General features: G+C 32.8%; 1 protein-coding gene across 1 annotated transcript; it reads left to right on the top strand.

Moving 5' to 3' along the window:
- The first annotated feature begins 15,997 nt into the window (after nt 1–15,997).
- On the top strand, nt 15,998–44,401 carry LOC142973746 (sodium- and chloride-dependent glycine transporter 1-like). Its single transcript, XM_076115734.1, has 12 exons — nt 15,998–16,115; nt 21,717–21,873; nt 22,892–23,170; nt 24,060–24,276; nt 28,522–28,636; nt 30,533–30,712; nt 32,456–32,645; nt 38,003–38,202; nt 40,108–40,239; nt 41,967–42,101; nt 43,001–43,153; nt 43,524–44,401. The coding sequence occupies exons 1-12, from the start codon at nt 16,086–16,088 to the stop codon at nt 43,665–43,667; spliced, it is 1,932 nt and encodes a 643-aa protein (XP_075971849.1). The 5' UTR covers nt 15,998–16,085; the 3' UTR covers nt 43,668–44,401.
- Nucleotides 44,402–72,089: the final 27,688 nt, after the last annotated feature.

Raw genomic sequence — 72,089 nt, forward strand, 5'->3', positions numbered from 1 at the left:
GAAATAACATTAGTATATTGGTACTGTTTTCCAAATAAACCCGGTTTAATTATTACTGATAATTATAAATACATAAGTCTCTTATTTGTCTACTAGCTGACCCGCGCAACTTCGCTTGCGTCACATAAGATAGCATGGGTCAAAATTTTTTATTGCTACTCTGCTCCTATTGGTCGTAGCGTGATGATATATGTATAGCCTATAGCCTTCCTCGATAAATGGACTATCTAACACTGAAATATTTTTTAAATCGGACCAGTAGTTCCTGAGATTAGCGCGTTCAAACAAACAAACAAACAAACTCTTCAGCTTTATAATATTAGTACCTATAGATATGCTAAGTTTACTGAGGCTAAGCTAAACTGGTTTTGATGAAACGTGCAGATGCGTTGGTTACTACAGGAAGACACATTCTTGTTACTTTAAAAAACACATTACATTTAGCAATAGAATTATTATTAGAGCTATCAATCTTTATAATTTGTTGATTTTACAAAACAGATCTACTACTTTTATGTCAAAAAGTAATAGGCAGGATGATTTTTTTAAATTATCAATTTTATTAAAACTATAACTCTTTAGTAATACCTAAAAACCTAATAAAAAATATTCGTAGCTTCATTCGTAAAAAGGATATGAACAGGCTATCTAACATCAAGACATGCGGAAACGGCGGTATCACAAACGCAAATGAAACTGAGTTTATGAAACTAGTTGACCCGCGCAACATCGCTTGCGTCACATAAGAGAGAATGGGCCAAAACTTTTCCCGTTTTAGTAACATTTTTCACTGGTACTCTGCTCCTATTGGATATAGCCTTCCTCGATAAATGGACTATCTAACACTGAAAGAATTTTACAAATCGGACCAGTGGTTCCTGAGATTAGCGCGTTCAAACAAACAAACAAACTCTTCACTCTTCAGCTTTATAAAATTAGTATAGATTACTTATCTAAATTAATAGGCTTATTTAATGTCTCACACACACGTCAATTTTGTGCACTCGAACAATGAAATAAATGTGAATTCACATTTATTAGCCGTAAACCGGTTATCGTTGCGATATTTATTATATTTAAGTGTTATATAATAAAATTATAAAAGATAACATTATTTCATAAACATCACTTTATTAAAATGGTTCTTATGCTTTCAAATCGCATCATTATTTGTTTTGCATATTGTATAAGTTTTCAACGGAGATACACAATCATGAATTGTAACTTTATATAGGTTAAAGATATGGACTGTAGATATAAATATTTATTTAATACACTTATTAGAAATAACTACCTTGTTATAATAAAAGTTCGTTAGAATAGGATTTATTTTAATCCTTCAAACGAAAAAAATATTCTTAGCAAAACATATGAAACACCAAAAAACATTGTTTTATTTGTATATCCTAAAAAAATAATATTACGATCTAAAATACGAGCAAGAAGCAGACAGCAGATATATTACGGCCTTGAGATTCTTCAGAATGACCTAAGGCTAAAATTCTTTAGTTATCAACATTTTGCCAGACAATGATAAAATTGGATTGCTCAATTATAAAATTGTATTTAGAAGTTATTAGAAAATAAGACGGATGTATTAAAATTTGAGGATTAATCTAATCAAAATATGCTGACGCAATAAACGGGTCAGAGCCCATTCGTCCCCTAAAATTCGTCCCCTAGTATAAAAGTTGTAGATTCGGCCCCTACATAGGTGCCCGTTGGTCTCCTGGTAGGGGACCAATTAATATTTTAATAAAAAATATTATTTTTAAGGTACCCATTCGTCCCCTCTAATATATATACAATATAAGTTAAAGATTCGGCACCTATTCAGGTGCCTATTGGTCCCCTGAGATAAAATTAGCTATATTTTACATAAGAAACGGTTAACATAATACACTTGTGAACAGTTTATTAACGGAATTAATTTAATAAATCATAACAGATCATTGAAAACTAGTAACAATTTATTAGATTTAAGTTATTACGATTTTGCATGTAGTTGGTTAATATACAAAAAAAATATATGTTGATTTATCTAGTCTTGAATAATTACTGTGATTTTAGTATTTTTTTTTGTACTGTTATAATTTTTTAGATTTAAGCTATTATGATTTTGCATGTATGTAGTTGGTAAATATACAAAAAAATAAGAAGTAATTATTTACTGTTGATATGTGTTCTATTTTTTTCTGCATATTTTATATTTAATGTTGATTTATATGATGTTCAACCAAGACTGATTTTTGTAAAAGAGTTGTATTTTGTTAGTTTCTAGGACATTGTGATTTTGTATGTGTTAATCTTATTTGAAAAACACATGATATCTACCGAAATATTATATTTTTTATTATAGCCTTTTCTGCGCGACTGTACCAGGACTACCAAGCTGCAGTATACACATATACATGTACTTATATTAGAAGAATGAATAAAAATAAATATTCTTCAGGGGACGAATGGGCCCCTCAAAAGTTCCAGGGGACGAGTGGGCACAGGGTGCGAATCTTAGGGGACGAATGGGCTCTGACCCCAATAAACGCCTAAAGACTATCATTAAAAATAATTGCACTTATATTCGTATAGCAAGTTATGAATAACTTTTAAATAATATAATCGAGTACAGGCACAATCTATTTCGCAATTACTACATACACTTATAATTTGATTATAATAATTGCAGAGACAGTATATATAAGAGACTTTTACAAACTACGGACACAAAGTAAAACTAGACCCGAAAGAACTATTTTTGGATCGCACTAACATTTGCTCCGTCTGGGAATCGAACCCAAGACCTCCCGCCGCACTGGTAGTGTGTCGACCACCACTGAGCCACAGAGGTCGTCGAAATACTATAGCTGTAATAGTATAGTCAGAGGCTGAATGCGATCACAGCGACGGTGTGTAATCAACTCGACAGAGCCTAGAGGCTTCGTAGGATTACAGAGAGCGTCTTCGTACGTAATTGTTGAGACTGCACGACTAACAGTTCTCAGATGGTTTGTTGATAGAGAATATTCTATGTAAGGTGAGAATATTTTGTAATAGGTGTAAATAAGCGGACTGCTGAAATGAGGTCTAGTGTTCGAATTCGGGGCTGCCAATGTGGTACTATATAGGTCTTTCTAGTAGTAATGTATTGTTTTATGACAAAGAAATCAATACTTCAGGTAATTTACTTGCTGATACAAAAAAGCGGTGATAAAACCTCGCAATCCTAAGAGTTTTTTAAACAGTTCTTAAAGGAATGCATTGGCTCCAACCCGCTTATAGCAAACATAGTATTTTTTATTTTCATTGGGCAGTAAACTTTTAATTCTTGTTTTAGTATTTACCCAAAAAGCAGAAAAACTAAAGAACTAAAAGCATATTTCCATTAAGAAATAATTAAGCTAATTAAAATATTAATTCCGGTAGGTCTAATAACCTCAGTTAAAAACCTATTATAAAGAACTTTGAACTTTCTTGCGAATGAGTCCCATGTATGCAATAAAAGTATTTTTGTAAAAAACTGGAGCTAGTTGCATATATAAAAATACTTCGGTCAAATCTTATTTTCTTGCTAGATTTATAGTTATTCGGTACAAGCGAGGTTTTTGACATTTATAATTATACGAATAAAATAGTTTCTTGTAAAATCCTCTAGGGGCGCTAATCATATTTGCATGCAGAATTTATTGATAGCTAGCCGTTTGTCCATAATCTATAGCAGTAAGGAATAAAATTAAAAATTTTGGAGCTCTCAACTTTATTCAAAATACGACTACCAACTTCAGCTAAACTATACGCGATTGAATCAATGAGAATCATGTCTAGATACAATTTGTTTCGAAACAAACATAATTACAAAGATATAAAAAGGACGATAGGCAAAGATCATTCGATAAAAAATTACATATAAATAATTCGCATGATTTCATCGTCAAAAGACAATCTTAAGCCGGAAATATTATCATTCACACGATCACTCAAATTTCGATACAGCCTAGTGGTCAGCAACAACTGATTACGTAAACTCATAAATAACAACACGTGGATAGGTACAGTCCTAAACATAGAAATAAGAATAATCTGAAGTTAAACGACATTTTTCTCTTTGTACCGTAAATCAAATTTAAAAAGCCAACATGATAATATGATGACTTTGAAATCAAATGTTTCAAGGCATAGAACTTTTCGATAAAAAAATCACTATCGATTTGTAATATCGTATGAACTGTTTAATTCCAATCATATTTAGGGTTTATTTTAAAAATGAGATGATGATAATGTCCTCTCTGTGACGACTCTATGGTTTATTTACTGGTGTGCCCCTGTAACTGTCTGGCAAGACAACAAATGGCCAGTTTCTTCATCAAAAGTAACAGCTAAAGTATAGGGGTAAAGTAAAAATAACAGTAACATTTATTTCTTCACGAATTTACTGATAGTTTTATGACGAAACAGATTTGCGTTTTCTACACAAACGTCAAGATAAAGTCAATGACTCTGGCCGTTAGTGTATAACTGTAACAAGCAAGCGATTCGTAATCGCTGTAAATAATTATCCAATCTTTGTTCAGTAGCTCGATTCTCTACTACTATCGACTACCGACAACCGACCTGTCATCGAGAAATTTTGTATGAAAATCTGATCAGCGCCTCTGATGGGTGTCGTAGGAAACATTTTGGCAGTACATTCTAAATGTCAAAATTTCGATAGCTAGCCGGTTGTCGGTAGTCGATAGTGGTAGAGAATCGAGGTACTGGTAGGTTTATCTTCAATATTTGGATGAGATGATAGTATAATATTTTAATTAAATGTGAAAGTATTGAATTAATTATAGGCGGGTAAGGTAAGGCACGGGGCCGGAAGCTACGAAAGAGCTGCGGCTAAGATTTATGCCTCACGCCCCGCCCAGTGTGCTGGGGACGTGGTACAAGTTATAAACTTATAGACTAATCATGTTACATGTTTTCATACAAAGAACAAAAGAAGTATAATGCTTGTAGTGCCATTGGTAAGATGATCAATGCTCCACAGTCATTTGCGTTGAGCATCGTGAATTACATTTGTCGTATTTTATCGTACAAGCAGGGATTTCAACCTGTGTAGCTTGCTGACTTTACAAACATTTTGATTTTTTATATTACTTTTAGGTACTTGAAGATAGTCGGAACGACGAAGCTTATTGGTTTTATTATGAATTACATAAGTACTACTTTTTTTCAACGTTTAGATTTGTTCTTATAATAATAAAAACATACCTAACGTGGTTCTCATAATTGCATTCAAATATTTCTGTGATAGGGCAAGGTTTTATTTCATGTTTCAACTTAAAACGTTAAAACTAAGATAGCTACAATCATTCAGTGACACAAGTAAAAAAGTCTGAAAAGTTATTTTGTCTAACCGAACTCAATTTTTATATATCTCTCTCTCTCTCCTATAAATTAGAGTATAATTAAGAGCGCGGTACTGGTTTCATTAATTAATACCTACGTTAAACACACGTGCAGTTTCAGACGTACAAAATAAACAGTCGGAGACACTCGTTATAATAAATACTGCTGTCAACTTTTAAGTTTATTTGTTTCGTGTTTTGTTTTTAATGTATGTTGCATAAAGATATGTAGCTCGATTCTCTACTACTATCGACTACCGACAACCGGCATGACATCGAGAAATTTTGTATGAAAATCTGATCAGCGCCTCTGACGGACGTCGTCGGAATTATTTCGGCAGTACATTCTAAACGTCAAACCTTAGATACTCGACAGTACCGACTGTACAGAATCGCGCAACTTTTAAGTTTTTTGTTGGTGTTTTGTTTTTAATGTATTTGTGAGGCTTTTTGTCGCTGTGAATCGTTGCGTAGAGATATGTTATTCTATGACATGTATACGGCGATATGTCAAACGGAGCTGGGCAATTTCATTTGCCATAATTTTCTAGTGATATTACAGGATTTATATTTAACTAGCTGACCCGCGCAACTTTGCTTGTGTGACATAAGAGAGAATGGGTCAAAGTTTTCCCCGTTTTTGTAACATTTTTTACTGCTACTCTGCTCTTATTGGTCTATATGATGATGATATATAGCCTATAACCTTCCTCAATAAATGGCCTATCTAACACTGAAATATTTTTTCAAATCGGACCAGAAGTTCCTGAGATTAGCGCGTTCAAACAAACAAACAATCAAACAAACAGTATAGATATGTAATATGTATGTATATATGCATGTATGTAGCAATGAGCGCGAAGCATATGAATAGGGGCAAAGTCCGGCAACGCATCACTTCAATCGTCGTTGTTGGCGACATGTTCATCGTTTATTTATATTGAAACATTGTACAGGAAACAAAACGCCCATGCATTGATTTCTTAGACGTTTTGGCTTATGTTTAATGTTGTGGTAGGTACCAATTATTTTAAATATCTATAAGATAAAACAATCGAAATACGATTATGAGACCGCAAAATACTCTTAGCATTATTCTTTTTAATTCTTAGTTTGCAATGCTTAAAAGTTTATATACAGCCATAAACTAGTGAATGTGACCCCAGTTATTTAAACTTTTGTCTTTTCACTAGAAATCTGAGAGTCGTATGAATCTCGGTACAGGTGAAACTTTATAATGGCACAAATATCTATACTGAAAATACTGGTATTATACCTCTAAATGCGAAAGTTTTGACGAACGGATGGATGTCTGTTACTCAATGATGCCAAAACTACGAGACAGATTTTATTAAAACTAAGCTATGTCGTTTCGTCGTTCGAACTAATTATGCAAATTTTGCTTGAGCCCTAAAACTATAGTCCACGTTGACGGGCAAGAGAGTCCATTATAAATGGTGACCTAAAACGTGTTGCACTCAGCTGAGTTACTTAGATAAAAAATCCGCTGAATAGAAATCGGATACGAATTATAACAAAACACACGTTAATTAATCACAAAATCAACAAAAATTTCCACAGATAAGGCAATAAAAGGAAATATAATCAAACGTGGAACATTATCATTTGAGGATCGATAAACTCACTGTTGTTGATACCTACCAATAGTAGTGTATAGTTGCTATTTACCTATATACTGGAATAATTAGGTGATTATACCTGAACAAAATTACGCGCGTGCTTGATATATTATACTAGCTGACTCAAGCAACTTCGCTTGCGTTACATAAGAGAGAATGGTTAAAATTTTCCCCGGTTTTGTAACATTTTTCACTGGTACTCTGCTCTTAGTAGTAGCGTGATGATATATAGCCTATAGCCTTCCTCGATAAATGGGCTATCCAACACTGAAAGAATTTTTCAAATCGGACTAGTGGTTCCTGAGATAACCACGTTCGAACAAACAAACAAACAAACTCTTCAGCTTTATAATACTAGATTATAAGATCGTAATAAGAAAAACACAGATCTAATTAAGATCATAGTCTTAAGTATTTGATAACTTTTTTACAATAAATTGATAAGATCAAAAAATCTATAATAGTTTCACTACTTCTGTATGATTAGGTATCCATTAGTTTTTGGGATAAAAGTTTGACGGTCGTTTCCATACATTTCTTGTGACTTTATCGATGAGATAAATAATCTGCCTTAAGCTGTTAAACTAGCTCTCAGTCTTCTGTCATCGCAGCTTATCACGTATTTATTTCAATCATTACTTTTATCAAAATATTTGTCAATGTGTAACTATATAGATTTTAGTTTGCTAAATAAATTTGCCTCCTTCGTTGGAGAGCAGCTCCTTGCCCAGCAGTGCGAGAGTCCTGAGAAAAAAAAAACAAAAAAAATTTAACTTGTTTGATGCCGCCTAAGGTTTGTCAACGTAACTCTTTGTAGCAACATACTCTCGTAGACTTTTTGAGTCACTAAAAATGTGCACTAATTCTACCTAACGCCAGTTTAATCATCTGCAATAGATGAATACAAGCCTAGTAATCGTAATAGTAATTGTAGTGACAAGGTCAGTAACACACTACTCTTCTGATTACGAGAACAACAATATCAAAATTGAAACGAATTAATATAAGAGCAACGTATTAATAAAAGAGAATACGAAAAGGTGTATTAATTACGCTTACCTGTAGCTCGATTCTGTATAGTCGGTTCCGTCGATTATCGAAAGTTTGACATTTAAAACGTACTGCCGAAATAGTTCCTAAGACGCCCGTTAGAGGAGTTGATCAGATTTTTATACAAAATTTCTCGATAGCTACTCGTTAGTCGATACTCAATAGTTGTACAGAATCGAGGTACGGATTTTTATACGAAATTTCTCGATAGCTAGCCGTTTGTCGGTAGTCGGTATTGGTAGAGAATCAAGCTACTGTCTACATCTTTCAGAATACACATGAGGTCATAAACAAAAATGCCAACATTCCTTAATGATTATTATCTCAATAAAATAGGTAAATAAATTGAAATATTTAGAAGAACGTGTCGGTAATTAGCTCGTGGGCACAGATTGATCAGATATCTTATCTTTATTACTGTTACTACAATTAAATTGTGAAATAAAATCACAGATTCCGAATCCGTGATCACGGTTAATTAGATGATTTTGATGATTTGGTCATTTGATTGGAGATTATATCTAGAATTTTTAGCTTTACGGTAGTAGTTATATTATCAGATCTCGATAGTTATATGATGTAATAGATAAAGCAAACAGATTACTTTAGCCTTTACTTTTAAGCAAAATAGGTGCGATGCGCCAACAAAACAAAGATCTTAAAACATCATTTAATATTAAGGAAATCCAAGTCCTTACAAAAAATTGTTTTATTGCAAAAAACTTTATAAAAAAAATTGTTTACTTTGAAAATCTTAATATAACATGTTTCAACCTAAAACCAAAATTTCATGAAAAAAACACATGAAAACAGCAAACGTAATATTATAGTTTTGCTTTTAAATTTAATGTGAGCGTTGGGACAACCCTATTCGAATTAGTGTTAATCTCTCGCTACATGCAATAGCTTTTTCACCAACCCTAGTTTCACTTTATTATCGGATTTTGTTGCTCAGACTTGCATTAACTGTACTCTGCGCGAAATGACTTTAGTATTTCGTTTGAAAACTGTATTATAAACACGAAAAAAAAATACTCAGATTTTCACTTTAAGAATTTAGTAATAAATTATAAAGAAAAACAGCGAAGTATTTTTAAATAAAGACAAAAAATAACGACTTATAAAAAGAACCAATCAAATCAAGAAATCGTCGATTAAAAAGACAAATACTCGATACAAAAACACCTAAATCTTAAAGAAGAAAAAAAGCAAATCGCTTAATGTACGCCGAGAGACTACAATTTTACGATTATCTTGACAAGAGGCCTATTGAACGGCAAGAATCAACAGTCCCTCCCCAAACTCCCCGAGCAAGAAAGTCATTGAAAAAATGAAGGCGACAAAACTGCTCGTTATGCAAATTAAAACATCTTTTATCCATTCCCATTAGCCGTTTGTGTAAAGAATTATTTGTAATTTGCAAACAAGATATTTTCCAATTTGTCTACGGATCCACTATGCTGTTTTTTCCATACTAATGGTCGGATATATATTCGCATTACGGTCGTCCCGTTGTTCCTAAGGTCGACTGAGAAATGGCAGCAATTTAGTAAGTTTAAAACAAAAAGACGGGATGATGCGCAATGCTAAGTTCTGTTTATAATTTTCTTGTATTGGTTATAGCAGGTGGTCGTTAAGTAATACATTTTGTACTATAACGTTAGCAAATACACTCTTAGAACACTGATATTGAAGTTCTTTAACAGTCTTTTCACTTGAATACATCTAATCGATGATAGCGAAAAGCTCAAAAGAATATAATTTGGTACATGTGACGATGCTCAAGACAAGCAAGCTTATAACGGTAACCTAAAATCGAGGGCATAAAATAAACAAAAAATAGGCACCACCAAATTTACTCGCTTACTGCTAAGCTTTCTTAAACTTTTAGATTTTCCGCGGTAGCTAGAGATTATATTTTCTTTTCTCGGCAAAGATTTATTCTGCCCAACAACAAGTCAGGTTCATCGTGACCTTTTCAATTAATTTAAGTGCGAAGCAAGTCAAAATACATGAATTCAGAACAGCTTCCAAGAAGCCATATCGGCCTAATTGGATAGAAATATTCGACTGTGAAGGGAAATATACGATTCGGCTGAAAAGTATTTACCTTATCATTAGTGCGCTGTACAAAGATTCAAATTCAGATCGGGTACTACACCATACCAGCCGGCTTATCAAATATCTCAAATTACAACTAGTGTATTGCTGCTTTGACGGAACGAGCTAATCACTATAATCTAAGGGAGAAAGCAATGTACCTTTATATGTATGTAATGTTGTCGACTTTACTAGAAATGGCTTTTAATATACAATAATATTGTTGGAAACGTACTCCACTAATTATACAAAGCGTAGCAATCCTTTTGTGTCATATATTTAATTAACTACCGGAATGTATGGGTTAAAAAGATGCTTGCATTATAAATGTAAGCATACTTCAATAAAATCAATAATTGATTTAGTGTCAAATATTTTTCTCTCAATTCTGAAATATGTTAGTGAATAACATCGATATTCTAAGGCTTTGTATTGTGAAACCTGTATGAAGTATTCTGTCAATCATTATTCTTAGACAGCGTAATACTAAATAATTATACGGGCAACTTTTGATCTACAAAAAGTTAGAGGACTGAAAGCAAATTGTGGCTGATACACATTCAGCATTATAAGAAATTTTTACTTCGCGAAGTAAATGAAGAAGTAATAAAAGTAAAATATTTAAGTTAATCTTGTTTAGTATTATTTATGCATAATTACGATACGTTACATTTGATAAGCTTATAAAATATTTATTGCAACTCGGATCAATTCTTTATTCTATACTCGTGGTTGCATTTTCTAGCTTATATAAGACTTGTACGTATTGTTGAGCTCAGTATTATTTAGATAAACACAAATACCAAATATTTAACAGATATCTGATGACATTTTCTCAAAATCTAAAGTCTATGTTCGGAAAACAATTTGTATCTCACTCCACAACAATTTGTCGCCCGTCTAGTCTCACACAAGCCCAATAACAATTGCTAGGGCAATACATCAACAAAATCAATTATTGTTTTACTGGTAATACACGAACTCTAAAAGCAACCTATCATGTTTCTCGAATACAATTTTGTATCAATTTATTTGTTTTAACTTGCTATAATATATTTAATGACGTAATAAATATGTGAATAAAATTTTATTCTTTGCGTAATGTGTATGTTTAACAAACGAGGACTGTTGGGTAATTTAAAATATTTACGTTTTTCGCGATGTACTTATTTTATGGTGATTATGGTTAAGGTTGTTTTCAGCAATTCGGGATAAATAAATATAATTATATACGAATCACGCTTGAAACGCATTTTTAAATCGAATACTACTCGTAATACATATATCATTGCATCTTATTACAGTGAAATTACTTTCGATTCCTTAATATTCGATTCCTTCGATATGTTAGGTATACGGTTTCTTTATAGGACCCGGTTTTGGTGGTAAAAGTAAACTAGGTAGGCTCTAGGAATTACTCTGATACCATTAACTTAACATGTAATTTAGTTTTCATCAGACACTAAAGATTAGTTTAGTTACCTATTATTTCTATTTGCAATTGTCTCACCTTTTATTTCATTCGTAAATTGTTCTTATATAAATCTTATTACATCTTTTATTGTTGACTATAAATTCTAATCTTTTCTAATTATATCCATAAATATTTAGTTTACCTTTAAATTATCTTTATTAACTACTGTGTTACTATTTGAAGAATAACCGTGTTTTATTAGATTTTTTATCATTTTATTAATGTAGTGGCACTCTAGACATGCAATGACATCACTATTCATTGCCTAGGGTCGTGTTATACGTTGTACAGTTACGTACATAAATATGTGTAATAAGAAACAAGTGAAAAGTAATACCACTATCGTCCCTGGCAAGCGTTTTTTCACGTCACAAGAGTGGTGTTAGGCGTAAACAAAAATTATAATAGGAAATATAGAAAATCAGTTACCCTAAAAGAGCCACAGTCGGTATTTTTCTATTAAAAACACACACACAAAGAGTATGGAAGTATCTTTATCGGAATAATCTATTTCGACTTTTTTTAACGAAATATCGCAGTTACTTTGATTTTCATTCATTATCATAAACTTGATGTACATAAGTTTATTTATGTTCCTAACTATACCTATCATCAGACATTTGAATGTCCTTAGTTCCTTACATAAAACAATCATTATTTGTCCATATAAAGCAACGATTATTATCTAAACATGTTATAATAAAAAAAGTGACAACGTTCTAACTTTATATTTTTATCTGAGTGAGTAATAACATGGGCAGTTTTTTATGACCTCATAAATATTGTTTTAGGATCAACATATCTTATCAACGTCTGGCTGGGATTTGTACGATTTAATGAAAATGATATACCTATAAAAATATAGTTTCTATGCGAATATTTATATATCTACCTGCTAGTCATTGATCTCCTGTCAATAAAAACTATATCAATAATGAAATTGAAAATTGAATAAATTACCCAGCAAACATCACGATCAGCTTGTGATACAATAAAATTTCCCATTTACTACTGAAGATTTTTTAATTTAATTTTCACTGACCATATTCGCGATGTTTAAAAAATCTCAGCAAACCTGAGAATTTTCGAGATCGGATCGATACGATGTTTTCCTTTCCGTAACAGCAAGTAAAACTAAAAGCATAACTTTGAATAGATGTTTGTAATTTGCCTAGGTTTTGAGCCCTCAACTATTTTGCGTAGTAGGCAAATACCAGTCTGCCTGTTTTAATTTAAAGGGTATCTACATATACCCACTTATTCATCTTATTTATTAACTATTTATCTATTACAATGTTACAACTTTGTGCATTACCATAAAATTGAACATAATTATAAATATTAAATTATACAGATATCAGATAGTAAAGTAAATCCTGACCGAATATTTCTTACAGATTCGCTCTCCCGATACCGACATTGTATGACGTAGCTACTGTTCCACTGAACGAGCCTTGTTTCAGAGTGGAGCTATTAAAGCCTTAAATACTCTGGCCAAAGCTGTCTACTCGCGTTTGGCTGCCGGCCAGCCATCAACCACGTCAGTCATGATCAACTCCACTGACTTTATACAGACGATTACTCCGTACTATATCTTTACGCAACCGATTTGTAAGATATTATTTTGTCTGATTTTATTGTATTCTTTTTTAATTATAGCAAGGTTTGGAAGGAAAGAGGGGAGGCCCAGCAATAGGACACATAAAGATCTAATAAAAACTGACTACTATATTTTTACATGTACAAATAACCGCCAAAACACAATCTAACCCAAATAGGGGTCAAGAGATCAGAAAAAAAATGTTTTACTAATGAAAATAAAAACTACCATTTTAATCACTTAATCTATTCAAAAATAACGTACGATAAAACTATTTATCTATGTATAAATTAGATTTAGAAAAAGATAGTAAATATGAATGACGACATTTTGGATAAAATTTACAACTCCGGGGAAACCCTCATCCGATAGTCAGTTGCTAACCTATAAAATAAAAATAGTAATCAATTATTAAAACAAGTACTAACTAGAGGAGCTCTCGGCTTAGTTAACAACAGCCGCGCGGATCGATCTCTGAGGTTAAGCCATGCTTGCCGAGGTTGATTTGTGGATGGGTGACCATCTTATACATATCGAGTTTCTCCGTGTTTCGCAAGGCACGTTAAATTGTGGGTCCCGGCTGTCATTTTCGAAGACCTTTGACAGTCGTTAACAGTAGGTAGTCAGAAGCTTGAAAGTCTGACAACCAGTCTTACTGAAGCGTATCGTATTATCCTAGGTAACTGGGTTACGGAGGTCAGATAGGCAGTCGCTCTATGTTAAACACTGATATTCAGCTGCATCCGGTGAGACTGGAAGCCGACTCCAACATAGCTTGGAAGAAAGGCTAAGCAGATATAATTATTAAAACTAGTGTTTACAGTGATTTTGTGGCAGTACAAGTACTTATTAAAGGTGCATATTAAGCGTGATTTTAGTACAATACATTGTTGTATACGGCTCTAAATAACAGTAATTATACCATGACTGTGGCTTTTTCTGTAATTAACCCTGTCCAAGAGTTTTTTTATAGTATTTGTATGCTTTGGTCCCTTGAAATTAATGGAAATGATTTGGTTTACTTCATTTCATTCCCAATTAAAATTCCCTAAGAAATTTATTGTTTATTTTTGTTTTTGAATTGATATCAGTACCGCGATTCTCTTCTACTACCCACTACCGACAACCAGCTGGCTATCCAATTGATTTTTATGAAAATCTGATCAGCTCCTATAGCCGGTGCCATAGAAAAAATATTTGAAATGCATTTTAAATGTCAAATTTTTTGGACTCGATAATAGTATATAGAGGTAATATTCTGTACAAAAATCAAGAGGTAATATCTGTCATAATAATATAACTACGTCGAGCTACCAGTTTTTCGTGTTTTTTCCTTATATTTCCTGAAATCAGGCTTATCGTTGTTATGAAGTATGATGAAGCTGTCTCCTACAAACATATTTTTTGGAACTTCTCCCCGTACTTTATGATTTTGGTATTCACGAGCAATTAAACAATGTTTCTTGTTTAAAATCAATATGAATAATAATCAATTTAAGTGTATGTGATATCGATGTTTCTGTAACAAAGTTTCTTTATTTACACGAGTCACTGCATAGTATGGTGTGAATGAAATATAGCAGGTGGTCGTTTTACACAAAATGATTGCTGAAATACTAATTAGGAGTACAAAAACACTCATTCAAGTGCGAATTTTGAGCTCTAAGATAAGATACGAAAACTTGTAATATTAATGTTTGGTTACATACGTACCTATTATTATTTTTATCTGCAATTATCCTTCGATATCGTACATTGGGCGAGTGTGACATTACAAAAAATATTTAGAAGTGTCACTATTAAATTTTCTTTTGACTTTCGACTGATGAAATAACTTACAACAGGTAACTAAGTTATACTTTTGATTATAAACGTGCAGTTTCCGAGAAAAGAAACAAAGGTCCTAGATCTTCAATCTTGTAATGATCATGACACACAAAAAACACAAATGCCGTTTGTCTGGCAGATGTAATTGAAATGAAATATATACGCGTTTAATACAGTCTTTTATTCAAATATGACTTTTTTTGTCTCGATGGTATTAAATAATGTGTATTTATAGCATTTGATGGACAGTAAGATCGTTATTACTAAGATCATTACATTAAACTTCTTTCCTTCCTGTAATATTCTGCGAAGTTATTGTTTACCTGTAGTGTTATAATTCGTACTACAATAAACAACATTTTGTTCATTTCGTCTCCATTTACGTGCGGGGTTTCCCATATGTGTGTACTACTGTGTACCTATTAGAATACAATATTTTTATTATTTTACCTAAAACCCATATTTTGTTATTTATATTTCAGCGTGGCAGAAATTATACAAAAAGTACGTACAATGACGTAATCTGGGCGAACTTATATTGATAATGAATATACATTTTTCTGCTGTTTCGAAAGCTAGGCAGGGACCAAAGGGCGCCACTTGGTACGATCCTTACAAACTTTCATCGTTTCATTTACATCCATACATCTTGTCCTACAGAACTGCATTTTAAATGTCAAATTCTCGACACTTGTTAGTACGCAACTGTAGGAATCCGCGCTACAGATTATAGAGAAGAAGTCGCGGTTTTTGCTTAGTATTTTTCACCAGATTTCTTTCAAGTCTTGTAAAATAAAAAACTAGTTCCAACCGAATCTTCTACACAATTATTTTTTAATAAACTTTATCGTCATTTCGATATCGTACGAATCTGAAGATAAGGCCAGTATTTTGCCCATATTATTTCAGTCGCATTAGATCTAGAGGGCCAGTAGTCGTGAGCGAATCGTATGGACAGAGCGTGTGTGTGTGTTTTAAAAACCGTTTAAGTTCGTTTTTTTGAAATGGTGGCAGGGGACTACGCCATGAATAAGGCAAGTCTTAGTGATTTTATTTTTACGGTTTTCGGTGATTCCGGTTTTTGTTTATGTCGTGATTGTGCCGGTGTTTTTAAATTGAATAGTGTTTTTTATTATTATTTAGTGTGATATTTATAGTTTTTTTTTGTAAATATTATTATGGTCAAGATAATTTTTTTATGAACAATTTATTATGAAGTTAAGGAAAATAGTACACCAAACATGATTTCTATTTACCAAATGAGGTTAAAGGAAACAATATACAATTATTATTTTACAAACAAATTTGCACTTACATAGGTGCACACTACATTTTGGTCGAGATCTGTTTAGTGCTAATTAATTAGTTGCCAAACACAGAAACACACTTAATTGTTTTCTCTTTAAATTTTTTTTGAAACAATAGCACACGTATTTACTAATAGTTCTTTTTTAATAAAGATTATACAAAACATATTATTATATTATTATTTTTTATCAATTAACGCTGGTCGAGGATACGAGTGGTCACCCAGGTTCGACACTTAGATCGATAAGAGTAGTATCGGATTTTGCCGCTTTCTCTTGGAATGTTTTCAATAAGCAGTATGTAGTAGAGTTTTGATCATGTTTACTGAAGTTTGATGAAACGGTATATGGCAACAAGTTTTCTTACAACTATACAATAACTTAATAGTTACAGATTTTCTTACTTTTGGTTAAAACTGGTGTGACTTCTTTAATAAATAATTAATATGATCAATTAAGGAACAAAAATCCTTAACATAGTCTAATATTCTTCGCGTGTGATGTTACCATGTAGTATGACATAATATTAATAATATGCCAGTGATTGGATTTGAAAGAAAAATATTAACATATTATTATTAAAAAACTTGTGTTTTGTTTACATAACAAGAAATTGTATTGGCACGTTTATATTTACAAACGAGTTCGCAATTGTAATTATTCAAAGTGCACATTATGTGGAATAGAAATACATACATAACATAATGCAATACCGTCAATTTAATAAGACGTTCAGTCAGTTTTTATTCAACTGATTACAGTTTTGTAAATACAGTTTTGATTAAAAATAGAAGTACAATATTTTATCGGTTTTAAATATCGTATTATAGACGGCAGGCTTCTATAAGGTGAATGAACTTAAACTTTAATAAATAAATTGACATTTAAGTCAAACTAAACTTAAAATACAACATTACAATAGTTTACTTACGTCGTTCAAAAAATACAATACAATATCTTAATTTTATTAAATTTCTTTTATTCACTTACTTTTAATAAAGTATTCTTACCTTCATTTCCAGTTTTCGCGTTTTCGCGCATTTCGCGTTTAAGACGTTACATTATAATATTATGTGTACAAATCAGAGTTTATATCGTTAATATTTTAATACTTTTTCGAATAGTATTGCACGTGCTATTGGTGACAAGTAATTACGTGTAAACAATCACGCAATGACCTATTTAATCACAGCACCCAGTCGCCCTTGTCATTCAAACGGCTTGATATTTTGAGGGATAATCGATTTGATATCGTCGTTTCAAGCTTTATCTCACAATCAAGCCCTAATTATCCGTCTATGTACAATTTTACTAAGCATTTTAATAAGATTATTCACTTACGGCTTAGTTACGGCAGATTTGTATTAAGTTTTATGCTATTTTAATGCTTGATGTCTTTTATAGAATTTTGATTAGTTTATAGAATGTAATAGATAGGAAAGGGTATTTTTAGTTTTATACAAATGAATAATAACTATCATAAATTAGTAGTAAGAGTAAATTATTAAGTTTGTGATGATGTATATGTACTAGTTCTTCTCATAAAGTTCTACCCCTTTCGTAGCAGTCAGTCAACGACTCTCATATTATGTGTCAACATAATAATATGACCTAAATTTTGAAATAATTTGATTTTTATCAATTAATCTTCAAAGCAAAAGCTGCTAACTTTTGACGAAAAATTAAGATTGAGCTAAGATCACCTAAAACCTTATTTTCTCAAACGATACCCGAGTCACCTTTGAGCATATCTTATGTCAAGATCCTTCAACATCATAATTTTCCCAAGTATTTCAAATAAGTACTCAAAAATACTATAAACAGGTTTTGAAAACAGTCAAACATAACGAGTAGCCTTGTGCCTTTTTCGGGTCAAACTCAGTGTGTCAGAATATGTTAAAACTGCGGAAACATGTGTTTATGCATTCGGTTAATAATTTCACACGATAGAGGTAAATTTACCGTCATTGTTGCAATTGACAAAATGGTATTTAATGTTTGTTGTGTGAATTTGGTGATGTAATCATTGACTTTGTTTGCGTGCCAAGGGAAAAGAACGTCTGATAGTTTGTTTTAATTCTTTATTCTGTCTGTCTATTAAAAAAATCTCCCGATCTAAAAATTGCGTTGTGTCGCGGGGTCTTTTAGAAACATACAAACTATGGATACAAAAAACGATCAGACCCGAAACAAATATTTGTAGATTGCACAAATCATTGTTCCGTTTGGGAATCAAACTTAAAACCTGAATAAAATAATGAATGTAGACAAATATAAATATTTTAAAATTTCAGACTTGAAGAAACCAAAATATATCTTACTATATGGAATGGCTACAAAAATAACTCAAACCTTTTGTTCGTTACAAAGAAAATGAATGATTAAAATAGATATAATTTCAATTCAATTACACATCAATACTTAAAGTCTCTTTAAAATAATACTTCATTTTACGACAAAATGGTTGAGAATTTCTTTGATATTTAAATTCACTGATTTAATATTTGAAATTAAATTAAAACATGGCCGCATAATTTATCATGTAAATGACATCGCCCTTTGCTTTAACGAAGTTATGTGTTTTACTTTCATTATATTTTCAGTTGAAGTAATTGGAAATAAATTGATGCTGAAAATTAATATTTTTGATAAAGTTCGAATAAATTATTGAAATTCTTTGTAAGTGTATTAAATACCAGCGGCCCCCGCAACTTATTTGAGTATATAGAATTTAGTTAAACCGTTTTCATTTTTTGTTACTGCTCCACATACGTAACGTGATGTTATACATATAGCTTCCACAACAAGTGTTTTTTTACCAACGAACGGTTTCTGAGATAAGCGCATCCAAACAAACACACAAACACACTCTTCAGATGTATCCTATAGATCAGGAGACAGAGAGAGACAGTTACAACTTATGTAAGCCGAAGGAAGAAAAATATAAATTTAACAAATGTAACATTTGTATGGCAGCGTCGTATTAAAGATTATTCTACTATCGATTGAATCTATAAAACACCCAGGATTGAGACATATCCAACTGTAGATAATCTGAATGATAATTTCAATTATACAAGCAAACACAAATATCCTAAAACCTGTAGTACTAGTCGCAAACTACGCGCCATGAAAGTCATAACAACCAAAGTTTGAGTGAAACTAAGCATTGATACTACAACAACGGGTCGTCAACAAAAGTACGACTCGATGGTATAGACTGCCTTAATTGCAATGATGGAATGCTAAGACGATAAAAAACACTCCCTACTGTCCGTGACCCTATCTACTTAAACAATCGAGAGTAAAAATATTTATTTGCTAAACTATAATATAAACTCACGATCTCCTGCCAGCGACTTCGTATGCTTACAAATTTCCTCGGAACAAGTAAGTATTTTGTTAATCTATATTTTAATCTCAAAGACTAATTGTTTAGCTCTTGCGACCCAAAATATCAGTAATTTCCAATTTTTAATCAGTTATTTAGCTATAATCAATGCTGCTTTTCAATTCATAGAAGTCATGTAAACCTTTTCCAAGTCAAACGATACTTTTTAAAATAGCTACTCAATCATATGGATGATTTAAATGTGTGTGCTTATACAAACTGCAGTCAATACACTTCCTTGTTGGGATGGGAACTCAACTTAACTTTGTGGGTGCAATTTAACAGGTTCGCATCGCTTCACATGTTTAGTTATCAGGTAAAGTTTTGTGAACTCTGTGTCAATGAATAAGGTCGACGCTCTTTGGTCGTTTCAATAGTGTGATTGCGAAGTATTTGGTTCATCATAAAGTTGTTCTATTGGCTGAGTTTTTAAAGTTAAGTTTCCTGTTAAGATGTATCAGTAATAGAAATGATCTTTGAGAGATAATGTACAGAGATTAATTTCGTCAAAAAGATTTCTTAAGTAAAGTTACTGGTGATGGCAAAGTAGGCCTTTAATTACATGTTATTTTTAATTGATTATTCTGTGGAATATTACAAATACTAATTCTATTTCGTATCCCAAACATCGTTAATTACAGTACGCAGGTAAAATTGTCCTAAATTAATTGTTACGAAACCTACTTCCCACATTGTTATTCATCTGTGATTTCCTAAAAAGTAAATTTTAATTACATATTAATTGCAATATAATAGATAAATGGTTCTTACCATTACGGAAATTGATTAATTGATGAAATGATTCATGAGTCTCAACTCATTGACGTTCTTGCAATCACATAACACTCACTGCTTTGGTAATGAACGGACATTTAATTGATAATGCTAGGATATAGAATAAAAAGACGTTAGAAACGTGGTGTGTATTTGTGTTTCTAAACAAAAATAACATAAAAATACTTAAAGACAAAACTGCAGCTTCCGCGTGAGTGAATAAATAATGGCAATATTACATCCATCTAAAAAGATAAATCACAAATCTCGGCTTGATGATCCGAAGAAAGATCGTTTCGCAACAACAAACATAGTAAAATGCAAACTGTTCGTTCCACGTAATAAACATAAAGTATGTGGGTAAGAAGTTAGCCTTTAGTTCTGTGAATAATGCCAGCCCCTGCATAATATTATTTGAACAGTGGAAAAGCGTATCGAAAACTCGAGACTACATTCAAGATCTCGTCACAATCCAGAGAATTTACATTTAAATGAGAACGATTATTTCCTTGTTTGAAGGGATTAAGTTTGAGAACACTTCCCGATTTTCGCGTCCGCACAAAGTTTGTGTAATTACTTTATTGGTAATTACAAAACTAAGACACCAGTTTTGGAATACATTAACCGAGAGTTTACAAGAAAGGCAGTTCGGGAGGTATTATTGGATTAGCGATAGAACAGGTTGAAAGTTGTTCTACGGATAAATGGGTACCTATTGACGTTAAATCGAATTTGTTTCAAAGCTGCCTCCTGTTCATTAATTTTTGGTTCCGCTTTCTTGAAACTTTCCGACTTGTGATAAATCTTTGGTGCTTTTTCTTGTTTTATATTTTGTAAAATTGATGATGAGGCTTCTATGTGAAAAGTTTATTGTATAATTTTAAACAACAGTGAGTTCGGTTGTCACATAATATATGTTTTATAAAGTAATGAGGCTTAAACATAAATATGCAACGATAAGCAGGAATAAAAAAAACATAATATCACAGATTTGTCTTTTATGTATTAACATTTTCAACGTCTTTTAATTGTGTTATTACATTTTTATTAACATGCTTACCTTCAATCGATACTGTAGTCGAAATCAGCCAATCAAAACTATATTAATTAACCTCTTTATGAAATAGTTATGGAATTTATTATTTTAATTTCTTCTGTTACAGTCCGAGACCAACGAAAAACAGCCGGTTGAACGAGACGACACCCCTGACAGAGCAAAATGGGATAGACCAGTAGAGTTCGTCCTAGCTTGTCTAGGATATGCCGTCGGTCTAGGAAACGTGTGGAGATTCCCTTACCTATGTTATAGGAATGGCGGTGGTAAGTAATTAATAACTTGCTTCATCATTTTCTTCCTTAATAACGGATTACTTTTCCTTCTTTCCTCACAAGCCATCCCTGTTCTTTTGCACTCATTTTTCGGTTTCATAGCAGTATCGACCGTGCAATTACTATCGATATTTTTTTTGCGAATAAACGAAACAATTCACTTCCGTATTTTCTAAGAACAATTTTTTTTCGAGTCATTTGTAATGTCAAACCATAACCACAGAGTGTAGCAAATCGCGCTACTGTAATACATTTCGATACAGTCGGAACCATCGCTTATCGAGATTTTGACGTTTAAATTGTACTGCAAAAATAGTTCCTACACCATCCGATTGAGGCGCTGATCGAATTTTCTCGACAGCTAGCCGGTTTTCGATAGTCGATAGTGGTAGTGAATCGCGCTACTGATATTTCCGGAATTTACTTAGTCATCGTCCCATCTGCACTAGGTATTTGAATTTTTTTGTTATCTTTGATATAATTATCATCGATACATTAATTATCTAACATCTAACAGATACTCTATCCGGCAAAAATCGGATCGTTATGAAGTTAGAAAAAGCTGATTGTAAAACCTATTTATCTATTCGATAGCATGCATCCGTTAGTGGCGAAATAAGCAAAATTACCTACCGAATAAAAAAGTCATCATTATAATAAATTTAATTATAGCTTATCTTGATTTAAAATATTTTGTTCTCGCCGGTCGATTGACGATCTGTGGGTTAAGCAAAACATGGCGTGGTGGTATTTCAATTTGGGGTCTCCGTGCTTTGGAGAACACGTAAAGAGTCGGTCCCGGTTGTTGTCTATAGATAACAGTCGTTAAGCTACGTCAAAAGCCTTCGAGGTGCTTGAACAACTTTGACCACTAAATATACGATATGATGATGAATAAATATCGGATGGTTTTTCCATACATTTGCAACCATTTTATCTATGGTATAAGTTATCCATAACGTAGTTATAAGCCGTGAAACTGGGCTTTAACGTTCACCTTTTGTTCCAGGTGCCTTCTTAATACCATTCTTCATCATGTTACTTGGTATTGGTCTTCCAATCTTCTACCTTGAGTTGTACATCGGCCAATACACTGGCATTGGACCTTTAGAAGCTTTCGCAGCCATATCTCCCTTCTTCAGTGGTCTAGGATACTGTACGCTAGTCGTAATTAGTATTATTTCTATTTACTACATGCTGGTAGTGGCGTGGTCGCTGTTCTATACGATCGTGTCCATTGCTGGGCGCATGGATTGGGGATCTTGTGAGAACGATTTCAACAGTCAATGTAAGTATAATTTTTGAAATGATCGTAACTTAAGTTTTGTTTGTGTTTCGCATGTGTCCGATAGCATACATCCGTGCATTTGAGTAAACTTAAATCTCGTATGACATTCACTAGAGTGATAATGATCAATTTCTGGTAAAATGTACTAATATTTCTTAGTATTGAAACGTATGATCTTAGTATAGCATATATGTAGTTTTCCATTTTTTACATGCTGTTTATAAAGGTTCAACTACTATGATAAGTTAAACGCAATTCGTTGAACTATAAAATTAGATGTACTGCAGAAAATAAATTGACTTTTACTTTGAATGCATTTGATTCACCTTAACAAAGTTCAAAAAACAAATTAGATTTTGAAACTATACGATAAGTTTTTAATGAACAGCCAAGATTACTTTCCATCCAAATTCAAATATATGATATTTAACTTTTTGTATTTCTTATCAAAAAATGTTTTTTTTATATATTCATAGTTCTCGAACGAAAAGAAATATCTAGCAGAAACTAGCTATTTTGTTTTCTCTGCTACATATTTTTACAGCTTGATCTGAATACATCTTTCGCGAAACTTATCCTCAGTAAGATTAAAGATTGATGATTATTTACAACGGTCATAAAAATACATTATTTATTAAACAAAACTATTTACATTAAATGGACGGATTTTTTTTAACAACTCCCGCACTAAGAATTGCTATTGTGTCGCGGGGACTTTTACAAATATACAACCACACAATTATTTGTGGATCGCAAAAATAATTGTTCCTTGTGGGAATCGAACCCGCGACCTCCCGACGCAGTGGTATCGGGGTGGTGACCTAAACCGCTGCGCCACAGAGGCAATGGAACTTCACGTAGGAGGAATTTACCTTTGTCTTCTTTTTAGTCTGCTACAGCGGTGAATACGACCGACTATGCAGGGAGAACAACACAGGAGCGGTCACTGACCTCACCTACTACTTACGACGATGTGTTGCCATCGGAGATATCTGCATTGACACCGGCTTTGAGCCCTACAACGGCTTGTACTGCTTGAACGGAACCGAGACTGTCCCATGGTATACCAACGTCACCAGGACCTTGGCTTCTGAAGAATATTATAAGTAAGTTTTGATTTATTGATCTGTATGTAGCACGATTCTTTACAGTCGGTACAGTCGAGTATTAAAAGTTTGACATTTAAAATGTACTGCTAAAATAGTTCCTACAAAACATCCTGGAGGTGCTGGTCAGTTTTTCATGAAAAAGTTTTCTGGATTGTCCAAATGTCTTAAGTTATACACACAAAATTGCACACATAGTTCTAATCCAGGGCCACAAGCCACAAGTCGGATACACTATAGACCGTCGATATGCTCCAATTATTATTATTGCTCATACGTGATTTAATCGATTGCGCTAGTCACATTCATGCACTGTTTTGGAATGCGATAATACCTAATCTTATTCAGGATGCAAAGGATTAGGTATTAAGTCTACCACACTAGCGCATTTCACTTTCAGTAATCATATTACAACTTATCATTATTTTCAGTCACATGACAAACTAAAGTCACAAAATAAATAGTAAAAGTGATTCGTCAATTTACATCGATGAAAATATATAAGACACTTCAGTTACATTGCCAAATCTATTATCTACTTATCATAAATTAACACAAGTACTCCTTATCACTTATATTGCAAGTATTTCGAAAATAATTATCACTTATCAATTGTAACCTTTACAATCAGTCAACAGCCAATGATTGACGATTGATAATTATTTGTTTATCAGATTTCGATTAAAATTATGGAAACTACAAATTCCCACATGGTATCGAATATTTGTATATCAATTGTCGTTTTATATCTATGAAGGACATATAATATAAGCTAGCGATCCGTAGGAACGACTTCGCCCGTAAAATTTTTTAGAGAAAGTAAGCTAACAAGAGGCTATTTTCGTAGATTAGCAAGTGTGGATTAACAAAGTGATATCTTAGTTGTTTAATTATATCACTATAGACTTACTGAGTCATGATGTGTCTTTAAATTATTGTAATATAAAATAATGCGCGATTGATGCGCGAATGATGATGCGATTAGCGCATATGCATTTACAAAATATTGTATAAGTCTATACAATTATATCAGTATAGGCTTATTGACTCATGATGAGTTTCTAAATTTATATTCATAACATACATGATTATCGGTAAGTTATTTAAGTCAAAAAGGAGATATAAAAAATCCATTTAGTAGGGATTTTCTTATGTACTTAATGTGCAGCCGACGGAGCTATACAAAGTCGTGCGAGCTCTCTACTAAGGTGTTGATACTGCCAGAAATAAATTTTCCGATAATAGTATTGCAATTAACCAATAACAAAGGAATCCGGAAATTAAGGAATCCGGCAATATACCACAATTAATAAATTTGATTTTGGACTTTACTCTCTTTTTTATCGATATCAAATTAACGGAAAAACTTTGTATGACTCACTTAATTAGAATTTCGATATATTGCAAGCTGAAGATAACAGCATTGCTTTTTAATCCTTTTGATAATATTTCTATATGAATTAACAATTTTATCTGTATGTACTTAGGTCAATGTGCATTATCAACTGTGGATAATTATATTAATCTATCTTTACTTGGGCTTAAAGTAAATTTTCGACGTAATAGTTGAGGTGACTTCGCACTGGGGGTGATTACTTACGTATTGTTATCGAGTTGCTATATCAATCTTTCTATATTTATTTTAAACATACTTTTTATAAAATATATTCGATCAGCATCGACTATCGCCAGTTATCGAACATTTTTGCGTATTCCGTAAGATATTTTCCGTTCAATTTGTAATGTGGAATGAATGCGCTCGATACTCGAAAGTACTGATTGTAAAAAACACAATAATTTGGTTTTGCATATCAGTATAAAAAACAGTCATTAGCTACAAAAATTATCCAGTTCATCAAAACTACGTAATTATGAGAATGTTACATGACAATCATCCAAGAAAAATTAATAACATCTATAAATTATCGGTGTCAACCAAATGTTAACCACATTGTATTATATCAAATCAATGTAACTAATTGACATTACGACTTACATTTCCTTTACCTTCAGTAGCTTGATTCTCTCTCATTCTCGATACTACTATACAACAACACCAACAACCGACCACCGACCTGTTATCAAGAAATTTTGTATGAAAATCGGTACCTCGATTCTCTACCACTATCGACTACCGACAATCGGCTAGCTATCGACATTTTGACATTTAGAATGTACTGCCAAAAAAGTTTCTACTACGCCCGTCAGAGGCGCTGATCAGATTTTCATACAAAATTTCTCGATGACAGCTCGGTTGTCGGTAGTTGATAGTAATAAAGAATTGAGCTACTGATCAGCGCCTCTGACGGGTGTCGTAGGAAATATTTTGGCAGTATATTCTAAATGTAAAAAATTTGATACTCCACAGTACCGACTGTACAGTGTACAGAATCGCGCTGGTACAAAAGTCGAACAAAATATACTAACTACAATTAATTTACACACTTGAAGTTTTATAATCAAAGTCTTCACAAGTCTTGCGGTAATCTCGATAAACAAACGTCGATTAGGCATTGTATTTATACCCTGTGTTTGACGTTCATAATTACCGAAGTTTGCCTTCTAAAATATTAGACTTGGGCAAAGTTTGGAGGACAATATGTATAGCTATACTTAGTATATCGTTAAAGGTATATTTGATATTGCTTAATCGTATTAGAGATGATGTACCTTAGAATGTTTATTTTAAACTTTGCACGTATAAATAGAAGCTTGTTGCTTAAACATTCTTGTTGTATATGATTAATTAAGTCAACATTGATAGGTTACAAGCTGATTTGAAAATAACTAGGTTTTATTAGGTATATTATGTGAAAGCCACTGTCGGGCAAAGTGCTATTGATCTATTCTAATTTATATTTGAATGTTTCTAAATAGTACTCTCCGTGTAAACCTGAGTTTAGTAGTGTGCCCGGTAAGTGGCAAAATGCTCGCCCCTGTTACTTAAGAATAACATTGCAAATGGCAAGACGGAGAAGCGGTGTATGAAGTTCACCAAATACTTCATACACCGCTCCTCACTTTTGAGTATAATAGACCGCGATAAAGTGACATTTGGTTAACAACCGGTACACACTTACGTACTTACTTCAATAAATTGGTTGTGTGTTAAAAAATACTTTTTACTTATAAATTAGGCCATGGTGAGATCGCCGTCGATGAAGTAGACTCTAAGATTCTTTGTTTTATAACGCACATTCCATAACTTTACCTTTGTCAATGTCATATAAAACATTTTTTCTGTCTTATTTACTATCGAATAAAGTTTAATGAACTGAACACGTGTCAGGTATCGGCGAATACTAATGAAATACATATTCTTTTTCATATTATTATATTGTCACTAGTACAATATTGTATGAATTATAACACTAAGATTTCGGCAGAGGTGTATGAAATACACCTACCTTCCACATTTAATAGGTCACATGTAATAGGTGACGAGCCTATTGTCATTTACTGGGCATGATAACAAACTCCGGGCGAAAAATATGTTATTCTTAAATATACATAAGTCCGTTTATTACAATAGGTACATAATAATGTTCACGGTCACCTACATAGATAAATGCATTATTTTTCTAACTAACAATAAAACCAGTCTTACAATGATCTCGTTGCATAGTCATTTAGATTATTTTATTCACTTTTTTACTTTGGAAAATAAAACTGTAAAAGGAGATCGCGCTATCAAACGTTTTCTAAAACTGCTATTGCCAAATAATTGCTTGCTCGTGAGTTCGCCATTAGTAATTCTCTAAATTTCATTTATATATTTCCTAATTATTTAAAAATATGTAAACCCCAAGAACTGAGGGTCAATTTCTTACTACTATCGATAAACGGTAAGCTTACAAAAAAGTGTATGAAAATCTGATCAGCGCTCCTAGCGGATGCCGTATGAACTATTTTGCAGGAGGTAAATTTTAAATGTCAAACTCTCAATACTCGATAGCATTAAGTGTAGGGTATAGCTCCCGAGCTCAAGTACTATAAGTATTATAAGATCTCATTTGACTTCTGGAACCTAATAAATAAATTAATAAAAAAATATTTTATGTCCCACTGCTGGGCAAGGGTCTACTCCCGTAATGAGGGAGGGGTTAGGCCTTGAGTCCACCACGCTGCGGGTCGGGGACTTTGCACCTCAATAAATGTTTTTTTAAACATATTTTAGGCATGCAAGGTTTCCTCACGATGTTTTCCTTCACCGTTGGAGCATGCTAATATGAGCCTTTTTTCCAGTGAACGTGTGTTGGGTCGAGGTGATGCTACGTGGGAGGAGTGGGGTACTATCCAATGGCACTTGGTCGGCTGTCTGGCACTATCCTGGTTCATCGCGTTCTTATGTGTTATCAAGGTAAATATAAACTATTGCATGTTTTTTTTTAATTCAAAGACATTAAATCGAAATAACCTAACTTACCATTTAGTGATAGGTACTCCTATTGATAGAATAACCAAAAATGACATTTACTGGCCAAATTAGATAAAGACATTGTGTCTTTATCTAATTTGTTGTTAATTTGTTGTTGTTATCTAATTTTATGCTCTACCGAAAAAAAAGGTGAAAATAGTCTGAAAAATGCCCTACCGCACAAAATACTACTCGAATAAAACATTTCAAAATAATAAAAACTATACAAAGTGGTAGCTACAATGTCATAAAAATGTAAGTACTTCAATTAAATCACCTTCCTCTAAAACATCGAGAGTTTAGAAACACAAAGCGTAATTTAGCTCATTATTTCCACTCATTGTTCAACATAGCATACTGAAAACAATGCAGTGTTGTTCGAAACATTCTTATCCATACGAGTGTATTCCCAATAGATTTCTTGAACAGTAATTATACCGCTCGGGGACACAATTAACCTCCCGGATCAACTGACCGAATGGCAAACACCTTCATGTAGTGTCTTATTCAAAGAAAACGAGAAAATGGAGTTGAAACGTACGTTTTCCTTAAGATGGGTAACCTTGCATGCCTAAAAAATACTTAATGCATTTCTTGAGGGCATGTAAAGTCCCCAACCCGAAGTTTGCCGACGTGGCATGTTAAGTCCTTTGATAAGAGTTATAACTGCCTTTTACATATACAACATAATCAGCTCCATAAACATAAATAAATTTCGTATTTCTAAAAATATGATATTTCAACAAGATATTGTACAAACTGAAATAAAAACTACCGGCATTCATAATAGTTTATTCTATTGAAAAGTTACATGAAAGTTTAAAAACACAGATAGAAAATATGTTGTAAACAATAATATCATGGCAGTTCAAGTTTTCCTTATTATTAAAATTAATATATTCATACTTCTGGAATGTCAATCTTAGGTAAAATACGATAATAATTATAATCTAGTCAAGAAAAACTAGAGTAAATCTAGTTTCCATTTATCTTGTCAAGTTGCACGACATATTAATGATATAATTGAATAAAGATCTACGCATACTAATAAATTAAAGCCGAAGAGTATGTTTGTTCCTAATCTCAGGAACTACGGATTCGACATACATGCATAGCTGATATCAGACCATGTGTCCATAGTGTTAGGTAGAGACCAAAGGTACGATCCTTAAATACTTCCTTTGCTTAATTCACATGTCATAGAAGTATAGACATAAGAGGTAGATAATTAAATAAAAAGCGATAACGCTTTGATTACAAGGAGTGGAACAGCTAAATATGTTGTGGAAACGGGAAAATGACTGAAGTCGAAGAAGCGAGCCGCCACTAGTCATTAATAAAATGACTTATACCTTTCTGCATTGATTCATGATTCATTCATACATGAGGTTATATAATATTATTATGCCTACCGATAGTAATCTACATAATAGAATTTTAATAAGATTGTGTATTGAGATCAATATACATATTGAAATAAAAACTGCCACAGACATAAAGTGTATCACACGTTTTTTTTTACCTGTTTTTACTTCGAATAAATACTTTGAAAGCAATTCATGTTTTAACAAAATTTATCAGTAGGTACTGATTCTCATTTAATTAATAGAACAGCGCAAAATTCGAAAATAGTAGCATTTTTATGCGAAAAATGATTTTAAATAAAACATGGCCTCAGTATGAAAGGCCAATGTATCTTTTTGCTAAATAATAGAGTTTATATTACACATTAGCACATTAACGGACGTGAAATCGACTCGTAATCTGCTTTAACCTAAAAAGTATCATTCATATGCAAAATTTGCAATAAACAATTCCAACCTTTTTACTTTTCAACAGGGAGTCCAATCCGCTGGTAAAGTAGTATACTTCACTGCCCTATTCCCTTACGTGATGTTGACTGCACTGCTGGTTCGAGGTGTTACCCTGGATGGTGCTGGAGAGGGAATTCTGTTCTACCTCACTCCTGACTGGGAGATTCTTTTGCAGGCTCGAGTTTGGGGAGACGCTGCGTCACAGGTAAGATGACTTTAAACTTTTATTGTCTACTAGCAGACCCGCGCAGCCCGGCTCACGCTTTCTTGTTTTTATATATTATCGCGCATTTTCAAAATTATTCACCTTTTACACCTTTTCTGGACTTCTACAAATAGTTCAAGACCAAAATTAGCCAAATCTGTCCAGCCGATTTCGAGTTTTAACGAGACTAACGAACAGCAATTAATTTTTATTATATAGAAGATTATGGGGTGGTGTTTCTATTAGTTTGGCTTCATTTTACGGGATATATCGTTTTTTTGTGGCGTTCTCTATATAGCAATTATTTTGTGATATTACTAGAATATAGTTGTCTGGCATGCGTAGTATTATCTAAAAGTAACTAAAATATGTGCCATTACGTAGTCAAAGTAATCTAAAGCTTTATTTTAGTTGAATATCTTTATATAAACATACTCCGAATATTTTGGAACTAAACCAATTTACCGAAACTAAATCTAAAAGCGCTTAAAATATTAAAGAGCTTTCATCTAATCCAAAGAGATCGACATCAAAAATGGCCACACATAATTCACTTACCGCAAAAATGTTGGCAAAAATTTTAACTGAAAAAGTTATCGGCTTTGACTAAACTCCGGTATAAAGAGATTACTGAATAAAAGCTATTTAGGTTGCAATTAAAATTTCAACTCTGAAACAACAAACATCAATCTTTTAAAGAAATCGCCACATCGGAAACCATTTTGTCTGTAATGGCTCCATTATTTCTTGAATAAGTAAACACGGTGGCTAATTATCTAAAAACTTGGGGTAACGTCCATTTATATTTTTCTAGGCCACAAGCTTTCGGATTCTTAATTAAAAAGTTTCCAGACTGTTTTTAATGTTTACGTAGAACGATTTTAACATCGATATATTTTATGAAAGATAATTATTACTTAAACTGCTATTTAAATCGCTGTTTGTTTTTTATAATAGACTTCGCACAAAAGTTAGTCGCTTTGTCATTTTTCTAGGCATTATTTCATAAAAATACACAGTAAAATTGATACAGTTTTTTTAAGTTTTAGTTTTGAAGTGCACGTTTCAAATATGGAGATGTCTGTCACGTTTCAAACTGACCGCACAAAAATAACTTGCAAAGTAACATTCGGTATTCGCTTTTTGTTTTGCGCAAAATCTCGTATTCACGTGAAAGTTAGTAAAAAATATAAGAGAACACAAAACGAGTGTACTCGTACGCGAATTAAAATAGGAAAATTCAATTTGGCACTCACGCAAAACACAAAGGTTGGACGCGACAAAATCACTTGTTTGTTTTCATATTTAGTTTGTTTGAAAACAAATGCAGGGTTGTTGTGACTAACGTTTATTTGAAAATCACGCTTTTTGTTTACCTATTCAATCGACATTTTTGAAGCATTGACATACTTTTTTGTAAAATATGTGTTGGTCAAAGCTTTGCCAAGTATTTGAGTATTTTTTAAACATATCACGTATATTTTAACGCAAATTATTGTAAGTATTATTTAGAATTTCCAAAGTAACCAATTTTTTGCTACTATTTGAGATTGCTCTTCACTCACTATTTTTTTTTTATTTCCAACTACTTTCATTCGAATTTTCTTTATCCTTTACGACTGACTATCCATTTCTTACAAGTAACTCATCTTCATAACCATCACCTTCAAATACGCCATCTTCAAAAGTATAACCATCAAAATGAACAACATCATCCTCTTATTCTTTTTCTTCTTCCCCTAGATCTTCTACTCCTTCGGTGTGGGCTGCGGTTCTCTAGTTACTCTCGCGTCATACAACAAGTTCACGAACAACTGTCATTTCGACGCGGTGTTCGTCAGTCTGACAAACTTCGCCACGTCGATTTATGCTGGGTTTGTCATCTTCTCGGTGCTCGGGTTCCAAGCTCAGCTGATGGGGGTTAGTGTTGATGGTGAGTGTCTCTTTAAATATTGCTTTTGTTTTATTATGATTGAAATCGTGATTGAATCGTGCTGTTTGTCGTCGGCGTCTTTCTGAAAAAAGCTACAAAATAATAAACTGAACTCGTGTTTAAAATGAATGTTGGTATGGAAGTAAATGACTTAAATTTATAACAGAAATGTGTTATGAAATTGTTCAGGATTGCGTAATATTTTGGTGACGAAAGTAATCAAGATACAATAAACAATAGTCAAAAATACATACAATATGAATAACCCATTACTGTCCCCTACTGGACAGAATATAGCCTTAGTCTAAATTAAGCTTTAAAAATTGAAATGAAAAATAAATCTAGATTCAAAAACTAAAAAATATGCCACAAAAAATCACCGAAATGAAATTAACGAGCCATCAGCCATTAAAACGAGCAAAAAAAGCTTTTTGCATGTTAACGATTAGCTCAAGTTGATTAATCCGAGCTCTGGATTGCCGCAGGGGTGCAAACACGCGCGGCCCGAGCGCAAACAATACTCGGCCCACTCCAATATGCAACTGTACAATGCTATTAGATTAATCTATTATTGCTCTGTTTATTGAATGCGAAAAGTGTATTGTACGTAAAACAATGCTTGAAAAGTCTCATGCTGTTTTCAAAAGCTTGTATTGAGCCCTTTGTTTAATGGGATGCAGCTAATTAGCTGAACGATACATTGAATGTGGATAATTGAAACTGTCATTGACATAAAAACGTTGTTTGGATTTTTTTCCTTTTGTTTTTAAAGTAGACAATAGTTTTAGGTATCAATTGTACTATGGAAACTATCACTTACATTGATGGTACGCAAAACAGCATGAAGGGAAAACTCTGTCTAAGAGTTATTTTACCCTGTACCATGATTATCTACAGTCGTTACAATCGAGTGTCAAAGTTTTGACATTTAAAATGTACTGCCAAAATAGTTCCTACAATGCTCGTTAGAGGCGCTGATGAGATTTTAATATAACATTTCTTAATAGCTAGCCGATTGTCGATAGACGACAGGGTAGAAAATCCAGCAACTGTTCTTTAAGGTAAGCCAAATTGTAGATACGCGAAGTCCCAAATCCGCACTTAGCAAGCGTGGAAGACGGAAGGCCTAACCCTTCTCTCATTCCGGGAGGAAATCCTTGAACAACAGTGGGAAAAGAATGGGTTACATTTATTTGATTAGACGAAAGAACAGAAACTGATAATAAAAATTGGTGCATTTTAAATCTCTATAATATAATTGTATTTACAGGCTGCAATAAATCTTTAAACTGGTAGCCTTGTAATTAAAGCTACCGCCGCAATAAGTACTTAATTTAGGCTTCTAGAGGTTTATAATAATCACTATTGAAAAGAAAATAAAATACAAATTCAATAATAAAAAGATTAATACTAATGCTATTTAAAAAGCCGCTTATAATATAAATACAAAGTGTAAAAACATGTAGTCATAAATAACATGAAAATATATTGCTTTTGGAATATTGATAAGATGATTTCCTGCGAGTGTTCGTTCGGGGAATCACTTTAACTAGTTGATATATAAGCTATGTGAATCAACTATAAATAGCGGCTTTGTTTCTTTCCGTATCGAATACATCTTCAGGTGTATATTTATGATACTGATAATAGTTTCAAAAAATCTCCTAAGTACCTCGCTATTTGCATTTTTTAGTTATTATATCATAGCTTATTGATCAAATACATTGCAGTGCAAGCAAAAACTGAATTGGTAACATGTAGCCTAAGTCATTTCTGCTCCAAAAATCAAGATAGACTTTAACTTATAATATCTGTTTACTGTAGCAGCTATCTTCCTTAATACTGTAGGCTGAAAAATATACTACTATAGGTATTATACTCAATAGGGTAGTTGACAAAAAAATATTTAACTCGTACTCGTAAAAGGTTCATCTAAAATGCTCAGAATATGTAGACTTTCTCGTAAATATGAAATGTTGGAATTGTAATTATTACAGACTATAACATTTTATTAGATACTCATTTGATACCAACGAAAATATGACATAGTGACATCACTATGTCGCATTTCTATACTAAAATGTGTTTTTAACATTTCAAAGAAAGTACTTAATTTGACTGGTAGGCAACTAATTAACCCTATTCATGCAATATAAACAAAATAATCAAGTACCATTTTATTTAAAGGCTGATTACTATAAATAATTGTCAATAACCTACATTAATATCTACAAGATAATCAGCAGCTATTTATTGATTGACAATTACGATAGCCGTTTATTGTCCAATTATGCGGCAATACATTCATTATGACGGAATAATAACGCTTATGTCCATAAATAATGTTCTATAAATACAAAAAGTCTTAACGATTGAATTGTTTTGATGCCATTTTGTGGTTCGTGAATGTTTTGCTGTGTCATTTCACAAGCAATCTTTACAAATCAGTGGAAGATTTTTCATACTACAATGTTTTACAGTTGTTGTCGATATTGTAGGAAATTAAAGATTACTTACACGCACTGTATTCAAGTCCACTATTTTATGAAAAAAAAATTAAATAAAGTTAGTGTTAAGACTTCTTGTAATAGGTACATATATTGTTATAGAATATTGCTGAGCAATTCCCTAGGCACCTAACTCTTTTCAACAGCAGTTATTCATTGTATCAACATATTTTACAAAGAACCGTAGAATATAAAAAATATATGCAATATTTTTTAAAGCTTTTCCATATTTTGTCAATTTTTCATAACAAAATACAGACACATTTTTTTGGTGACACGGTTACGCGACAAAATGTTTTTAAAGCAAACCTAACGAAAATGTTGGCTTTTTTTATACTAAGTAATATATGTAATAATTTACCTATGTAATAATAAAAGTAGTTTTGTCAGTATATATTCACAGAATTTTATATCTAAATTGGATCCTGGAATCGTAGGAAAATATATACCTAACTAGGAAAAAAAATTCTAGTTTAATATTTATATCAACAAATGCTACCTCGTAATACCAGTCAGTGATGCTAGTTGTCTAAACTAAAAGTAATAGGTAGGTTTCAAATAAACTGGATGCTGGACTAATGTTAGGTTCAGTAATTGTAGTATAGACCATCTCAAGCCCACAGTTACGACCAAAACAAACAAATGAGCGAAATATTGCAAACAGTATTTTGTTTACAGGCAATTTATCACAAACGTGCAGCTTCAAATAATATGTTAAGTCCAACATAAATACAGAAAAAACACGTTTATAGTAATATCATCCCGATCTTTGATAAAACAAAGCGTTGCTATATATATGTTGCTCCCCAAAAGTAAACCGTAGTAAGTAAACCTAGTTTAAAAACAAACTCCGATTGTTCGAGCTCTCGATCACTCCGGCTGTTGATTTCACTATGTTACGAATGCACACTGTTTGTGTTTCGGTTGCAAGATAATGGATTGATTAAACTGTAAATATTTCAGCCAGCCGCGCTGTGGTTTCGATAGCGTTTCGGCTAAGTTTCCCCGCTTTGTTTGGTTTGTAAACTAGCTGTGTTTTCTTCGGAACAAAGCTTTTGTGTTCTAACGTAGTTGGATGTAATTTTTAATTCGAATATACATACTTACTAAAATTACTTACTAGAAGGATTTAGGTAATCTGCTGAACTGCTTTGGGCGCATTATTTTGTCTCATTATTTGTGTATTTTGTATAAATACATTTTATTTTTATGCACGTTTGTAGGTTTTTTCTAAAGATTCACAAAAATCTGTCGAATGACATCCTAATTGATTCAGCTTTTTATTCAATGACTATAAAGTATAGAAAACATAAAATTTGGTTGTAACGCACTTTGGAAAATATTGTATAACTAACCATCAGTAAACATGACCTCGTCAACATTGCTTAACATTGAGCTCACAATTTGGTAGCGCTCGTGTTTGCTGTAAATCACTATCTTCTAATTACTATTCGTCTATCGATAAAGAGTTTTTATTGCTGTTCGCGTCGCGGCAAACCACGCTGTTATCACGATAACAAATAATAATGTTGACATTGTACTTATTTCGTGAATTATTAACACTTCACTACACTCCATGTTTTTTTTATTATTCTCATATTGATAACGTTTAAGCTGCCTGAATTCGGACAGATTTGCGATAAGCAAGATATTCGTTATATGTGCAACATTTTATCCTAAAATGCTGAGCCGATAATCGTGATGCTTTGCGAGATTAAACGTGTTTTCGATGTGACGTCACGTGTCTATAAATTATTTTTATCATGCATTTACCATAGATAAAAAAATATTTCGACATTTTATTGCATTAATATTTCAGTTTTATTGCGACATATTATTTTAAAATGTCATGTTTATTACTTTAAAATGTAGGTGAAGTACATTTCATTTATTATTTATTTCATGTCATTCACACACGACTGATAAAAAAATCGAATGAAAGTTTTTTTTTAAATAACTTTTAATTTAAATTAATACACAAACAACTAAGCTATTCAAAAGCTAAAATTCTAATAAAAAAAAACATTTACGATAGTTAAAACATATACATAAACAATCAATACAAAAAAGTACCTATATAAAGAAAAACATAGCAACAAACACCAATTTACTTCGGTCTCACCCAAAATACTGGCCAATATTAAATAAATCAACATTATTGGATTTCCTGACCGGTTCCGAGGCCGTGTTTAGACCTATCAATACTGTGTACAAATAATGTACACGTCACATCGTATTTTTGCTTCAATTTTGTATTTATGAAACAAGCAGAAAAGTTTTTGTTGTAATAAGATATGAAATGAATTTCATTTTTTATTGCTTTTGAACCGCAAACTTGTCTTTTTTTGTGGAACTATTAGTAGATACTAATAGTTCCATAAAATAATCCATATTGTAACTATTTCAATGCACTAATAGAAAATAACATTCTTCAGGCAACTGTCTATTAACTCGTATAGTGTGCTCCAAAGTAAGTCTTACGGATTTTTTAAATACCTTACACGAAAGACACACATTATTATTCTGAAGTCGACAACCGGCTAGCTATCTAGAAATTTCGCACGAAAATCTGATCAGCCCCTCTAGCGGGCTCCGTAGAAACTATATTGGCAGTACATTTTATATGTCAAACTCTCGATACTCGACAGTACCGACTGTAGAGAATTGCGCTACTGTATCTGTGTACAAGTGAATAACACTGTACCGACAAAAAGTTCTCGTTGATTAAAAATCAATGACACAGAATATGACCAAGGTACTGTTACTAAAAAAATCCTCTGACCAACCAAGCTAGGGCTGCTAAAAACGTCATATTCTTAAACAATGATTCAATATTTATTTCCTTTCCAGATGTGGCTGAGCAAGGTCCAGGTCTTGCCTTCGTCACATACCCAGAAGCCCTCCTTCAGATGCCTGTCTCCCGGCTCTGGTCTATCATGTTCTTCTTCATGCTGTTCATCCTCGGTCTGGGAAGTCAGTTCGCTGGTATTGAAGCCATCAACACAGCTATTGTAGACAGGTGGCCACGGCTCAGGAAGAATTACTGGAGGGTATGTTGCAATGCCTTTTTATGTTATGTTTAACTGGATAAATGGATGAGTCATTGAAACTTAAAGTTATATTTCTAATAGAACTGGAAACTTCTTTTTAAAAAGTAAGTAATAAATCAAAGAATTCAACTTTTAAATAAATTTTTGTCCGGGTATTAAAAGTACCATTTTATTTACCATTACCGTGTGAATTCTGATATTTTTACATCAGTGAGTTGTATACAATTTAGGGCAGTTGTAGTTATGCGCGTACATCCATTTAGGTGATTAATTTTTATTAATATAGATAGATAACCAGAACAAAAGCAGACATAATAATATCAATAACATCACGTTCGTCATCCAGTACTTTCATATTACTAAGTCTACTCCCACGTAAAGGTCTGCTATGATGCACAATAAAAGCGTTTACGACTAAATCGTCACCTGAAACCGCTATCCGTTTTATTGTGTGAGATCAATACCGATTTATGAGCTGTCGATGGTGAAGGTATTAAACCACTGGAGCAATATTGAAGATCATAATACTTTGTGATAATCTACTTTTGATATCTCCATGTTTGACTGTTCGTACTTGTGATAAATTATCGTGCTTGTCCTTATTTTTCGTTAGCATGGGCCCAACTAGCTTTTTTGTGTATACATGCAGCAAAGCCCCAAATTTGTATTTACATAATAATAGTGAAAGTCTTTACCGAAATAGATATTCAAAAATTTTGATCAATGACAAGAATTTTCTAACAGAAGCTTCTGTATGAGACTTTGGACATCGTCTTGTTATTTCTGCCAGGACTATCGTAGGGACTTGTAGCTAGCTTACAAATTTTAAAAAAATACAATACGTTACTTATAAGTGCTAGCACTAGTTCGTTACAAGACCATCTATGAATGTATTACCAACTTTAAAAATGAAATACAGAATCAAGACGTAAAAGAACAGTACCGCGATTCTGTACAACTATCGACTACCGACAACCGGCTAGCTATCGACATTTGACATTTAGAATGTACTGCCAAAATGTTTCCTACGACACCTATCAGAGGCGCTGATCAGATTTTCATACAGAATTTCTCGATGACAGTTCGGTTTTCGGTAGTCGATAGTAGTAGAGAATCGAGGTACAGCTGTTTCATTGTTCTAAGAGTTGATTACTTTCGTACGTTGATTATAAAATGAAAACGTTTTATACGTTCATATCAATCTCATAGTAATAGTTGCGTAACAATCAAGATTTCTTTGATTGTGTATGGAGTACGTGCGTAACGCACGTGGCAGTGTTTTATCTAATATTATGTTTGTAGGTACTATTTGTAATAATGAACATATTAAGATTTTAATCAGTCAACGACACCGGATTATGTCGACGCCACTGGAAAAGATATGAGACGTAAATTAATGATGCATGAGCATTTCATTTTTCTGTTACCATATACAAAAAAATAGCATCACATTATATAATTATGCTATTTAAGAAAATTGGATTTGTGAAGAGCTTTTTTATTTATCAAATGGAAAAAAGCTTTCAATTTAAAAATTCAATAATTGTATATTATTCAACGCCAGTATTTTGTTGTATATTTTGTTGTACTCTGTTTCTCTCATAATTTTGACCTAAAATGATTTGGTTTCAGTACGACTACAAGTTTATGATTTCATAATAATAACCAATTTATATGGGTTATTATTATGAAATGATAATAACTCATATAATTATGAGATTGACATTGCCCCATTGACATATTATTATGTAAGAACTAAAAAGTATGTATATAGTGAAACTAAAAAGACTTGCAGAAGATTCAAAAATGTCATAACCATCTTGAAGAACTTGAGACTCAAAGACTTGTTAAGAAACGTCAATATTTGATGTACAGTTAAATTAATGTTTTATTGTTATTTTCCAGGTGACCGCAACCACGTGTTTCGCGTGTTTCATCCTCGGTATACCGATGTGCTTCAGCGGCGGAGTGTACTTGTTTACACTTCTCGATTGGAACACTGCCTCGTGGGCCATTCTACTGATTGGTATGGCTGAGGTGAGAATATTTGAGTTATTTTGCTGGTAAATCTTTTGTTTTAAAGCGATTTTTGTTATGACGAATGTATACATTTCAGATAATTATTATATACTAGCTGACCCGCGCAACTTCGCTTGCGTCACATAAGAGAGAATGGGCCGTAATTTTCCCCGTTTTTGTAACCTTTTTTTATTTACCGGTACTCTGCTCATATTAGTCGTATTGTAATGATATATTCATTTTCATTCAAATCGGACCTGTGGTTCTTGAGATGAGCGCGTTCAAACAAACAAACAAACAAACTCTTCAGCTTTATAATATATGTATAGATTATGTTTTTACATATTTCGAAGATAAATAGTACGAGGTATTAGAAACAACTAGCAGCACAAGCCTATAAGTCGCTACTGTAAGCATTGAGAGTTAGACATATAAATTGTATTGCAAAAATAATTCTTATGACGACCGCTACGGGCTTCAAATTTTGCTCCTTTTATTAACAGTTGACACAAAATACATGGAAATCCAAAAATTGAAATTCTGATTTCCTGCTAATGCCCACTGCTGATTAATTACTTTAAATCAGTATGTAACACTGTACGCATGCTTAATAGGCAGCAGCAAATTAGTCACTTTCGTGGAATTGAAATAGCACCTATTTGTTTGTTTAATCTAAATTAAATTAACTCCAACTCAAAATTAGTTATAATTTGAAATAGCAAATGTCAAATTATTTTGATGCAGATTTACTTATTTATGTAAAAAGATTTTGATGTATATTCCATAGTATTATTATACCAGCATTATCTTTTTTATTATTTTTGACCATAAATGGCAAGATTTGAAACCTTTGAAATATTTTGAAATAAACCTACATATGCATTTTCTTAATGCCTTTGACTAAAATACTTTATTATTATACAAAAAACACATTTATCTTTGTTTTTTCTTACCTATTAACGGGATTTAATTAAAGGTGATTCTATCCCCATGTAAAAACAAGTTTCAATTAGGCAAGAAAGTGCGGTGGCCGGCCCACTCATTAATTACATAATTATGTTAAACCAATTTCAGTGGCGTACGTAATTTCGTTGAATTATACAATCCTATATAATTTTATGATAACAAAGGCACGTTTCAATCATCAAATCGTGTAAAAAATATTTGAACTGAGTTTTTAAAGACTTGAAACAATGATATATGTAGGTGCTTAAAGTTTTGTAAGAAGAAATAGTGGAGGAGATTATTTTATGAATTGTTATGTTATTAAGACTTCTATGACAATGTAAAATAGCCTTATTGACCCTAGCTGTTTTATTTTGGCATATGTATAATGTTTATAAACAAATAGATAGTTTTATGTTCTAGCTTAAGATACTGGCAAAATGTAACATAAATAGAGTCTATTAATACTGTCGTAACGCTTACTTATCAAAATTGATAACTTTGACAGGCACCATCGATACACAGTATCAAATTCATATCGACAATACGTCAAACCATTGACAAGATTGACGTTTCATCGACAGGATATCGATATTCGAAAGGGGGACATTGAGCCTTAACATAACGGCTATAGTTATTTTGATTTACACAAGACCAAAACCTTAGAAATACATTTTTTTGTACAAAAATTGTGTGTTCTCTAGACCAAAACAAGTAATAATAATATATATTTTTCAGTACAAAAGTGGTCTGATATTTAAGAAACATCTTTCTAATATAGCTTGTATCTTTGTCTACAGAGTATTGCAGTTGCTTGGAGTTACGGCATCAACCGCGCTATGAAAGACTTGGCGACTATGGGGATGAAACTCAATGTATTACAGCGAATCTATTGGAAGTCTGTGTGGGTTGCCATCGTGCCTTGTGGCAGTTTTGTAAGTATCTACCTCAATTATTATGCATATTTTGTTGTTAGTTGTAGGCTTAATAGTAACGTCTTTACCCTTTACGTAACTTTGTGGAAGATACTCCCTATACTTAATTAAAATTATGGAAGAAAATAGGTCAGCAAAGTTAGAAACGACAATTTCATTCTAAGAACCTCTCAAGATCCTCCAGTTAACTAATCAAAATTAAAGAATGTATATATTTTTAAACATTTTTGATAATTTCTGTTTAAAATAATTCAAACAAATATTATCTTATGTTCAAACAAATTATTATAAATAACTCATTTTCTTATTATCCTGCTCCAAAAGTAAGTTCCGTCCGTTTATCAATAAGGCAAGTTCCGATACGAAACAAAGTTAATCATTTGATATCGTAATCTTAACGATTATCTGTAATTAATCTTATTGATTAATGATCTGAACTAAACACGTGAACACGAAATGTTCAAATATTTATTATCAGTCGATCGGCCAGTTATTTTACTAAATATGCTTCTCTTGAGGCCATGTTTACTATATACAAGTTTATTCGATAATTTTCGTGATTTGGCTGATAATGTATAAATATAGATATAAAATTTATATGGTGGTGGTAATATCTCTCTCCTGCCATTATATCAGAGAGATTCAAGGCTCAGTCCGTTCTCAGTTTTTGAGTAATTTTAGAGCTGATCAAGCGACCTCTCTACGAAGCACTTTACACAGCTAAAACAAGTGATAGCCACACAAAACCTCGAAAAGTCATTGGTGTCTTAAGTTTAAGTCCTCGACTGCCTGCGTAGAAGACGATATTTGATGTTACACTGCGGCCGTTTTTACACTGACTACTACGGTATAAATTCTAATACATTGTTTTTAATTTTAATACTTCGTCTTTATTTCAGGCTATCCTAGTCTTCATCTTATATGAATGGACACCGCCAGCGTACGGCAGTTACGAGTTCCCGGTGTTCGCCAACGTGCTCGGTTGGTTAGTCGGCGCGTCCACGCTTGTTCTGTTCCCAGTGGGTGTGGCCTGGGCTTTGTATCATGGATATGTAAGTATTGTAACTGATAATTATTAACTACTAGATGGAAAGCTATAGGTTTAAGTAAGTGACGCGCCAACGATGATGATGATGATATAATATATAATAAAATTGATAATTACCTAAGTATTTCTCAAACATAACCGTGGCACCTAGAAAAACTAAGTTTATGACTAAACTAACTAAACTAAAAACTAACTCCGCTACTGTAAACCTTTCTCTTATAATGACAATTTACTCCTTAAGTTTTTAATCTCACAAAAATTTAATTATGAAAATCTTTAACCAGTTTGTGATTTGAAACCATCAGCCAGTTAACTAATAAAGCCAGGCACTAGCCTTAAGTGCAGCAACTTATCGCATTGTTTTCCTTCTACAGAGAGGCAAAGAACTATTCACACCGACTCAAGCCTGGAGCCCAGCAGACAAAAGCTTGCGCGCGCCTCGATCCGACTCAATAGTGACCACCGACTCAGCACCGCCTCACGGACCGTACGACAACATGGGCTTCATAATGTCCTAAATAAAACTCTATACGCCATAGTCACCGTAACGCCTAAACAATATACAAGGACACAGTTTAATCATTCAGTTGGGTTTGTTGGCTCAATCCAATTGACTTTTGAGCGTTCTTAGGCTCAGAGCGATTTCCTACAACTATCGACTATCGAGTAACTTTTTATACGAAATTGATGACCTCTAGCGGATTCCGCGGGAACTATTTTTCAAGTAATTTTATTTCAAATGTTTGGTACTCGATAGTATCGAATGTAGATAATCGCGTTTCAGTACTGGGCAATTAATTCACCTGAGAAGCCGACATATTGTGTTGGCAAGTCTTCTCAATAAATGAGTTTTAAAAAATATATTGTCAACTAAGACTTTTTTGGTGCTTGTCACTTTTTAGTTTCAAGTATGAATCCAAGAAGTCATTTGAGGCTTTGTGGGACTTCATTTTATCCTCTAAGTTAATGGCTCGCATAGATTCTTTTGTGCCAAATAAATAAAGAAATTACCTACATTCTTTGAAATAACCTTCATAATAAAAAAATATTTTGAGCAAAAATGCAAAAATCTTCATATAATTTTTGTACATGTTGAATAATAAAGTGTACAATTTGATGCCTAAGTAAATAATCTATTGTTGTATTGTTTTACACGTGTTGAAAATGTACCTGTTTAATATATTATAAGTGTTTTGTACAATATATTTAACTTGTTGTTGTTTAAATGTTGGAGCCGATAGGAAATAAAATGTTTATTTAAATAATATATTTATAATTACTCACTAAAAACACATCTCCCTTTTCAATTCATAGTGTAAAATCTTGACTATACATATTATTATAATATTCTTATTATACAAACATACAAAAATACGTTAAATTGCTATGAGACATTACACTCATTTTTAAATTTTATTTTGTTTATTTGAAATACATACCAACGTAAATATTCTACATTTTTCTCAATGCGCTTACAAATTATTTTTTACCCTTGAAAAAGGAATACTTTAATGTCATACAGACAGAATAATTAAATATAGAACTTCATTATTATTACACCTATAACTTCAATATTACAGAAATTCTTTTTTATGTAACCTGAAGTAACTCATACACACATGGATACGTAATACATACATGGAAATATAAGTACATAATGTCCGACCTTTTAATACATTATTATATCAAGTACACATCAATACTGCAATCAAAAACACACAAGCCAAACACACTTCACAAATTGACCCAACGTCTCCTACTAATAAACTTTCCTCCCCTGAGCTTAAAGCAAGTTTACAAGACAACAATACGTACTCAGTCGCACGTCGCGCAACTTATCACAGTATTGATACACTACACGAAAAATCACTCAAACATTGGAACTAAGAAGTTTACAAAGAACTACAGTCTGAACGCGTTAGCATGGCAGAAGAATACAGTGCAAGTTCAGCACAGTGTGCAGTGATGTAACATGGTCGCCTCATCATAATAACCGCTCCGCCCGCGTCTGGTTGGCTTGAAAGCTACCTAGGACAAATATTCATATGATGAACTCGTGTCTCTCCTCCTAGAAAATATTCTGCGTTTCTTTGAAATCAGTTAACTTCGCAGGACTTTGTTTAGGGTCCAAGTGTATACACAATACACAGGTACACTCATTATTTCCTCACCTTCATAACCTAGTGAGACGGATAACCTACATGATCAGTGAGAGATCAGGCGCAGGAATCACAAGTCATCTTTACGTCTACTAGAACCCACATGTGCAAACCCAAATTCGAGTAATTCATCAAGTATTTCTTGACAAAAAACTCAGGGACACATTTTGGTCCGATCCTAAGGCATAAAATGGCAGTCGCACACTACCGACGCACTATATAGGCAGGCGAAAACACTATAGCAGACGGGTCTCAATGCTTTCTACAGCCATGCTAACTCACACAGACTGTAGCTTTGACGCGCAAGTTAGTTCGTGAGTTTTGTTTGTGACAGTTATTGGACTCTGTGATACAAGTTAATGATGTTATGTGATCCTTGTTAGTATTTTCATGGGGGTTTCTAACACGTGGCGGAAAATTTCTATGGAATTGATAAGTTTTGAAAGTGTGTTTTGTGTGTATTACTTGACGAACTTGTCAATTCAGTTTAAGTCTCTTTCGTTATGAGGCATTAACTTATTTTATAAAAAGTACTCTAGCAATATAAAATAATGATTAATAAGGATTTGGTTAAAAAATATTGCAATATCACTCAAAACCTAAAAAAATTTTGCTATGGGCCATTTATCAATTAAACTTTCATTCGACATTTCGAAACAAACCACTAAAATTCTTACCTAAAATACGAAAAATACGTCATAAAAAAGTTTCCTAAAAAGTGTCGTGGCCAAAGCAACACATACTGAAAAACGAATCCACAAACCGTACGAAAAAAGTTCCGTAAAAGCCGAAACTATCAACAAAGAGAATCTCTTAAAACCCCATACAGAATCACACTCGTACGTTGCAATAATTCTGTCCAAAAGAAATGTAGTGCTGAACTTGCAACGTTAAAATCTGCTTTACGATTGCAATAAGTGCACTCGAACCGTTTGCCCTTGCAACCGTGCCAAGTGTTGAAAAAATGCTTTTTGGCATTTAACCTGAGCATTTTGTGAAGATACAAAAGGTTTAAAAGGTACAATTTACATGTAGCTCTTTGCACTTACTGGTCAGAAAATGCAGGGTGAATAACCTTTGGTCAACAAAGTAATGGGCGTTTGCTTAGCGGGGTTCGAATTCAGAGACTTTATTCTCCGAATTCTACGTAAGGGTTTACAACTGAAGTAAACCTGATCTATGGTTAAGCTTTGGATAAAATATCCTCCAGATATACATAGTAACGGCAAATTTGTGCCTTCAACTATCAAAATTATACCTGACATGGGTACTAACAGAATACTTATTCGGTTGTGGTGAAACCGGGGCCGAAAGTGGTTTTCGTTAATGAAAAGTTTGACAATGAAGGTAGGTTTCACGTGCCTTCCGAAACATGGTGGACCTCAGAATGTATAACATGGTCACCCAATAACAGAACAATCTTAGTGAGCGTAGCTTAACCTCAGAGATCGATCCGCGCGGCTGTTGTTACCTAAGTCTCTATCTTCTCCTTCAACGAGATAATAAAGATAGCTAACTATAAATCGTTGACCCCAACCCAAAATAAAACAAAAGTACTACTTTACGACCTTTTAGAAACCCCAAAAGGTACGATTAATAATCTATTTCCAAATTTACAAACAAAAATAGAAGCTGAATACTATAATTAAACACTAAAGCCATTGAAAGCCCAACAAAATGAGTTCTTTATCAATGTTCGCAAAAGACAAGCTTTCAAACCGAAATGTTAATTCCGGACTACGTCCATCAAACAACGGAAAAAATGTCTGATAGCATCTAGAAATTAATTAAATTTGAAAACACTTCGCAGTCGAGCGAAATAATAATTCAAACCAGAGAACAATCTTGGCTAAACTCTCATTTTGAATCAACTATCTAATCCCTGTAAAGACGCATGCATAGAGACATATATTTTTGATCTAGCTTTTAAATTTTCACGTTGCATGTTGATTACCGACGGAATTAACACTAACATCTTAAGTTTCTAGACGTATTGCTTCCAAACATCAATGTACCCTGCGCCAAAACGTCAAGTAGTAACAAAATGTACCTCTAACCCCGGGTTTCTGAGGTACATTTAGCGGTAGTTTATCTGTTCAATAGTGTCAAAACTCATACAAAAAAAACGCTATTGAATAGATACCGTTCAATTTACTCAGAAATCGGAGGTAAGTCTGTTAATTTCTGAAATTTAGATAACTATTCATTTTTAACAGATTGTATTTTCCAGAACTCGATTTGTACAATAAGCAGTTTTTTGTTTTATATTTCTCTGTTTATTATTTATTTATCAAAATATAATGATCGAACCTTTCGTCGAATAAAGTAGGCTTACGATTTTGTAGTAAAGCCTGTTACTATGTTGGAAAAGGAAGTTTACATAAGCTTACAATTCGGAGAATAGTTGCTTACGTATTCATGGTTTTAGGCTATTTTCCTCGCTGGTAACTTGATTTGCTAAACTATACGTAACTAATACTAATATAATATACGTCTCCTGGTATTTTGGCATTAATAGTACATTATTACACATTTTGTTTACCCTGCCTAATATAGCTTACTTCCGTATTATCATTTAGAAAGTAAAAATGAAGCTTGTAATGAACGTTTGAAAGGTATATATGTCAAAAATAAGATTGTCTGTCTATTGCACTATCGCCGGTAAACGACTGAACTGAGCTTATAAGTACATATTTACCACAGAAAAAAAAATACAACTTGACCGGAGTACCGAATATAACTTTTATTTTCATCCCATTACTGTCCTACTGCAGGGCAAGGGTTTCCTCCTAAACGAGGGGGAGGGGTAAGGCCTTGAGTCTACCACGCTGGCTAAGCTGAACATGACTTAGTTAAGAATATTTTAGTTCTTACATTTTTATCACTGGTTACATTTAATATAGTCAAATGCTACTTCATTTGACCAGAAACCTTCCAAAAGCAACTAATGACCATTTTACTGTTGTTTGAGCTAAATCAGTTTCAATTCTTCAAAATTCTCTTCGTAACTACGCCTTTACATTCAGCAAAATTAATGTGGATCTAACCATAACAGACGTTCTTAAAGTATCCACTGGGTTTTACTTTATCGAAATTTTATTATCTCTGGCTTTAATAACTCTATTGGACTTGATGACGTCGCATACAGTTGTTGAAGATGTTGAATATCGCTTTGATTGCTTTCAACTTTTTAATTAAACGTTGTTGGTAAAGTGAAAAGCCGTGTCGGGTCGAACAAGAATATTGTGAGCATCGAACATTGAACGCATTCAACGCTGTCTTTGCAAAAATGTTTACTGGGATCCAGTTTGTTGTGTTGTTTGGATGACGTTCGGGAAGAGAACATACTTCTTGGCTTGGTTTATTTTCAATGGCTAATCGATGGCGTAATTTTTACAATTTGTAGCGCGCGTTTGACATTTAAAATGACTCGATGACATAGTTCCAACGGATCACGCTAGGGGCGCTCTTTACTTTTTCTACCTTCTCGATTCTCAGTTGAAGTCAGTTGTAATATTCACTAGTCGTACGTATTTTCAGATGTTCATGTTTGCTTTCCTTAGTTACGTTTACCAACAAAATGTTCTGTGTTTTGTTCGATGGTGCGTACACGGCTAAAGAACTTTCAACTTGTTTTACGTACAAAAAAGTAATTTAGATAGGCCGCCAGATCTTACAGTTTAGTTAAAAAAACAAATTGAGGTTATCTTGACACTTTTTATTCAACGTTCTGGTATTTTCAATTAGGAGCCTTCGTTGTGATCGTTGACAGGCTTTCGTATTTAAAACGTGTTTTGTTGCTGTCGTATTGAACTTTTCTAACTTTATTGAATAAGATCTTTTAAATTAGTTAAAGTTAAGATACTGGTTTTGCAGAAGAAGATACACTTTGTATACTGAGCTGAGAACTTGGTACTTCATAAACGGTAAACAATACCAATAAATTTAACTAGATAATTTAAGGTTAACATTTCTCTACCTGTGTCAGAAATTTAGTAGCAAATTAATCAGAGTATTTAGAAAGAACCATATCTCTCAGACATTTGTTATATTGTAACGTAAAACTTGTTCAGATTCAATATAAAGGAAATCGTGTTTGATAAAAATGCAGATAAAGTAACAAATCTGTGAAAGAATGGGATGTAAAAAATATCACAACCAATATTTTAATTAAGATATCAACGTCTGCACTAAAAACCTGCATTTATAAATCTTTTCACCATACCAGAAAGCCACGTACATCACGAAAACTAGAACAGAGCAAAGAGAAAGTTCATAAGACACCTTCAACAGCACGTGTGTTGAGAGTCGAGAGTAAACTTTAGTTATTGTCGCTGCAACTCGTGCAATTACAGTATTCATTAAGCTGGCGCAGAAACGTTTGTGTCGTTCGGCTTGAAATACGTGTGTGAGTAGCATATATTATATTACTAGTAGGTATTAAGCAGATGTAGATGCTGAAGATTCCTTACATATGTAAGATAGATTGTACTTAAGAAATCCCAGACACTTAATATGTATGTATATGTCTTTCTGAAAAACAAAATGGCATCTAATTTCACACTTGCAATAAAAATTAATTCAAACTATTTCTTGTCCCACTGCTGGGCAAGGTTTTATTTTCGGAATGGAAGAGTGTGTGAGTTCATGAGTCCACCACGCTGGCCAGGAGCGGGTTGCGGATCGCACTTTTTACAATTATTATCTGCCATCAAAACAAATAACTCTTAACCGGCCAGCAATGCGAAATTTTCTACATATTCTAAACTAAGATTTCCCAAAATTTGATTACAGCTACGTAAAAAATAAGACCCTAAAATGTCTAGAAATTAAACAACACAATACTTCAAAAACCTATTTCCAAATCAAAAAGACAAATTTCCAGCATTAACCCTCAACTGAACAGTGGTAATCAAATATCAACCCTAAAAAAGCGCTCGCGAAATTTGCTTTCCGCATTTTGCAAAGTAAAAGAAACAAAAAAGTAGAACAATTTCTAGTGGAAGTTGTGTAACAAGTTAACGGCTGCGTCTGGGAGCCACCTGCTTGCCGACGAAAACTTGTGCCGGCACTCGAACACTATTTTTGCATACCGACTTTGCTTGTTTTGGTTTAATTTTGGGAGAGAGTAAGATAGTTTGAAGATTTTTTTATAAATTTTGCGCCGAGTAGAATTTATTGATGAGTTTTCTTTCATGTAAGTTAAGCTGTACTGTACTGCTGTAGCCAAACTGATTATTTGTATGTGCATTGTGTTATTGATTGTCGTGAACATTTTTGTTTGAAACATCCACTTCTGGTAAATTAATTTCTGCCTACATATTATTATCTAGGCATTTTCAGCAATAAATATCTGTTAATAGTATAAAAGACAATAAATTATTTCTTTTCATATAAAACTTTCGATTCAAACCGTTGTTACATACAAAGTATTATAAAAAATCCTCGCTAAAACACACAAACCTTATTACTAGATAAAATGAATTATAGGCAAAACGGGGTGGCAAAAATGCAAAGGTTGCAACTGAGGTAGTTACAGATATTAAAGACGATTTGTTAAGAACAAACTTAGTGCCAACATTGCCAACAGTGGCAACATTGCCGACACTGGCAACATTGCCGACTGCACTGTCACGTGGAAAATGTTTCTATTTAACTTTTGCGCCTTTTGATATATTATGTAACAAACTTGTTGTTTGGAATTTTTAAGGTGTTGAATTTGTTTGTGTGGATGGAGGAAGTGAAAATTAAATTTTACTGGTCGGTATTGTGAATGGTTTGTAAAAACTTTTGCATAGTAATAACTACTTTTGAACGTTTGTATGCAACACTTAGGATTTTAGTTTAATTAACATAGCTTAATGTTTCAATCCGTGTAAGCATTAGATGTCCAACTTTGCCAACTTTAAAAAGAACATGGCAGGCGAGGATGTCGCGTTTCTATTTAAATTTAAAACGCGTTTATCCCTACAGGGCCTCCGATCAAATAGTGATTTCTCACTTTCATTAGGTTGTTCATTGGTTTTAAAAGATATCTTTTAATCACTTACTCAAATCTACTAAAACAAAAATGATTAAGTCATCAATTTCTCATTGATTCTACAATGAGTTCACAAAGAAACTTTAGTCATAAAAACCGTCCTATCAGTATCGGTTATCGTATAAACAAACACTAACAAAAGAATGAGTAGAACTATAAAACTACGAAATAAGACTTGACAGCTACGTCCTTTGGTTGATATAATCATAATCCTGAAATCAGAATATTATTGATGAATGAAAATAAAATATGAACGTTTCCTGATTGAAAAACTTTTAACCACTAAAAATAAGTAGCTTGTTGTTATTATAATTTTCACCAATTGCCATCTTATGGTCCAACTATTTGGCCTTGAAAATTTAACAAAAGCTAAGTTTGGTTTTTCATAATTTTAGTTAATAAGTGTGATGCTATTACATACATCGATTTTACTTTACATAAGCTTGGTTATATTTTTTAATTCTTTTAGTTTCTCAACTTATTAAACCAAAAAATATTCATATTGGCAAAGAATACGCTCTCGTAAAATAATCCTGTAAATAATAATATTTCAGGTTTCTGCTCCGCAACCAGTTTAGTTTGAACGATATAAATCATTTCTTTATTGGGAACGCTTTACAGCGGTTTTTTTCGCATTCAGCTTTCATAATAGGGGTATAAAAAGTTTACGGATTATTTAGCATTTATGCTTTTTGTTGATTTAGTAGGTTCTGAGCTTCACTCGTTATGGAAGGTTGATTAACTTTCAAGTTCATGATTCTTTGTGGTTTATTGAACGGTAAATGAGCGTATTCCGTAAAATGAATCGTAATTATGTACGTATATTGCGTGTGGTGTGGTAGGAAAGTAATTTGGACTTTTAAAATCTTATGCTCAATTATTTTGCAGTATTTTTTGGCTCTTTGTTATTCATTCGTGTTTGGTTATAGTACAACTCAGCACATGAGTTTATCATCCCAGAGAAGCAAGTATCGGTGGCAGTAATAAGAATTCAATTTTTTGACTATAATATCCCATAATGTTTTGGGCTCATTTTTGAATAGAATAGAAAAGATTAAAAACCAACACAAGACCTGACCTTCATACCTACAAGTAAAAGAAATGAAATCTATACTAATATTATAAAGCTGAAGACTTTGTTTGTTTGTTTGTTTGTTTGTATGTTTGCACGCGCTAATCTCAGGAACTACTGGTCCGATTTGAAAAATTATTTCAGTGTTAGATAGCCCACTTCTCGAGGAAGGCTATAGGCTAATATCATTACGCTACAATCAAAAGGAGCAGAGTACGAACAAAAAATGTTACAAAAACGGGGATTAATTTAACGCATTCTCTCTTATGTGACGCAAGCGAAGTTGCGCGGGTCAACTAGTAATATATAAATCTACCTCAAGTATTTTTAAATACATGAATACATGTAAAACACTACTTTGTATTATTATATGAATAAATGATTTAAAAAAAAAATTGAACTCCACAACAATAATACCTACTTCAACAATAGAATGTAAAATACCGTCAACCAAACACAGGAATAAAAGGAGAAAAAAAGCCTTTTCACTTAACACGAAGCCTCAGACAATAGTCCCCCTGGGGTCTATAAATCGTTCAACACTTTGTTTTATTTAATTACTACAAGCTCAGATAAGCAAAACACAATTTATTCGCCACGTTTAAAAAGTTGACAATAAAATGAGGGATTTGAGTGGTTTACCCCCTTGGGGAATTGCGAGGGAGAGAGATAGAACGATTGTTTGTAACTTTAAGAAAGATAGTATCAGATTTTTTGTTTCAATTAAAAACAGTTGTAGATTTATATTATTTAGAAAAAAATTACATGACGCTATCTCTCTAGTCTCTATAGAAACATTAATTGCTAGCACAAAGTTTGAATAAGTTACCAATAATTTACTATTACAGTTCTTTTATATTTTTAAAATCATAATCCAGTTAAAGTGAATTCTTTAAACTATAGATACAAATTGATCAAACTGTAACAACTGTATGCAAGGCACAATATTACATTGCGTAAATTGCAAATATTTAGCAAATATGTAACAACATAAGAGAAGTTTTACTATTTTGTGTTTAAGAAAATTTGTTATGGTTATAATAACAAAGTATATACTTAATAATAATAATTACATACAGATGTAACCGTACATTGGTGGCAACAAGGCGGGTGGCCGCAGCATAGCACGTAGCATTACTATACCTACCTGCTAACCGAAGCAACCCAGCTGTGGCTTTGTTGGGCTTCAAGAGAATTTGACCACAGTTGCTACACCTCAAAGCGAAACATACGTGTGGAAACCATGATGGTGTTGCAAATTAATTGTTACTTGTTAATGGAAATACACACAACGTGAATTTTAATGAGGATGCTAGAATTGTAATACACTGTTCTCTTTATCATTAAACATAAATACAAACGTTGCATATCGAAAAATCACGCCTCTTACCATATGGCTAGGCAGAAACCAAAGGACGCCGCTTACGTACCGTTCAAACTTCCCTTGCAACATTCAATTAGACTTTATAAATCCAAATATTTGAAAACACCTTGCAGTTTTGAATCAAAAGATTAAAACTGTCCTCGAATATTTGACACCTTTTTATCGGTTGTCGAGCTCTTCCACGCAGAAGAGTACAGAAGAAGATTACCTTCCCATATTTTAGACGATAGCATCGAAAATCGAGTTGCTAATGCAAAATGTTGTCCGGGAAACAATACCTAGAGTATTCCGAATATTAGAAATGACGATACAGAACACCCAGTGTCAATGTAACATTGAATTAAGTATCCAGTCCTATTCTACGAACGAAACGAAAAGCTTAGAAATTTCTACTTTTGCCTAAATCCTGTAAATTTTGAATCAACTTTATCACTAGCTAAACAGATTGAAAAGCCGCAATAAAAGATAATAGGCTTATGACAGCGATATAGAATATGAAGTAAAAATGAAAAGTCGAATGAATGAACGGCCGCTCGACGGATACCAAGTTAAATGAGTCTAGAAGGCTGACTTTATCTGAAGCTCTGTGTTACTGTTCCAAACACACAGGCTAAAAATATGGACATGGCATTAAGTAAAACAAACAAAAGCCAATTTTCAATAATTTAATTATATAAGTATGTAATAATGATAAGCAAATAACTGACAAGTTCTGCTGAGTTTGGAATCACATGACCGTGTGTGAGTTGTCCAATGATATCTATTATCATTATTTATTTATAACATTCCACAATGTGCGCTTAGGTAAATATCTATTAGTTATATTGGTACTTGTTAAATGGAGTGTCAGTATAAATATTTTAGATAAAGCAGTGACCATGGGAAATATTAATGCATTTTATTACGGAAATCAATGGAACTCGGCTTTATTGGCAATTCGTTTATACATTTGAAACATATTCGCACATCTTTTATAGTTTGCAGACTTGATTAACTGTAACATGTTAACAGCAACTGTCTTTTAATCTGATTTCACAACACAAATAATATCAATTAATATGGAACGCTTTTTGATCATTATATTCCATCATGTTGTTTGTAGAATAAGTTTGACATATCTAAGGGACTATCTATCAAAGGCCGGTTAAAAATGTATGTTAATCTCTTTGAAAGTAAAATGCCGCATCAATATCTTCCATCACTGTATGTTCGCTCCCAATAGATTCCTTTGGGATCTGTCGGCTTAAAGTTTAATTAAAGATGCAACCCCCTAGAAAGAACTGGTTTAATCCAGTAATAGTTTCACTGGTGCCATTCACTGATAACACTAATTGATTTCACTTTATCTAGATTGTAGTTATTGTCTTTAGAAAACATTGCTGAGGCCCACTTTCTTAAAGCTGTAAGCTTAGTCTGTATGTTCATTGGAATCTATCTCTCGCGTTTTTTTTGTATGAGTTTTAACGCTATTGAATAGATAAACTGCCGCTAAATGTACCTCAGAAACCGGGGGTTAAACAACTACACAGATTTTGAAGGTTTCTATGAAGTGTTTTCTGTACATTATATTTTACCGAAGTTGTGGGTATAATAGTTGAACTTACGCAAGGTCATTTGATACCAAACTAAGCAGACCTTGTAGTATGGTTACCAAATAACTGATAAACATACTTCTAAATACATACTAATAGATACATTAACAACCAGGCTCAGGATAATAAAATAAAAATACTTATTAATTTCACTCTCTTGACTCAAAGCTGCAGCCATTCTATTAAAATTTCTTTGTAATTCGATATACGTCCAAGATATCTTCATATAGAAACGTTATGATTAAGTGGTAAGTCACAACTCACTGGTAGTCGTTTATCAGACGAGCCCGAGGGGTAATGTGGAATGACAACTCACCCACTTTCCCTCTTACTTGCACTATGTATGTATGAAAGTAGATATATATATATATTATGTATGTTTTTGGGGCATTTTGTGTCCTTGAGGTTTATTTTCCAGGGCAGAGAGTGTACACATTTCCATGAAACTTAGTGAAAATTGAAGAAGTGTATTATGAGCTAAGAGCTTAAAACCTAGAAAAATCAGGGTAATTGTTATTCAAACAGTTGCTAAACTTCGAAATGCCGAGCACTGTACTCGTAGTACATAGACATAAATTTCACAAATCTTTAATATTTTTGTAGTGTTTCTACTTCCTTCAAAACCCTCAAGTTTTAAGCAAAGAAAACGTACATATTATGTTTTGCAATCTTCTCAAATCATACCACTATATAAACTACACTAAGTAACACGAACAAGCCGAAAAGGAAATGATAACGTTGGCTGTAGCTCAAGAATGCAAGAAGACAGGTCATTAATCACGGGACGAGAGACGCAGCCCTCTCCACATTGACTGACAACCACTGCTGTAGTTAATTTGATAATATGTCTTATACACTCATGTAGTAGACTAGCATTGCATATTATACATGAAGGCAAATTGCGGCGATACTATGATTATTACCACGTAGGCTATTATTATTATTACCATTTAGGATTGAACGAGGTAACACAGTTGTCATAACCGCCCGCCCTTACCACTGCTCGTACTGGATTTAATTCCATTATGAAGAAAATATTTGGTGTTAGCTAGAAATTATTGTTAATGTAAATTACCAAATTTGAAAAAGGCCGAAAGTCTAAAACCTACATGATTAATAAGTCCTTCAAGATATAAAAGAATAGAAATACCTAGATATATGCTATACCTTACGTGCGTATTTAACAAACAAGCCAAACCAGAGCGAAACCGCGGCGGATCACTAGCAGTCTTATCAAAAATCTAGTTAAGCTCCACCGTTACACTTTCATATGTACTTGATATACGCTCTCAAAGATAGAGGCATTATGTTGGATACACAATCACACAAATTAATATACATACATTTAATCAAACTGGTAATTCCAGAGATTAACGCACTCAAAAACAAAAATATCTTCATCTATAAGAAGAAACAATCTCTACTATATTTTTAGTCACAAAACCATCACAATGGATAAGCTAAACAAGAATACTTGAAATAATTATCCTGTATATAAATAAATTGTCATTTATTATTACCAAGAAAAAATATATCAGAATTCCTGGAACATGTTTATGTAAGGAACAATTCTAAGAATTCCTTTAATGGAAAGAGAAGTCTTATTCTCATCTGAGCTGTTATCAATTTAGATTAAAATACCTTTGTTATATTGTATTGATGTCGTTGAATAGAATTTATATTGAATTTTGGTCTGCTATTATCTACTTGCTATACACATAAATAATACCTATAATTGGTACGTACTTAGCTGTACATATTTGTTTACAAAAAATATAACTAATATCACTTAAGGAAGTCACTCTGTCTACCTGTCCAAGATGTTTTCATGACTTGACTGCTGAATACGTCATATATACATAATACAGTACTTAAGAAAACTGATTACTATAATTACACAATGAATAACGCAGTCACGCATAATGTACATATGCTTCCATTTTACATGTTGTACTTTACAAAGATTGCACTTGTCGTTGTTGCAACGTTAGAGATATACTATTTTAAAGAATATTTAACTAAAATTACGTCAATAACTCAACCCTGTCTTTACAACCTTTATATCCTCCGTTTTGCTCGATGTTGTAATACAGATTGCACTAGTGCGGTAAATCTTTAATTCTAAAACCAAGTGCACATAGTTTTAAATTAGTCTCGGATTTGAAATTCGGAAAATACATTGTCAATGAACAATAAAATGTATACTTTTATCAAACAATCAGATATTAAATACAACCGCAAAAGCGATAACATTGATTTACAACATCCGAGTGTAGTAAAGGATTTAATCAAAAAAGAACCGGCATCTGTCAGAGCTATTAAAACGGTAAAGCTTTAATATCAAAGCACATTACTGAGGTTATTGCAATAAGTCCTGTGACATACAGTAGCTCGCTTCTCTACCGCTATCGACGACCGTCAACCGGCTAGCTATCGAGAAATGTTGTATAAAAATCTGATCAGCGACACTAACGGGCATCGTAAGAACTATTTGGCAGTAAATTTTAAATGTCAAACTTTCGATACTCAATAGTACCAACTGTCGAGAATAGCTCTACAATATGTACTGTCGAAAATCGAGAGTTTGGCATTTAAAAGATACTGCCAAAATAGTTCTTACGGAGGCCGGTAGAGGCGCTAAACAGTTTATCGTGTAACATTTCTATTCAGAATCAAGCTACTGATCAATGAAATAAACCCATGATTTAGCGTAAGCCGCGATATATAAGCTTATGAAAAATGGGTGGGTAAAAATATGAAACTAACTGCGGATTAATGGTAGTTGTTTCGGGTCTTGTTGTAGTTTTTGTCCGTTAGATTAATGCTTGTGAATTGAATTGAAAATTGAAAAGATTTTATTTTTTACCTCATTTTGTCTATACGATTAGTTTTGAGTAATAACGACCATGGAGAATTTGTCCTCAATAAGCGTTGTGACATACATTTATTGGGTTGAAGACCAAAAAAATACATGATTTGCCGAATTCTAATAACCTTATTAGCAATTTTGTATTTCACGATCTTGTCTTCAAATATATGTACACTAGCCGACCCGCGCAACTTCGCTTGCGTCACATAAGAGAGAATGGGTCAACATTTTCCCCGTTTTTGTAACATTTTCTATTGCTACTCTATTCCTATTAGTTATAGCGTGATGATTTATAGCCTATAGCTTTTCTCGATAACTGGGCTATCTAACACTGAAAGAACGGACTAGTAGTTCCTGAGATTAGCGCGTTCAAACGAACAAACAAACTCTTCAGCTTTATAATATTAGTATAGATCAGTCACTCCTCACCTCATGCGATTTCTCTATTATAGTTTAAAATATAAGAGCCCTACAAGATTCGTTTGCAAACAACAACAAAACATTAAGAGTACTAATGTATCATTTATCAATCATATTGCTGCCCATACCAAAGGGTCGTATGTATTCAATATCACGCACGGGCTATCAAATGCTACGTGAAAACTGACCGATTAAACACCGCTTATACCCCATTGACAAGCCACCAATCTATAATAAACCTTATCTCCTTCAAAATAAAGCTCACAAAAGCCCCAAAACATCAATGGGTTGTAAACGATAGAATTATTACCCGAAAAAATATTTCGTGCTGCGAAAATTATTGCTTTGTCACGAGGTTTATGCGTGTTTTTATTCTATATTTAATGTTTTATTTAAAATCCATTGTGGTAATGAGACAGGAAGATCGTAAAATGTGTGGATATAAACAAAGGCGCACAGTATATAAAAAGTGTAATATTACGTGGAGAATACATCGTGCGTTTTATCTTAGTATGCTTGATATTTCAGTACAGATTACATAGGATAGTGGGATTTTCTACACTCTTTACTGTCGAAGAGCAAGCTTAAATTACTTAAAAATAATGTTTTTGGGGAATACGCTAGAAGCGTCAGTAGCTCGATTCTCGACCACTGTCGACTACCAACAACCGGCTAGCTATCGAAATTGTGTCATCTAGAATGTACTCTCAAAATATTTCTTACGATACCCATAGGAGGCGCTGATCAGATTTTCATACAAAATTTCTCGATGACAGGTCGGTCGTCGGTAGTCGATAGTAGTAGAGAATCGAGCTACAGATAGGATTGCAAAATTTCTCGGATGTTTCTCAAATGTCAATATCGGCGGTCTCGGTTAAAAACGAAAGTGGATCTCACAGTACTGTCAGTTTTAGATACTATTCCTTAACTTCCATACTGCATCTTAGTTTTTACATTTACTATGGTGTTACTGACAACATTGTAATGGGGTTTAATAACTGTTCTTTTGTGTTTTTTTTATCATCTCGGGTGATTAAAATTGTTTATGAGGAGTGGAAATGGATCATGGAGATTACGACCTGGGTAGCGTCTTTTTTAAGACAGTGGCGAACGAATGAATTTGACTTAGGTACTTTGAGCGAATATAAAATGTAGGTATACTTTTAACTATGTGAAAGTTCATCTTTTCATGAAATAATTACTCTTGTTGCTCATACTACACTTTGCACAAACTATAATTTCGTCATTTAATACCATTTTCCGACGTTGGTTCCTAAAATGAAAACCAATCAGCGCCCCTTGCGTATTCCGCAAGAACTATTTTTTCAAGTTATTTTAAATGTCAAAAGTTCTCTAGCCAACTCATCAACTAAACCAAGTGCTACAAATTGCGCTATGGAACGTTTGCCAGCAAAGTTATCAGAACTGCGTCATCAGGAAACCTTTTAAAAATATCTCAAATTAATTAACTAGACGGTACCAGGAAATCATGAAGTGAAAGATGTTATCGAATACACGGTTTTCGTTGAACATTACGTTATTAATGCGTAGGTACACATAATTGTTATTTCACTCGGGAAATTCGTTCGCGCTGAATCATCTCAATCAATCAAGTCATGTTGTGAGGGGAGGTTGTGTTCACCATGTGCACCAATTTTCTTGGGATTTTCTTAAGAAAATTATTTTTTCAGTCGATTATTTCTAAATACCATTTAACTAAGTTCACTAGAGATTAAGTACCGCATAGTGGTATTTGAACTGGGCGTCCCCGTGCTTCGGAGGGTACGTAAAAAGTCAGTCCCGGTTGTTCTAAATTAAGATAACATTCGTTAAGTAAGTCAAAGGATTTCGGGCGACTTGAACAACTTTGACACTAGGTTTACCACTAACCATACGATGAGAGTGAGACTGAGACCAAGATATATCTTGTCTACCGTATGTTTATTTAATCGAGGCTTCTATAAGATAGAATTAGATAGATATTTTAATACACTCCTACTTATACTTCGGCCGGTAAACGATCAGAAACATTAAATGGTAAATATATACGTGTAAATTGAGGATGCGATTATCATGAATGAATAAATGTTAATATTCGTTTTATCCATGCTCAGTCATTTGTAGAGTCATGTTTGTAATATGTGTCCATTGTTTGTAAAATGTCCCTAATAAAATATTGAAATAATTTTCATCAAAATAAACGTCAAATTATTGCCGCCTATACAATAAACAATCCATCCCCGATTTGTTTAATAATAAACAATCCTTTTATAACTACTCTGTAAATAAATAATATAAATTCCATTGACATAAATGTTATTTAAAGTTGATAAACATCAAAATAAAACAATATGAAATGCATGAAGTGATTAAATCTCAAAGGACAAAAAGAGAATAAATTTTATTTTTATTTACTTGTAGAAATATTTCAATTAAACGATCGTTTTCATACAAAACGGAAACTTACATAACATTCTCAGACAGTACATTTTTGACCAGAAATCAGAGAGGAAAAATTTTGAAGTCTTAAGCATCGAAATATAAAGCAATACTTTTCAGAATTCATATAAGAGTCAATTATCGTATATTTACATTTATTCTTCCTTTATTTACCTTTTTTACTATTTTTGGGGTAAGTAGCTCCCGTGCCCCCTCCCCCTCCTTTACACGTTAATCGTATGCAATTAGGTATTTGACTGGGTTAACGAAAAAACTTAGTTACGTAAACGAAAAGTTCATCCAAAATGATAATGTTAAAATCTCACGTCAATAATGTTAAAATTGTAATTATTGCATACTGAAACATTTTATTAGGTTTCATTTGATACCAACGTAAATAAGACACTGTGACGTCACTATGTCATGTTACTATAATGTATTTTTGACATTTCATGAAGACTAGCTGACTTGACTGGGAGTCAACTACCGTATTACCGTCCTGTCCCCCCCCTTCTCCGCCTAAATCATATGCTACTTGAAACATAGTAGTCCGTAAATCATAAATACTAACAGGTTCTTAGTGTATAATCCCACACCTAATTACGTAAGGATGTAAGCGTGACGATATAAAATATAATAACTTAATTGCTATTGGGAGCTAGATCGTGGTCATGCGATGCATGTTCCCTGTACTAAGATCTATGATTACAGGAAAAGTGAATGGAGAATAAGCTTAGAACATTCGCAGCAGTTGAACATTTTTGTTTAATTTAGGCAGTAGTGTACATCTATTGAAATCGATTGCAAATCATTATAATATATAAGCTTACAGACTATTTTAATTACACTTTTATTGGGTGAATTTTTTCATATATATTCTTTTCCGCTTAGCATTTTGATATTTACGAAAAAGTTATTTAAATTCTAGTCCCATTTTTTTATTAACTGTGGTGACAACATAAAAAAAAATAGGTGACAGACTTTAGGAGTACACAAAGGTACTCCTTTAGAATACGCTAGGGGCGCTGATCAGGTAGTTGTGTAATATGTTTCTTTGAACCTAATTTATTTTATGATCGTTGTTATTTTGCAGACTGCATAAATACTTACGTTGAATTTTTAAACCTTAATTAAGTAGAGTACTAAACATTATATTTTATTACTAAGCGTTCTTCCATTAGCTTGAGCTCTATATAAGTTTTTTCATGTTCTGTAAACGCCAAGATCTATAATTACAGTATACAATATTGCCCGGTTTATCGTCGCGTGATATCGAAATACATGTGAACGCTTTCTTGAAAAACATAAAATAAATACTAGAAAATGTTAGACATTATTTTTTATTCTGCTTCTTACACGATTATTGTAATTACGTACATTAGACTTGAGGCGATAAGTGGATTTAAAGCTTGCGATTTTATTTTATATATTAGCTGACTCGCGCTGCTTCGCTTGCGTCACAAAAGAGAGAATAGGTAATATAATTTCCCCCGTTTTTGAATCATTTTTTACTAGTGCTCTGCACCCACCGGTCGTTGCATGATGTTAAATAGCCTATATAATAGCCTTCCTTAATAACTCCTACATCAAAAGATTTTTCAATTCGCACCAGTAGTTCTTGAAATTAGCACATTCAAACAAATAAACAAACTCTACAATTTTATAATATTAGTATAGATAACCTTGGTGAGTCAATCATGACTTTAGTGCTTAATCCAGCTGAGTAGAATTGGGATTAACTGTTCGGCAATTTTCTTAACAATGCAACTGGGATTTTAATACCGAATATGTTAAATTAAATTATTCCAGAGAATAGGTATTATAAATCATGCTTAACGAATTTATGACACATGCTTTTAGATGCTGAATCAAAAAAATAATCAAATCCAAAGCTAGGCTAAAATTTTAATCCTCATCTGCGTTTTTATCTTTGATATTAACTTTTGACAAAGGAAACCAGAATGCTGAACGTAGAGCAGCAAAGAGATGAAACAAAAACAAAATGATTTCTCAAGGTAAATCTAGGTTATAAGCCATTGTATCAAGTTTCATCAAAATCCGTACTGAACGGATTTTGGTGAAAGTTTCTTCATGCGTAAGAAAGTAACAAACAGACATCCATCCTCACAAACTTTCACATTTATAATATTAGTTATTAGTGTAAAATCCAGCTGCATATAGGAAGCCCGCTCCAACATAATAATTGGAAGTAAGGCTGATATAGTAGGATTTTAATGAAACCTGTCCCAATTGCTTAAAACCCCATGGCCACAGCATTCAAGTTGCGTGTCGACCTTGCCGTCTATACAATTCCCTACCTTCGATGCCTACCCAATATCTCCTCGCCATTATAACAGAGTCACGACATAACACAAGAAACCATTGTACCAGCTCGCCTAATATTATGAACTTTAAACAAAATTAAGTGACTTATGCAAGAAGTTGGCGGCAAGTCATTGTGCTATTGTTGGGTTATTTTATGGTTGGTAGGTCTAGGTTATTGTAGAATTTTAGGTTAATTGAATAAAACTAGAACTAGGTTACAATGTCACAAGTCAATACAGCTGTGAAAATAAATATATCTACAAATGCGTTATTCTTTCAAATATAACGCTTCTTACTCAATTTTACCAACAGCATATAAACCACCAACAGCATATAAATTACCAACCAGACCCGAAACAACTAGGTTAAGTGTTGATTGAATAAAAAAATTTTTCGGTAGGAAATGAATCCATGACACAGGATATACTTTAAGAAAACTCGTAAAAAGAATTGATCAAAAAAATAAATTAAAAACAGGTACTCGTGCTCATCAGACAAATATTTGTTCGAGGTGGGATTCGAACCCATGACATACGGCGTTACGGTTATTGCGGCGAGGTGACCACGTTAACCACTGAGCCAAACGTGCATCCAAATAAAAATTTACTTTTTTTCCGAAATTTCGACACCATAAATTATAATAGGTATTAAAATTTATATTACTACTCAAAATTTGTTATAACCCTATAAACTACCTAAATAAACTGACATAATAACACGCACACACACACAAAAGCAATAAATCAAACGGATTTTCATTTATACAAATACAATAGGGTTGTCTGTTCAAACATTATCGTGTATATAGCCCGGAGCGCCTTTCTATCATCGGGTATTAAGAGATAAGCCCTGCCACGCAGTGCGTTCAACATGATAATCGTTGTGACGACCCTACGGTTCGAACACCTATGTTTGTGTGAGTTTATAGATGTTAGATAGCATATGTGTGTGTGTGTGTATGATCTAATTTGTTCAATAGGTTTTGAAAACTTGTTGAGTAAGTTTAGGTGCCAATGAAAAGTTATAGAAATTATTACAATTTTTGTGCTGCTAGTGGTCATTGAAGCGTACTACTGAAAGCCTTAATCACAACTCAACAGCTACTTTTTACAAATATCGTTTGACAAAAACTTTGTATTAAATTAAATAGATTTCAGGCACAAACGTTATTAGAAGTAAAATTATTTTAGCTACCTAGCAAATTTAAATAATGTATAATAACAAATTTGGGTCGCAGTTGTGTGTTTTGAACCAAAAAAATGGACGACGTCCATAAAATATGTGATTAGCAATTTTCTTTACTACATTACCAAAGCAATATAAAGCATTTACTTAAACTATATACTTCTTCAAATCATGTACAGCACAATAAATAACGTGGCATTGTGTTTGAAACTTATAAATTAATGTGTGGAGTTCACCGACGAATAATATTTCATGTTTGTTACGGCGCAACTCGCTATTGTTCGAGGCACATGACTGATCGAGCAAACTCTATGTTACACAGAACGAAAATTAAGCGAATGATACTTGAAAAATATTGATGTGAACTATTATTAATTGTTTAAACGCTTGTTATAATACAAAGGTATAAGCAATGGTGTATAGAATATACCCACGTTTAGTCATTTATAATGTTAGTACCATATGATAGGGGGCGAGCCTATGAGCTATATACGTTACTAAACTCTAGGCAACAATTGAAAAATATTCTAAATTAAATTACAAAAGACCAGCACTTTGCCCGACCTAAGAATTGAACTCAGAACCTTGTGTTTAGCAGTCACAATATTGATCGCGCCTTAGAAGCAGTAGTAAAAATGAGGAGTAGCACATTACTCGGGCTGGGAATCGAATCTGATACCTCATGACCAGCAGTCGCATAGAATACTACTCAAACCACAAAGTCACATCACTTTAATACAAAAAAAGAATAATTGCATTGTAATTTACATTGTGCCACGGATAAAATAAATTACAAGCTCAAATTGTTGAAATATTCCGCATAAAATTACTATAATACCAACACTATAAGTTGGTAACAAACTTTATTTTTACCTCACAACTAGAACATCATACAAAGTCGTTTCATTGTGGAAATTATAATTAAATTTGAAATGTAAATGTAATTAGAACGAGGTGGCTAGTTACAATTTAATTTTTACTTGACGTGAGAAAATAAGTTCTTTTAAAAATGTGTTAAGTACTAAAAATGTATTATAAAATTGTGGGAGGTAAAAACTGGTCAAGTGTATTTTATTTTTTTATGAGGCTTAAAATGTTACAGAAACATTATTTTTTAGTTAACTTTTTCCTTCATGTAGTACTAAAGCAGATAAGAAATAGAAGTTTATGAAGAGAGCACATGTATTCGATAAATGGTTAATCACTTGCTAACTTCACATAATATTCTGGTATAAATGCAATTGCATAAAATGATAAAATGGAGTTTTTATTCGACACTTTGATATATACAGGCATAATAAAGTAGAATCAAACGAAACATCGTAAAAAATGTTGGTGATTCATCTGTCCATTAAAAATAAAAAAATATGTTCAGAAACCAAATTTTACGAACAAAAAATAAAACTCAAATATTCCGATTTTAAAATTTAAATAAATAAAAAAGCTATTCGCTTCGTTATGAACAACAACTCCATTAATTCGAAAATCAAAAACAAGACCGGCACAAAATAAAACCGTCAGTGACAAAAGAGTACAACTTTTTTCTTCGTAAATAATATATGGCAAAGGAGATAGTAGGCATCAGCCACCTTGTTTTTAAGGTTGTAGTAATAAATTGTAGGGTGCCAGTTAACAGCTGAAACAAATCGGTACGTCTAAAAATCTCTGGCTCAGATTTTTCAGTGTCTCGTTTCGCTATTTTTTCTTTTTGTGTCTGTTGAATTACAGAATCTTATACTTGATTACATTTTTATTTTACTTTAGAAAATAAATCTTGTCGCTAGATGTTCTACGCATTCAAAGTTGGACGATATTCGGTTTTCCAGGTCTTAAAATATAGAGTGATGAAATATTTTTTGTATGTGGTACGGACGGCACAAGATATGACTTACTTCTTAAAAATCCCTAATTGCTATTTTATAAATGTCTTCCACATACAGACAAGCTTTTTTACTAAATTCGAACTCACGAACTAAAAAGTTGTTAGCAGTTTCATCCTACCACCTTTATTAATCTAACATACCGTACTCGTCTTGTTGTATTATACGAAGGATGCGCTATTCTAATCTTACGAAGAACAATACAGAACATCTACTACAAAATTAAACATAATTTATAAGCAAGATTAAATTAGTTCAATATAAACTCGAATATACTTCTAGAACGTAACACGATTGCTACAATTACGTAGCATTCGTAGACAGTGCTACGCAAGCAATCTACGGGTGCTACGGTATTATTTTAACAAAGTCGACTATCTCATTGTCTGGTTTTTGTCCTATTATATTTGTTGAATTACTTTGTTGTATTGTAAATATAATGAACCAATACATCGACAAAATGATAAATTCTGATTTTAGGTCTCATAAGCATGAATCTTCGGAGATAGTCTCTCTGGTATAGCAGTAATAGTGATCACCACTACTTTTTCCTCGCCGGGAGTGGGGCTTTGTATTGAAGCAATTTTTACATAATTCATAAATCTCAAAATCATACTTAGTTGTTATGAGTCTGGTGGTAGTACTTTCCCGTCATTTATGTTCGTAGAGCATTTACTAGATAATATTTTTATTAGATTCTGGTGTCAAAGTTAACATTCTGAAAACAAAAAATCCCGTTTCTACTTTATGACCAAGTGACAATGTTTAAAAGATAGCTTTTAACCTATATTTCACATAAACATACAAATCAAAATCATAACACATAAAATCAAACTAATTCAAACTGTACAATCAAGTAATATTAATTCGCACATTACACATTAATCTTTGTCAATACACGCTCATAATTGTCTGAACAAACTCCTTCAATTATATTATAATACAACGTGATTGCTAACGCCACTTGTGATCTTCACATACGTACTTGATTTGAAGACGTTAAGCTGGGTAAATGTTTGTATATTGTTTTGTTATAATGTATAGATAGGTATTATTTACTATTAGCTATTAATTTACGCAACTATACTCATATACAGGGTGTCCCAAAACTCAACGATAATCCGAGACAAGATGAAAGGCCAAGTCATACCGGTTCTAGGAAAAATAAAAAAAAAAATCCATATCACTTAGTTCAGCAATAATAGACACTTTTCAAAAAAGTTAAAATTCCACACCCTTGGTCGCATTTTCAAGTCCTGTGATCACCAATGTCACAATTTCGCTGTGTTTTTATTCAATTTCGTGATCTTCATTAAATATGCTATTAATCGTAAAACAAATTAATGCAAAAAACATTGTTAATTTAATAAAAAAAGTTAAGTTTTAGTGAATCATGGTACACAAAAATATCGTCAGTTAACTGTAAGGCCTGGGTATGACCCAAAGACTTTGTCGTGTTAAAACTTGATTCAGAAATAATTATTACATATTCTGATAGTCAAAATAATTATGTCGTGTCGAAATCAGTTCCTAATGTGATGCACAGTTGCCAACTCTACTTGTTTAACGTTGTTACTTAAAGCCTCCCTAATTTCAGGAAAAGACTCTTGACCAGCCATAACGGCAATTACTTAAAGTATTTTATAAACCTTTAACTTCAGACATTACACTTAAGTACCTAATTACTTTTACAATTCTAATATTGAACTAACTTAAAACTTTCTACCCAGGAACTAAGTAAGAACTTACAAAGTACTTACCCGTCAGATTAATCGAAACTAAATTATGAGACGTCCTCCACAAAATTCAATGTTCAACTGTTCATTGTCATTAGAACAAAGGTTAATTGCTAGTAAATAAAGGGAAAATCAAATATTCGTGCGTCGGTTGTAAACTTGTATCGGGCACAATGTTTAAAGGAAAGAAAGCCGTACTATGACATGCAAAACGAAACCAAAATTCGGCGGCAAAAAGAGACAGCGCTATACAAGTTCTATAGCGCCATCTCTTTCTCACGGTAGAACTTGCATTGCTTTTGTAGTCCGGAGTACGGACCCGGTAATTATTTAAATCAATAACAATTTTGTTTAGGCGTCACGCGAACGTTGCGTGCGACTGACTTAAAGCCTTTTGAGGCAATGTGTTGCCAGATAATGTGGTTAAATTGGCAAAATCAATGGCAATTTAAAAATAATTTTGCAAAATATACAGATTATAAATTGGGAAACGGTGTATAGAATTAAGGGAAAAATTGCAGGGCAGAAAAAATATCAAGATTTTTTTTCCCAATTTTGGACATGACAAGTTGCATGACTGAGTTATTTTCATGTGTTTGCTGGTTAATTTAATGATATAAGAAACCTTGACAATATTGCAACTATTTACTATGAAAAACGAGCCATGAAAAATAATTTGTGCTCATAATAATTCTATAGCCCAGATTTTTGAAGTAATCGTTTGAATAACAATTAAATATTTAAGCTTTAGAACCGCGATTCTCTACTACTGTCGACTGCTGACAATCGACTGGTTTTCGAAAAATATTTTATTTTATGACTATCGGTTCAGCGCCTATAACGACCGTCGTAGGAACTATTTTTTCAGTACATTTTAAATGTTATACTTTCGATACTCGATCATTAAAATTGACGAAAATGGCGCTACAGATCTTTATTCAAAGGATTTCGCCTTATTCTCAATGTATAAATTGTCAAAACGTTAAAGTTATTTACTAAACAATCTTCTTTAAAAAAACCATGGAGCCTCTAACATTTTTACATCAACCATCAAAACTTTATAATCAAATATCAATATTTAACCTTAAACTGTATACTAAAGTTCAAACATCATATGCAAAATTGCCAAGCAAATCTCAGTTTTAGAGCAATATTAATTTTAATTAATTACAAGTTACATATAGAACTAGGTATTCTAGTACAACACGATGTCATGTCAACGCACTGTGCGATATGTACTAATGAGTAATTGAAATTACTGCAGTTGCTTAACAGATTGAAGTAATATTTTGGGTGGATATTAATTTGGTTATTAAAAAAAACCCTTGAGAGTTTCTTGTCGCGTTATTAAAGTTCTGAAAACTAGTCAAAGGGTGTAAATGGGTGTCCTTAAAAAATTGTTAAACGTATGTTTTCAGTACAGAAAAGTGTTTATACTTATCTTAAATCACTTTATTACACGGAACATTAAGGATTTTTTTTTTGGTACTTGAGGCACTATAGTAAAATGTGTAGTAAAAAAGTAGAGACGTTTTTTGTAAAGACGCCACCACGCCATTTTTATGACACCTAATTTGTAAAGATGCAAACAATGAATAATTAAAAAGATATTTAATTTTGTTGTTGATTATTGATGAATGTAAAGGAGTTCTCCTTTTATAGAAGAGGTACTTTTAAATCAATTTTAGGCATACAATCGATACAAACCTAAACCAAAACAAAACATTCTTCCATAAAACAACTCAAAACACTTCTAATCACACATTCAAAGTGTCATTACCTGAGAATCATTTAATACTCAATTAACTCTTAGCAATTCTGAACTTTGTACAGAAAGTTGGTAATCTTGTAACGAATAGTTTGTAAACTCTGCCGCCGACTGTAACTTTGTGATACGGTGTAAGAATGTTACTATACTTCGAGTAGAAAATAATAACGGTATAGTATAGTTTGTAAAGCATTGATAGTCGAGTGGTTTAAGCATTATCGCCCACGCAAGTGGTTGAGAGTTCGAACCAGATGCAATACATTAATAACTTTTTGAAGTTATGTGTGTATAAGAAATAATTATCACATTAAGGAAAACATCATGATGCAACCTTGCATAGCTGAGAGTGTCTTAACACAGTTTATTATGAAATGTTATTTTTTGATTTTATAACACATCTTTAGTTGTAATACAAATCCTCTACATTTATACAAAGTTAAGTATTTTTCAAACTTTGAAAATCAAATACATCCCTCCCACATAATACCTACCAAAATATGACCCTTAATACATTACAAAATGCCTATAACCTAATCCATTTAGCCCACCCTTTGAGTGGATACAAAAATAGACGTGATATTAAGAATACTTAGGAGCGGCAAATCTCATAAAAGATAATACTCCAACAAAAATATAGGGCGAAGCATTAGCGTCTCGGAGAGAAACAAAAAAAACGTGATTTATACAGCCTACTCCGACATATTCGAACGGAAGTTTCCTTCGAATCATCAAAGAGAAATATACTCAATAAAATATATCATCCAGCTTACTCGCCCCTGATTCTGAACAAAACAATTTTTCATAAATATCTCCAACAAAACTGTATTATAATACTATAATTTTCACAATACAATATCGTGAAACGCAACCACTGGATTTTGAGTCTTATCCGTAAAACTTAAAGTTGGTATTACTTTAAACAATTATTTCAACAGTTCACATTTCTTTCATCGCACAATCGATCATGTTTGATAAGATCTTGACGAGTTCATCCAAGCCATTATAGGCCTTATCTCTTGAGTATAAAGTATGAAGTTTGTTTTGGTTCAAACGAGTAAGTTTTTCTTGTACGCTTTTATTATTTTTACTAATAAATATTTGAGAGCGCTATACATGTCGTGTTCCTGTCACAAAACATGTCGACATTGTGTTCAACGCTGTTAATCGATAGCGCAATAAAAGCAGCTGTCGTGAATGAAAAGAACACATTATATTTTTATTATAAAGAATAACAAGGACCTGAATGCATAATAGAATGTAGAAACTAACTGACCCGCGCGGCTTCACTTGCTTACTAGTTTTTTTCGCTTTTAATCTATAGTAAATTTTTGAATAAAATTTCACCAAAATCTGGTTATTGCAAATAGCTATGAACGTAACGATATACTGACTTTCGTATATGAGTATGGAAGTAAGGATAAAGCCTTCTTAAGGTTTCATAAACACAATTTAGTATGGGTAGTGTTTAGTTGGATGGCCAAAGTTCCCGAAAGATTGAAAGTTTAAAAAATCTATAGTTCTTCATCCGTCAAAAAATCCCCGAGCTTCCATCTGATGTCCGGTAGGACGCCTACTAAACATCATTATATTAAATCATGTGGGCCTTTAAGATATTTTTTACGACTTGATGACAATTTGCCAGGTCGTTGAGTAGGAATTAATAAAATGTAGACCAGTAGGCACTTACTCTTGCGAATTTTACGAATGTGGAGTAAAATTCGGTAGAGCAAAGAAAGACAATAAACTTAGTAAGAGTTAAACTATTCAACATGGTATTTGATCTATTCTTCTTTACCGTTTGTGTAGAATCAAAATAATTTATAGTATATCAGAAATATTGTTGTAATGTTTAAATATGTTGTATGACTAGTTCACATAATCAATCAGACCTAATGATTGATCAACTCAAGTAAAAAATTGCCATCGCATTACATTTGAATTGAAGCAGCAAATGTTATAATTTTTATTTACATCAAAATTAAAATTATCGAACACCTAAACTAAGTCGTAAGCAAGTATCCGTATCGTCAAAATACTCATTACAGAATTTAGGATAACTTAGTATATTATT

This window comes from Anticarsia gemmatalis, chromosome 6, assembly GCF_050436995.1.
Source record: "Anticarsia gemmatalis isolate Benzon Research Colony breed Stoneville strain chromosome 6, ilAntGemm2 primary, whole genome shotgun sequence".
NCBI lineage: Eukaryota > Metazoa > Arthropoda > Insecta > Lepidoptera > Erebidae > Anticarsia > Anticarsia gemmatalis.

Coding starts and splice junctions, on each gene's coding strand:
- LOC142973746 (XM_076115734.1), top strand. CDS start 16,086: ATGGTGGCAGGGGACTACGCCATGAATAAG. Junction 24,277..28,521: donor GCTTCTGAAGAATATTATAA/GTAAGTTTTGAT, acceptor CCTTTTTTCCAG/TGAACGTGTGTTGGGTCGAG. Junction 43,154..43,523: donor GGGCTTTGTATCATGGATAT/GTAAGTATTGTA, acceptor TTCCTTCTACAG/AGAGGCAAAGAACTATTCAC.